The sequence below is a fragment of the Neofelis nebulosa genome, chromosome 13, assembly GCF_028018385.1.
Source record: "Neofelis nebulosa isolate mNeoNeb1 chromosome 13, mNeoNeb1.pri, whole genome shotgun sequence".
NCBI lineage: Eukaryota > Metazoa > Chordata > Mammalia > Carnivora > Felidae > Neofelis > Neofelis nebulosa.
Genome location: NC_080794.1, coordinates 29,099,439 through 29,171,527, shown reverse-complemented (window position 1 = coordinate 29,171,527; position 72,089 = coordinate 29,099,439).

Below are 72,089 nucleotides of genomic sequence, written 5' to 3'. Positions count from 1 at the left end.
TTAAAAGACCAAAAAACAAACAACAACTACAAAAAACCAGACTAATTGCCAATGGGAAAAGTCCAGATTTCTGGCTTCTCTTGAAACATCAGTTTGGCAGCCTTGGGTCCTGAATCCCAGCCTGTCAGCGACTGGCCGGGTGTGTGCCGTGGCTACTATTCTTAGATGGACTTACTGTGCTTGTGTTTTCCGCAGTCCCCACCACTCCCCACTGCCATCACTGAGGCCTGGCATAGTTGCCATTTACCATTGCCCTTAGAGTGTTATTTTCATGTAGCAGAGTTAAGGTAAAAACAATCAATTTCTTATATCCATCTCCATTAAAAGTGGGAAAAGAAAACTAGCTTGAGTGGGATGTGTGATTCTTATACCCAGTCTGCTTTCCATGTTGATGTTATCTGTCTTTCTCCTGCAAATAATTCAGTTTTCCAGCCCTGTCCTAACTTAAGCTCTGTTCTTGACTTAAACAGCAAAGAAAAAAAAAAAAATCCAGCTAAACTGGAGAAACACAAAGCATAAAAAATTAGCCAAATCCTCTCCCTACCCTATTAAATGTATAATTTGATTGTTATTCCTTAATGAGTTTGAAGCAATCAGGGCTAGAATTTTGAGGTTGTTCCTGATTTTGTAGCTGGGGTTAAGGACGAGACTGTGGGACGACATGGGTAAGACACTGATGTGGGAGATTCTTCCTCTGGCCTCTCTTGCCCAGAAGCCAACTCACCAAGTATGCCAAGGAATGCCCTTGTGGTGAATTTGCCAGAGCAGCTACTGTCTATATAAGTCAACTTGCTCTAATTATTTGTGGTTCCCAGTTTAACCTGGAAATCTCTCCATAGAAATACTTGGGGTTTGAGGTTTGCTGTCTCAGATTCTGAGGGCACTGGGAAAACCTGGAACGATTGTTGCAACAATCTTCATCAGTTACTTTTTTAGGTTAGATTAATAGCTGGTCTGGAGTGATTGTTTCACTCTAGATGGAATACTCAAATGGTAACTCTAAATAGTCAAGTCTTGAGCTATGCTTTTGTTCTTGCATGACTTTCTTAGTCTCACCTTTTATGTTCCTCAATTCTCTAATTAATGAGATTATGAAAATTTCAAAGGAACTACACAAGTGTGGCACCACCAAAATGCTAGTAGAGACATGAAATTGAATTATGAAATTGGGAATAAAGACAAGTCATAGCACTTAAATTCAAAGTGCAATTTTTATCTCTTTTATTTTCAGCTGCTCATTTATTCCCTCAAGAGAAAACAAAATCCAGAGATATCAGGGGTGAAATTGTTAGATGACTAGAAATTAGCTTGTTTTCTGGGACTCTTCTACAGACATGGAAACGGTCTTTGTGTGTGTGTGTGTGTGTGCACACGCACATGTGCGTGCTGGTGGGAACTTGATGGAGGATTTAGGTAGGAAAATATCAAGCCCAAGACTCAGATAAACATGCCGACATTTCAGTGCTCACCCAGTGCTTAGCCCTCTTTGGTTGGGAAACAACATGAGAACAGGCTTTGTTTTTATATTCCAGTTCATTACTGGTGGGACCTTAGCCAACAAGAAAATGCTGTCAGAACAGCTTCAGAATTCAGACAAAGAATCACGTCAGTTCTTATTTTAGACAAACTGGTTCAGCCATTCCTCCTTCAGAGAAGTAGGGTGGGTTTCCCCGGTGAGCCTAATTGAAGGGACTTGCTTCCACTTGAAAGATGTGGTAAACATCTGGCAAAGTAAGGGGAGTTTGGAACTATGTAGAAATCTTGGAAGAGACCGGGAGCCAGAGGCATAACTAACTAGATTCAGGGCCAGGGTCACTGGTTTCATGCCTGACTCCTCCATTCATTTGACTTTGACCTTGGATGTAACTTGGTTATGTGTTTCCCCTCTGTTGAATGGGAATGATGAGATGATGAGTCACATTTACCACTGGGACAATTAATTGTGAACAACTAAAAAGCACTTTACAAATAAGGGCTTCCACAGGGGCCCAATTATGCTCAAATAGCCAGAAAAATTTTGGTGGTGTACAAATTTCTAGGCAGTAACAATAAACTATAGATTTTGCTGCTTAAGAAAACACGCCCTTCCATAATTTCAGGACAGTTGCAAGCTTTTATTATCAAAGGACATTTCATAGAAGAATATGGAGTGTAGAAGCAGTAGGTAAGACCAAAGATATTGAAAGGGATTTTCTTCCATTCATTAACTCAACACATATTTATTCAGCTTTTTCTATGATTTATGGACTGGGTTGGAAATAACAATTAAACACAGAAACTCTTGCCTTATGAAGCTCCCTGTCTAGTGGAGATGCAAAAAAGGAAAATGGTAGTAGTAAATTCTGGTCCTAGAGGTATGGGTAAGTAACCTCTGTGTCTTAATTTTTACATCTTAATTTTTAGAGATCATACCCATCCCTAGCAGTCACTCTAAGATTAAATGAGTATTTCATATGAACTAGTTAGCACAGTGTCTGAAAACAGTGAGTATTTATGGTAATAGGGAATATCTTTATTGCAAATGTCTTTTTTAAAAATTAGATCTTTATATAATTAATCATTGGAGGAATTATTTTTAACTGTTGGAAGACTTCCATAGATAGAGGTGGGTTTGAAAAGAAAATGAAGAATTAGACATTTCAATAGCCTCACATACAATTATAACTTCATTCCCAATGACAAAGAGGCATCATGGTAGGCTTCAAAAACACAAATAGGAGTGCTCAGGTGGCTCAGGCAGACAGGCGTCTGTCTTGGGCTCAGGTCATGATCTTGCAGTTTGTGGGTTCAAGCTCTGCAGGGGGGCACTGCACTGACCGTGGAACTCTCTTGGGATTCTCTCTCTCTCTCTCTCTCTCTCTCTCTCTCTTTGCCCCTTCCCCACTTGTGCTCTCTCTCAAAATAAATAAATAAACTTTAAAAAATTAAAATGATTAAAAAAACAAATAAACAAGAAATGGAAGAAAGGAGAACAGGATTCTAGAGTTGGCTATGCTGCAACTTTACTGTGAAATCTTGGAAAACTCAACTTAATGGGCTTCAGTTTCTTCATCTATAAAATGGGTTGGTAGTCATAATTGTGGTCTATTTCAATCCTAAATTTGATGACTCTATTTTTGAGCAGTAGCAGTCAACAAAATGCAGTGCCACTGCTAATTTCTTTTCGGTGGGGGCTAAGACATGAGCCTGTGCTAGTAAGCATTATTTGCATGCATAGGAGAAGAATAATAGTATAAATGAGGAAAAAATATTCTAGACTTAATCCTTAATAGAAGGATATATATATATATATATATATACACACACATATATATTTAGTACGTTTGTGCTTACTCCCACATATATATCACTGTTGCAGATTACCGTGGATAATGTTGCTTAAATTGGTAAGCAAATCAGACTAGTGATTAAGAGTATGCCTGAGCAAAGTGGTAAGTAGGCATAGAAATCCTAAGTGGCTGAAAAATGAACCTTTTCTTTTTTTAAGTTATTTGGTTATTTTGAGAGAGAGAGGGCACAGATGAGCATGAGTGGGGGAGGGCAGAAAGAGAGGAAGAGAGAGAATTCCAAGTAGGCTCCAAGCTGCCAGCTGTGGACCCAACGTGAGGCTCAAACCCACAAACCGTGATGACCTGAGCTGAAATCAAGAGTCAGTTTAACCAACTGAGTCACCCAGGCGCCTCTGAAAATCAACCTTTAAAGGAAGTCAAGACCCTCTGCAGTCCTTAGATAAGATAAACCAGGGTTTCTCACAGTGCTGTTTCTGAACCCGCAGCATGAGCAACACCTGGGAACTTGTTAGAAATGCAAATGTTCAGACCACACCGCAGACCTATTAAATAAAGAACTCTGAGTGTGGAGCCCAGCAACCTGTTTAAAAAACCCTCCAACGATTCTGATGAATACTCACATCTGAGACTCACTGAATAGACTCTTGTCCAGATAAGTGGTAAAAACAGAGTAAGGAGATACCAAGAGAAAATTAAGTTTGTGACTAATTGATGCATTTATGTATTTATTAAGCATCTATGAGGTGTAAAGCACTTTGCTTGATTCTGTAAGGAGATACGAAGATTTACTCTGAAATAAAATGGAACAATGTCATGATTGACAGCATGGAGCCTAGTGAAAGAAAGATAATCAAAAGTTACAATCTGAAACAGATTGCCTCTCCTCTTCCTCCGGCCAGTGATGAAACCCTGGACACACCATCTCCAATCCCTGGATTATAGTTTCTTCTGCTGAATCAGAATCAGGGATTCTCATCCAGGAATTAGGAGGTGGTGGGCATATCAGAATTATCCTGAAGATTTTACTCAAAATAAGAAAGCTCTCCCTCACCTTGTCTTTAAGAAAGTATTGTACCTTTCCCATGGGCTGGGGTAGGGAAAACAAAGAAAAATCAAAATGAAAGATAACTAGACTAGATGCTCTGGAAATGACTCTGACCAGGATCAGGAAAACAAATTGGGTGGAGAATTACTGGTGAAGGATTTTAAAGGGTATGTGGAGTAATCTGGGGAGTGAGGCCATTTATAGATTGAGAATAAACCCTATAGTTCTCAAGAACCGAGAAATAGCCTCTCAGGGACCAGGTGCTTTGGCTTGGTGGTAACATGAATGAGAGCTGAGTACACAGAGTACTTTTCTTCCAAGGATTTGATCTCTATTGTTTCTTTCATTTTCTTGGCCTCTCCGTGAGATAGGCGTGGGTGGGTGCTATTTCCCCATCTCCTTGTAAACAGAAACACCAGGAAAACCTGTACCTTTGATTGGAGCAAGCTCCATCAGTCAACAAATATTTATGAAGTATCTGACATTATTTCCTGGCATCCCTTTTTTCAAGGGAATGTTGTAGGGATGTCCCTTCATTTGGTGTAATATAGAAGGAGGCTCAATGAATTAAGGGAAAATTAAGGTTTTATTGCTTGTCTAATATCGCTGAGAGGGATAGTAGGGACACAGGCTTGGGTACTTGTTCTACTAAGCACAGTTTATCACCATGACTCATTCCTGCCCTTGAAGGCTGCTCTTTCTGCAGCTTGCTAATGACCGACTGTGAGGTTGGAGTGTGGTAAGGTGAGACCTCCATTAACCAGGAAAGGTGGTTAAATCGAGTTTTCTTACCAACCAAAGTTTAAATTAAAAAAAATTATATATCCAGGAATAATATATTAGTGCAAACAGTTTTAGAACAGGGATAGGAGACCTTTGTCTCAGCCTTGCCTCTGCCATCCGGTGGCACCATGACGTTTGACTCAACCTTTCTCATCCATAAAATGAAAGGGTAGTTCCAAATAATCTTTATGGCTCCTTTGTGCACGCTTTTGAGATTTTATACTTTATTTCTGATGGGCAGAAGCATCAACGTCCCAACATTAATTTGTATCCAGGCCTGCAGCAATAAATTGAGAAAATGAGAGAAAATGACCCAGTGTGATCTGAAAATAAGCAAAAAACTTCATGTTACTTTTTGGAGAAAAATGTGGTATCAGCTTGTTTTAATATATTTCAGTATATTTGGTGTAGGTTCATTTTGATTTACTTGCAAAGTAATGTATATTTAAAATATTTGCAAATCCAGTTATCTCCAAGTGATAAGACAGCAGGTGATTTTAGTTTTGCTCTTTATTGTTTGTTACAACTATGTAATGAACATATATTACTTATGTATTAAGAAAAATAGGTAATAAAAAATGAACATTGTGGAAATAGAACCAAAGAGGTTAAAAGCTGAAAAAGTCCATGGGTCTAGTCCAAGCCACTCATTTTCAAATTGAAAAACTGAGGACCAGAGAGATAAGGGACTTGCTCAAACTCTCTGAACCTGTTGGAAGCAGTCTTGGGACAACTGATCAAGTTTCTAGTTTCTTAGCTCTGTACTCTTTTACCATAGCATACTTCATCGTATTTTTCCATTTTCTTCTTAGAAAAAAAAAAAGGAGACCACCAATAATAATTGGACATTCTCATTATTTCAATTCTGCTTAAGACTTGGTAAGCCCCATGGAGTTGATCTGTTGGAACCCAGCCTTTACCAACAGACTGTGGCCAAAATTCATGTGTTGTGTGGTATGTCAAGAGTGGCCATTGTTTTGGTGTTGTGTGTCTCTGCTTTGCTGTGCACGTTGCGGGAGGTGTTTCACATAAAATTCCCTCCCGATCATCATAGAGATCACCAGGAACACATTCAGGAAACTAAAGAGGGCTGAGGAACATGGCAGAAATGAGCCAAGGAGCACAAAGGCCAAGGAGGCGAAGCAATGCCCTAAGCTTGTTACCCCAGTGATGTAAGCACACAAGACGCTCATTCGCAGGTAGCAGTGCCTGTGTGCAAAGACCCAACAGTATCTTTACATAGGCCTCGTTCATTCTGATGATTTCAGGGAAAAAAAGAGGGACTTATTTTTGTCAGTTTGGAGTTAACTGATCTGTATAAATGATCTAACTGCATTATTACTCCAAATGAGAGTTTCTTCTGGGTAATGAATGACAAACAAATGTTCTACAGAATGAAGAATGTTAGCAAGTGGATATGATGGGGACTATCTGTATATGGAAACCAAGTTAGGTGAACACTTTTGGCTTAAACTGTAAATAAGTTTCCTCAAAAACAAGCCTGTCTGCCCCCCCCATCTTCATATATAATTTCTACTAATAAATATTTCTTATGCTTTACATCTTTGTGGAAAAATTGCCTCCCACACAAGCCCCACCTTCCAGCCAGGTCCAAGCCTCTCTCCACCAATGTTATCATTATACTCGGGACTCCAGCTGCCTTTGGTTATGAGTATTTCATGCAAATCTGAACCAAAGAGAGCAAAACATAAAAAAGCTGCCATTTTTTCCTTCCCATTTCCCCAAGTTAAATAACAGTTTATTCTGCAAGCTTTCAAATCACTCCCACAAAATCAGCAATCCAATACAATCGACACATTCATGCTAATCCACCCAGAAGTAAATACACTGTGGTAAAATTGTGACATTTGCAAAGACCATGGCTCCCCAATTACTGAAGAATTAACTAGGGATATAATGCAGGAGGGCCAAGTGTGATTCAGTGTGGAGAGAAGCAGCTTTGCCATTCTATGTCTAATCCTCAAGAGGAAACTTTCTATACATTCGAGAAGTTAAAAGGGAAGTGTGGATAACTTTGACATTCCCTTTCAATAAAAAGGTTGCATTGCATTTTCTTGGTTTCAACCTAAGGACTGCCACAGGGCCCCTAAGGGATACTGGCTTGGGATTTTTTTTTTTTTCTGGATGTAGCCACTACTAGACACAAACCTTTGCAGGAATGTTTGTCATGAAAGCACAGTCCATTGGGTCCAATAGTTGTTGGATGTCTGTAGAAAGAAAAGAGAATTTAGCTAGCTCTGCTTTTCTTGTGTCTTGGGATGGGAGTAGGCAACGCTGGATTTGAACCCAAGATTTGCCCTATTACTAATAATGGCACTGGGAAGAACCATTTGTTAATTGCTGTACAAATTACTGGAGTTTTTATATGCATTTTTGCCTTATGTTGACCCTGTGAGGCAACAGAGTTACTGGTTAGTCACTCCTGTTTTATAGATGAGGAAGCTGAGGATCAGAGATGTTGTTAAGGTGTTATCTAGCAGCAGCCGCTTCCCTCATACAGCAAACAAGCCCAGGCAGAAGTCCAGAAAAGGTAGCTGTTTCACCTGGCATCACACAGCAAGTCTGATGCTGGACAGGGTATAATTGGTCTGGAATTTCCAGTCCATTGCTTAGGTCACTAGACCATGTCATCTACATGTGTCCAGCCTGGCCTGGGAGGTGAGCCACCTCACATATTATCCCCTAGGCCAGGAAATTGTTGCTGGGCTCTGACTGGGTCAAAGCGAGCATGGCAGTCATAGACAGGTAGTTGGGAGAGGAAATAAAACACTAATGATGTTCTTTGCATTTATAAGAGCATCTCCCGTCCCTATAAATGGACAGCTTGGTTAGACTACTCTGTAGTCATAATAAATAAAGACTTGCCACCACTTTAATCTCTGATCCCAGGCCACCCACAGCTTTTAGGAAAATGCCTGACTGAGCAGACAGCTTCACAGACTCTAGACTGTGTCCGATCAGGAGGGGAAGAACATTCCGGAGGTGTGGGCCCTCTGGAAGAAGGCTAGTCTGCTTCCAGACAACTCCTAGATTGCATGCAGGCAGTTTTGCCTAGAGAGCATTGAACATCCCAACACCATAGTGGGGAGTCAAGAGAAACATTTTTCTTTGACTGGGCACTTGAGTGTAATAAAGTAAGTTTTATTGAGCACATACTACATGCAGGACTAAAATCAAATATTTAACAAATGCTAATAATTAATGGTGCAAAACATTACATGCTGAATCTTCTTCTCCCAAGATATGAGCTTCATCAAAAAAAAAATTGTAGTGGGGAAAGAAATCAAGTTTTTGAAGACAGGGAGAGAAGAGGATGAAAGAATTGTGGTCAATGGTTGTTATGCTTGTTAAAAGCACCATTTATAAACTTGAACTCACTTGGTTTAGAAACAGAAAGTGCATTTTCTGCAATTTGTTCATAAAATGATGGTTCTTTTGTATGTTCCGGGTTATGAAATCCAAAAGTGAAAATTTCAGGAAGATATGGAACAAAGAGCTTCTCCCAGAACAATCTTTAGAAATATGTGTCTTTTTCTGATTTTTTTGTTGCTACTTTACTCCAAGAACTTAAATTATAAATATATTTTCTTTTTTTTTCTTTTTTTAAAATGTTTATTTATTTTTGAGAGACAGAGTGTGAGTGGGGGAGGGGCAGAGAGAAAAGGAGACAGAATCTGAAGGAGGGTCCAGGCTCTGAGCCGTCAGCACAGAGACTGACACGGGGCTGGAACTCACAAACCGCGAGATCATGACCTGAGCCGAAGTCAGATGCTTAACCAACTGAGCCACCCAGGTGCCCCCTAAATATATTTTCTTTTTTAGAGTTACTAAGTAACTTTAACAAAGATTGTTGTGAGTAAAAAATGTGGTTGTTAGCAAAACCAGACAAAAACCCAACAGAACTACACACATACATACAAAACACACTGAGAATCCCCCACATCCATCGAATTAAAGTCATTCTGTTATTTTCCTGCATTTGATATTTAGTTTTCCTTTGCATAAGCATTGATTATCTAATGACTTACTAATTTTTATGGTGTTTCCCCCCCCAATAAATTAGTTTCTATTTGACCTGAAGTACCTATTGCCTTCAGTTGCCTTCAGGGGGACCTCTGTGTCCTTGGTTGGCTTTAAACCTCGCATCTCCCCAGCAGGGAGGAACTCAGCAGGGGGAGCCTTACCTTCTTTAGTTTCCACCTGTGGACGCATGCCAGCATCTGCCCTCACGTTCCCCTCTGAGGCTGGAGGAGGGTGCAGGAGGAAGGACAGGAGGAATTGGAACTCCACACTGGGAAGGGAGTTTAAACATTCGGTTTCTGCTGCCCATTAATGAAAGATGTCTGATAATTGGTAGATATGGAAAATAGGGGATTCTTTTCAAAATGAAGGATAAAATAATTTAAATATAAAAGATAAAGAAAACCAAAGCTGTTACAATTTACTGAGTTAAAAACTTTAAAACAGGGGCGCCTGGGTGGCTCAGTCGGTTGAGCGGCCGACTTCGGCTCAGGTCATGATCTCACAGTCCGTGAGTTCGAGCCCCGTGTCGGGCTCTGTGCTGACAGCTCAGAGCCTGGAGCCTGCTTCGGATTCTGTGTCTCCCTCTCTCTGACCCTCCCCCGTTCATGCTCTGTCTCTCTCTGTCTCAAAAATAAATAAACGTTAAAAAAATTAAAAAAAAAAAACCTTTAAAACAGGTGCAAGTGTATTTTACCCCTCTCTGTGTCTGCTCCCTTGTCAATTAATATTGAGTAAACACTTCCTAGTATGTGCCAGGCCCAAGGCCTTATACTGGGGCTTTGGAAATGAATGACACAATCTTTGCAGTATCTGGGCCAGCCATTTCTCACATGTTGTTTCATTTTTATTTTCAATAATGCTCTAAGATACATATCTTTACCCCCATTTCACAGATCAAGGAACAGCCTTGGAAAGTGTAAGCAACTTACCCAAGGTCATGTAATGAGTGAATGGAGAGCTTGAAATGGCTTGATGATCCCAAAGTCCCTGCTCGGTCACCCGGGTTATAGTCCCTGCTCTGTGGCTGGTTATAAGCTCTTGAAGCATCTGATGCAAGATGGTAAGATTTCAGAAGAGCTCCAGAAAAGGGTGGTGGAGTGTAAGAAGTATGAGAACATCCAAGTAGGAGTGGAAAGGGAGAGCAAGCCTGTGAAAGAGGCAGGCAAAGGCTGAACTAAACAAAACAGGGTGACTGGGGTGTGTATTTGTGTGTGTGTGTGTGTGTGTGTGTGTGGCAGCAGGCGTGGGGATCTGAGGGAGGTTGGGGAGTGATGGGGGTGGGATGAGGGCATGGAGATCTGAGGGAAGTGGGGGGTGGGATGGGTGGGGGAGGGGGGATCTAAGAGACATGGGGTGGGGGGAGGCTGGCTAAGCAGGCAGTGCAGGCCAGTTTGAGTAGGGGCTTGAAAGCCAGACCAAGGGGTTTGAATCTGAAGCTAAGTTTTGAATCTGAGATTAAACCTTCTAGCTATTGGAGGATGGCAGAGATTGAATTTTGGTGGGAAAAATCCATTCCCAATGCAGCCATACCATAGAGAGAAATGAGATATTCACTGACTATTTCAAGATCCATCTATAATCATTCATTCTTAGATTCTTCTACAGTTTCAAGGTGCTTGTTCTATTCAGGACTTAATGTGACTTATACATGCCTAAGAACTCCCCTTGAGAAGGACTTCAAAGATCTCACATATGGACCTCCTCTTGGTTGAATCTGGAAAAAGGAACCAGAAAATAAAGTCACTTAAGCAGATCTTTGCTGAGGACATATAATGTGCAAAACATTGTTCTAGGCATGGTTGGGAACAAGACATAATGCAAAAAAAAAAAAAAATGTGCCTAGCAATACAGGGAAATCCTGAGACAGGATGTCATAGCCATGCCCTGAAATACTTTCTGTTGGTTTGACTTGATCTGGACAGTGGTCCATGAGACAAGGCAGAATTGACAAGAATCAGACTGTCATGGAAGTGGAAGGGCACCGAGCAAGGGCATCTGTTTAAGTTGGGGCCAATGCAAAGAAGTGCATGAAACCTTCTGGTAAATTTGAAGTTGTCTCTGTTTTACAGAAAAAGAAGTGGTAAAGGTGAAGATGACCATGATGAAGAAGATGATGGTATTGATGATGACTGGGAGACGATGGGTCTGACTCGTTCCTGCTTTTCTCATTTGAACACGAAAGGCCTGAAAGTCGATGGTATCTGAAAGACATTAAGCCAGTTGCAAACTAATATTTCACTTACCACAAATCTTTTTTCATGTTAATAAACTTTGGCTAGTAGGATTCCTTGGGGCAGGGAGTGTATATCCTGAAAAGAAATATTGAGAAATTAGAGAAACATTCTTATTGCTAATGACTTGGTCAACTGAGAGTGGGTAATAGGCCTCATTTCTGTTTGTTATTAGGCATAACATGTTTTATTCCTTAGTGTAGAAAATATGAGCTTTTGATATCACTGCTTAGTATAATTGACTCTCTGAGCCCTGTTTGAACTTAGTGATTCATCATTTTTCAAATTAGCAGGGACACGGGTAGGGTAATCTGAGGCTGTAATCAGTAAAACCTTCCGAATGCTTTCCATAATAATGGATTAGGCTATCATTTGTTGTATCTCTTATTTCTGTTACTGTGTGAGCTTAGGATGTCAATTTAAGCTCATTAGTTTAATTTTTGAGATGTTTCTCCTTGCTTCTGACAGCCATAAGAAGCATGTCCACTTGATGCATGCTGCCTTATTTGTTGAATTTGGCGGCAGTGACCCCCCCCCCCCCCCTTGTATAAGACAAGATACTCAAGTGTCAAGCGCTTACCGGGTCATCTATCTTCCTCCGCCTTCCACCCACTGGGCTGGACCACATGCACCCACTGTTTGGGCCCCTTCTCTGCTCTCTTTTTGCCATTATGCTGTTGTCAATTCCACCGTGTATTCAGTGATTAATCATCATTTGGAAGGTTCTGCTGGGAGCCAACAGAAAGGGGAGTATTCCTGCAGGTGGTTTCTCTCTGATTAGTCAAAAGTGCCAATGACCTGCTGCTGGGGCTTTGTCGTAAGGAGGGGAAGATGGTGTGTTCTTTTTCTTTTGTGGAAATGCGTTTGAGTTTTATAAACCTGGGAAATAAACTTAATTGTACAAACATTAGAACAGGTCTTTTAAAAGTGTTCCCTAGAGACACTGTTTTCAGTTAAACCACATTTAGACTCACAACTCGCTTACCTCTCACTCTGAGGTTTTCGTATTTTTTTTTTTTTAAACTTAGGGCATGAGGGTACACGTTTATCAACTTAAGTGCCTAAAAATAACTCCAAGGGAGATGAGAGATCTCATGGTTTACCAGCAATTACTTCTCACTGAGGCAATGTATTTAATATTTTTACCTTTGACAGTCACAAAGATGGATAATGTTGGTATTTAACTTGGCTCATATTACTCTTTTATATTATTTATTTAGGAAAAGAATCTCTGACGATGAAGGTTTCCATTATATGGTTTAATGATGGCTACTTCTCTTAAAAGAATAAAAAGCATTTAGAAGGATGGATATGCTGGAAGATTTTCCGAAGAGGCTCAGGCTCTTGTCAAAGCAGGGGTGCCTGGTGAGGTGTGGCCAGGAAGTCAGTGTGGCTCTAGGAGGTGAAGGGAAGGGGATCAGGGAGGGTGGGGAGGATCGAGGGAATGCATTTTGCCTACTTCCAGCTGGACCAGTCCCTCCACCAATTCCCATGTATGTGATTTCTAAGTGAGTAGGCAAGGTTTCCAGAAAGAGGAAAGACCATCTGTGGACAGAGAGAAAGAGTATGAGTGTACACAAACTTTTTTTCACTTCTCATGAGTGTAAGAAGGATGAGTAGGCTCAGAGAGGTGTACTTATTTCAGAAGTCTTATTCCCGTGGGCAAATTCAGAGATCCCAGATACTGTTCTGCGGATTTATTCATTATTTTCATCCTCTCCCAATGCAGAGTTTCTCCCAACTGACGTGTGGATAAAAGAGACTAAACATGTCAAGATTCCAGAACCAAATATTGGTGTCTGGTATTTACTTTGAGTAGCAAATTATCTCCTCCTCCCCAGGCTCCCTCCTCTTTGCTGGGGATTCAGGTTTTTGCTCGGATCTTTGCTCTTTTTGGTCTGAGACTGAGCATGGCATTTGGAGACCAAGAATGATCCCTATGTGGGTGGAGGAAACAGTGGTCACTGGAAGCATCCTGCTGGTGTGCATGGTTGGCGTGTGTGTGAGAAGTAGGGAAGGGATCCCTCCCCCAGGACAGCTGCCTCTTGGGCAAGGAGCTTGAACAAGTATTGGGGTGATTTGCAATTCACCAGTTAGTCTTTAACAGGCCAGTTCCCTGGGGACTGGGAGCAGCTGTTTCCTGACAGGGAGATGGGCAAGAGTGACAGCTGAGTGGCCAGCCTGGGAGGTGGCTGGGAGTCCTGTGGTGGAGGAAGGGCTCTTGCAGAAGATGGCTCAAGAATAAGGGACCCACATGGATGTGTGAGGAGCAGGGGTGGATGTAGAGAGCAGTCCAAAGCCCTTTCCTGGGCAGCATCAGCAAAGCACTGAAGGCAAGCCCCAGTGTCCCCTCCTGACCTTCTGGCTTTCTGCCCACCACCCCCACATCTAATCCTGCTCTAGGAGCCTTTTCCCACCCTCTGGTGTAAGAGGCTGATGAGGGCTGGAGTGTAATCTGTTCCAGGTGAAGATTGCTTTTGAATGGACATCATGACCGTGAGCAATGGCTCCCAAAGTGTGGTCCCTGGGCCAGCAGAGTTAGCATTACTTGGAAATTTGTTAGGCAAATTCCTAGGCCCTACCACATACCTACTGAGGCAGAAACTCTGGGAGTTAGGACCCAGCAATCCAGTTTAACAAGCCCTCCATGTGATTCTGATGTGTGCTAAAGTCTGAGAATCACCGACCTACAGTGACTGCACTATGACCAGTGGTATTTGGTGCATTTGCCGGTGAATTGAGGCAAAAGAATGCTAGGGAGAACAGGGCCTCAGGAGCCGCATCTTCTCACCCCTCCCAAGAGACAACCTACACTACATGCAACTAAAGCCATCCTACCCATGGGTCCTAAGTTGCTGAATTCAACAGAGTAAAAATAGCCTTTAGAATTAATTAGCCAGAGTATTTCAAACTTTGGACAAATAAACTGTTGAAACACTTGAGCAGATGTGGCTTCCCTTTCTTGTTCCTACTGCTCAAGTGAAGCTTTCCAGTTATTCTCTTGGAGTGGAACCATTGCTTTTCAGGGAGTGATTCTCCAAGGTCTGGGTGAGAGAGAAAGGGGATCTGTATTTATTAAGATCTGGCAAGCAAATTGTGCTAATAAAGAACATTGGGATAGGGGCACTTGGCTGGCTCAGTCGGTTGAGTGTCCAACTTCGGCTCAGGTCATGGTCTCACAGTCCATGGGTTCGAGCCCCGTGTCAGGCTCTGTTCTGACAGCTCAGAGCCTGAAGCCTGCTTCAGATTGTGTCTCCCTCTCTCTCTGCCCCTTCCCCACTCACACTCTGTCTCTCTCTCTCAAAATAAAATAAAAACATAAAAAAAAAAGAAAAGAAAAGAACATTGGGATATAGGGAATTTCCCAGTGGTTGGCAAACTCTATCTCCAATGCAGGCCCCTGCCTCAGGAATGGCACCAAGGACCATTTCATGGAAGAGAATGGGACCTTAAGAAAGTTAGGATTGTGTCCAGAGCAGTGGTCAGTACAGCACAGTAGGTCCTTGGTAGTTTCTTATTGAATTGAAAACCTCCTCAACTTCATTTCAAGAGCCTGTTTGTGACTCTTCATTCATACGTTTATCTCAACCCTCTTGAACCTAATTTTAATTTTGGTTTATATAGGATCTTGCAGTAACATGTCCCAGATGAGGTAATGAATTTACTACCCACAGTGTAATGGAATGTGTCCCTTTATTTATCCTAAAACGACCTCTTCCAAGTTTCAAGGGTTCTTATCTGAAATCTTAACTCTTAGATTTGGCTGTTGATTGCTTCCGACTTGGTCTGAGATACTCTCTTTGTGATTGTGCAAAGATGAGTCAGTAGTGCAGATCAGTCCTGCCACACCACACCAGGCTCAGAGAGAAACTCTTCAAGGAGAGCAATGCCATCTGACGCCATTCCAGGGCCTAGCTCACCTCTGCTAGAGTCAGTGGTCATCTCCATAATGTAGTTTAGGAACTCACAAAGACCCCACCACACCCCTCTGGAATCTGTTCTACCAGCTTCAAGTTCTACCCGAAAACACACTGCTTTGGGCAAAATGTTTCCTTTTCAAGTATTTTCTCCTACTGATTTAACTTCCATAAAGTTAGGGAGCATGCCTCAATCATTTTTTGTTAGCCCTTTCTGCCTGTCAGAGAGTCTGAAATAATAGGCTTGCCATAACTCTTTGTGTTTGTACATGCACATATTCTTAGAGAGGGAAAATGAGTTATTCATTTACTCCTTACTATGAATGGGATGTGAGGGTGGAGACAAATGATTGAGGCATGCTCCTTGCCTTCGTGAAAGTTAAATCTAGTAGGAGAGCATACTTGTAAAGGAGTTGCTCTACCCAGAGAAATGAGTTTCCAACGGTAAAAGTTTAGGCATTTTTGATCTTGCCAACTGGTCCAGCCACACAGGACTCATCTTCCTTCCTCACTCTCCTGCGTGGTGTCTAGAAGGGACCTCAATTTAGAGAAAAAGTTCTGTCCATTCTCTGAAAACCAGGGAGAGCAGGACAGCATGAGTATTCTGGTGACAGGGGAAAAAGAAAAAGAAAAAGAAAAGGATACACTGAAATAACAGCTAACATTTACTGAGCGTTTACTATGTGCCAGGAATTCTTAAATGCATTTAATAGGTGTCAGCTCACTTGATTCTCATAATAACTCCAGGAAGTAAACACTCTTTGTATCCCGGTCTTAGAGAAGGGAAAATCAAGGTGCAGAAAAGTTAAGTGACTTGCTAAAAGAGACCCAGCTAATAAGTGGAAGAGCTAGAATTCAAACCTAGACAGTTAGATTTCAAAGCCTGGCTCTGAAACAATATGCTGTACTGCCTCCCTGCAGAGGAAAAGGGACACAGAAAGGCAAAATCAGGGCCAAAGGCTACCTACCTCTACTCCAGCATTTCCTGAGCATGAGCCTACCTTGGCCTGTAGTACAGTTCCAGGGAACCAAGATTGGATACTGCTAGGATGCTGGGAGAAAAGGCATAGACAAAACACTGCTTTCTCAGGTAGGGGAGGGAAAGGCTTATTTAGAGGGAGATCAGAAGCCCCCTAATTATTTGATCAGTTCTTTCTGGAAAGCACTTAGTTGCTATGGTAATGAGTACTCTATAAATATTAATAGAATAAGGCCAAACAGAATATTACCCCATTAACGCAGAGGCTCACAGAATTAGCCTTGAACATCATGGTCTAATGATGGACCACTCTGTCATTTTGTTTTAAATCCCACTGAACACATGTGCTAGCTCCGGACCTCATAGTGATTAGTAACAAAGGTCTGGAGTAAATACCGTCATATTGCTTTTGAAGCTCAGCCCATCTCTTCTCAAGTGCTGTGCACATCATATATTTTCACAGTTTCAGTGTTTTTAGTGGAATATAATAGAAACAACTGTTATTCTGATTACTTGACATTATATTTAGTAACAGCTCATGGGATTTTAGCATTGAAGGACTACAGATAGATTCATCCAATTTAGAGCAGGAAAGGATCTTAGCGATTGGTTAGACTGGGAGTCTCAAACTCAAATGCCTACAGAGTCAAGGCAGGTAAAGTAAATGAGAGAAGCTGGCTGCACACAAGACAGTTGCAAATGGCAGGCATTGAGGCATGCCTGTCGCTTGAAATTTTATTAAAAAAAATTTTTTTGGGGTGCCTGGGTGGCTCAGTCGGTTAAGCATCCGACTTCAGCTCAGGTCATGATCTCACAGTCTGTGAGTTCGAGCCCCGCGTCGGGCTCTGTGCTGACAGCGCAGAGCTTGGAGCCTGCTTCTGATTCTGTGTCTCCTTCTCTCTCTCTACCCCTCCCCCGCTCATGCTCTGTCTCTCTCTCTCTGTCAAAAATAAATAAACATTAAAAAATTTTTTTAACGTTTATCTACTTTTTTTTTTAACGTTTTTTATTTATTTTTGGGACAGAGAGAGACAGAGCATGAACGGGGGAGGGGCAGAGAGAGAGGGAGACACAGAATCGGAAACAGGCTCCAGGCTCCGAGCCATCAGCTCAGAGCCTGACGCGGGGCTCGAACTCACGGACCGCGAGATCGTGACCTGGCTGAAGTCGGACGCTTAACCGACTGCGCCACCCAGGCGCCCCATGTTTATCTACTTTTGAAGTGTAGTGGGAGAGGGGCAGAGAGAGAGGGAGACACAGAATCCGAAGCAGGCTCCAGGCTCTGAGCTCAGCACAGAGTCCGATGCGGGGCTCAAACTCACAAGTGAGATCATGACCTGAGCTAAAGCTGGACACTTAGCTGACTGAGCTACCTAGGCGTCCTGAAATCTTATTTTAGATGCAGTGTATTTGTTTACTCATTTCCCCTCCATTTCTGGATTTCAGGTGATACAAAGAAATGCAATAAAAAAAATAGGATGAGGGGAAATAACCATAAGAAAAATAAAACTAAGGATAAAGTTAATGAACATAATGATTTTAAAGTTCCGTATAGCTCCTAGATGTATATCACAAATCCTGAGCTTCCTAGCAGCCAGTGTAAAGAAAGGAACAGAACCAAATAGTTAGAAGCCCAGATTACATATGATTCTGAAGCCTAAAGACACCCTGTGGGCTCCCTTCTTTAAACTCTGCCCTTCTTTCCTTCTCTCTTGGTCCTCCTCCCCTTTAATAATTCCTCCTGAGCTACTTTTGTAAACAACTTTCCCCATACGGATCCCTTGGTGTTCATCCTAGCCTGCTTACCCACAGCTGAGGCTTCAACAGTCAGCCGGCAAATGTTGAACACTCACACTTTCCCCCACTCGCTCAACGCTCTCTTCTAACTTCTAGATCTACCTGTCCAAATCCAGTCGCCTAGTACAGATCTCATCACAGACATCCCTCATGTCATCACACCCCAAACTGAATTTATCACCTTCCTCTGCTCTCTACTCTTCATGCCTTTTTCTCTTAGACCAGCCGCTCACCCTTGTCTAGTAAATTACACCTCCAGCTCTAGCCGACAGGCTGCCCTGAGTAGACATCTGGGATTCATGTTTGAACCTTTCCTTCTCTCTGTCTGTACGTGGTTGAAGAGACCCGCTAGTCTTGCATCTTCTGTATCACTCAAATCTCTAGAGCCTTCATATAAAGCCACGTCCCTTAGCAGGGAGCATGCGAAGTGTCTTGCCTACCTCCTTCTGCCTCAGTCACTTGGAAATGACCGGTCATATGGAGAAAGGCTCCGGATGAGCTACGCATTGTCTCCTTCACAAGGACCAGTCCTCTGCTAGGAGCATTTCTTCCACCATGTCTTCTGTTACATGACTATTTTTAGTTACCCAGAATCCTTCGCCTCTTTCAGAAAGCCCTTCCTGAACTTTCTTCCCCAGGTTTAGTATAGGAACCTTCCTCTACACTCCAACAGCAGACATTCTTGACCTGGCATCCAGGGACCCCTGCATAATTCCAAGAAACTTTGATTAAGGAATCTTATGGCTTATGAAACTCCAGGTGTAAATGAATTCAAGGACCAGAGGCTTAAATAAGCATTCTAGAGTTGACTTCTCTATTTGTCTTCTTTGATTTTCTCTCTATTGAATTCTTTCCAGGCATGTTTTCCCATGTGGTAGATCCTCACAGTTTCATACCTATCTTAGAAAAAAAAATCCACAAATCTGCCTTTTTCCTTTTAAAAATTTCCCGTTTCTCTTCCAATAAAGATGAAAATCCTTAACATGGTGTACCATGCCCTACATAATAGCCTCTTCCTACTTCTCCAACCTCGTTTGTCAATCTTTTGTTGTTCCATTTTTTTTTTCTTGAGAGTGAGGATGCAAGTGATCCAGGGGCAGAGAGAGGGAGGGAAAGAGAGAGAGAATATCCCACGTAGGGCAGAGAGAGAGAGAGAAAGAGAGAAGCAGGGCTCACCCAAAGCAAGGCTTGTGTTTACCTGAAGTGGTGCTCGATCATGTCCTGAGCCAAAGTCAGATGCTTAACCGACTGAGCCACCTAGGTGCCCTGTTGTTCCTTTGAAGTAAAGTACCTTCTTTCTGGCTGCTTTTGAGATTTTTCTCTGTGCCATTGTTTTTCACAGATTTCGTACAATATACTTAAGGTTTTGCTGGTTTGTTTTGGTATTTAACCTTCCTGGTGCTTCTTGAGTCGATCCTTTTAAGTCTTGTGTCAATTCTGAATACTCCTTGGCTGATTTCTTCACACATTTCTTCTGCTCTGTTCTCTCTCCTCACCTTCTAGGACTCAATGACACGTAAGTTAGAACATTTCATTCTGTCCCATGTGACTCAGGCTTTTATGTAGATTCAATGCTTTTCTTTTCTGTCCTTCATTCCTGATATTTCCTCCTGACCTGTCTTATTCACTTCTCTTCATTTTTGTCAAGTTTTCTGTTTAAAACATCTGAGGAGTTTTTAATTTCAGTTACTGTATTCTCAGTCCTGGAATGTCTATTTTGTTATTTTTTTGGTAGATTCCAGTTCTCTGCTAAAATTCTCCACCCTGACCTCTCTTTTACTAAATATATCAATCAGGGTTGTTTAAAAATCCCTATCTGATAATGCTGAGTAGGCATCATCAACAGAGTCTATTTCGTTGTCTATATATATGTTTTCTCTTGGTCCTGTCTGTTGATGCATCTGATAACTTTTGATTGAATGCTGAACATTTTTAATGAAAATCCCTCCAGAGAAGATTTAGTTTCTGACAGACATTTAGAGTAGGAGTAGCTTGCATCAACCCAATTAGGAATTGAACTGGTTCTAGGCTAGGTTTCTGTCTTCATGAGGTCCAGTCAATTCCCCAATTGCCCTTATTCCTAAAAAAAAAAAAAAAAAAAAAAAAAAAAATAGTCCTATAGGAGTCTAATCTGAGAGCCTGAGGTAATTACCAGACACCTTCTCCTCAGTGTCCCTGAACTTTTTATCTGCCCTCCATCCTGAGCCTATTAATTGCTGTGTTTAGCTCCCTAGACTCTTCTCTGCTGCTTTCTGCCTAGCCTCTGTGTCTCTGAGTCCAGTCAACTTCTGAGTCAGCAAATGAATGCCTCAAGGGTAAGAGTGGTTCAAACAATCAGTCTCAGCCTATCTTCTCTAGGCTTCTTTTTTTATCTTGGTCCCTTACATCCTGGATGACTTAGTGGCCATGAACCTCAATTTCTGTCCCCTGGTCCCATGAGACTATCACAATCTCCTTCTGTCCCACTGCTTTCTGCTTGGCTCTCAGAGCCTCTGCCTGAGCTGCGCCAATGGGCAAACCAGCAGATGTTTAGAGGACAAAGAAAGGTAGAAGTGGGGCTTATCTCAAAAACATCCCTTTTCTCTGGGATCTTGGTCCCTCAAGTCTGCTGCTGTTCTGCTCTCCAACTGCCTTCAAACAGTTGTGTGTTCATGCAGCTCTTCTAGTTGTTCCTATGGGCTGTGTATGTCTGCTCAGTTGATCTTTGTTTATGGGGAAACACCCTAAAAGCCAAGGAACCTGATCAGATTCATTCAACAGCAACAACATTAACAATGTTTCAGGGCTGTTTGCTTCCAAGATCGTTAATCTCCCTGGGCTCTTTGTGAGAGGAAATGCTTTTTATAATTATGGGACCACTGCACACATTTTTAGGAGGAGTGTTTTTTTTTTGGGGGGGGGGATTCTCATCCCTAACTAAGTGATTAACTAACTAACTAGCCTCACCAGTTAACATTTGTGGGGCACTAACTACAGGCCAGGGAACTTTTTAGGAGTTCTACATATGCTATTTCATTTATTCCCCACAATAACTTTGAGAGAGGAGTTCTTTTATTATTCCTGTTTTTTTAGATGAGAAAACTAGTGTGCAGAGATGTTGGGTGATTTTGTAAGATAACTCTCCTCATACCTGGCAAAGCCAGAGTTTTAACCCAAAAAGTGAATCCAGAGTCCCTGTTCCCGATCACCAAATTATTTGCCTTTTTCCAATGACCAAATTATTACCTTTGCAGTGACGGCAAAGGCAAATGAGAAATCCTGAAAGTATTTTGAGTAATAACAATGTCTTAAGAATAAGTTTATGAACTCAGCATAAGAGATAAATCTTACTTAGATGCATAAACTTGGTTATGTCTGTTCTTATAAGCTAAATTTTTAATGGAAACACCCATATACGACACATATATATGTATACACACATATGTATCAATGTATAAACCCTGTAGTGTCTCTACATAATGATTAATTTGTGGTGAATTTGCTAGATAGAATCAAATTTCTATTCTATTATTTGTCAAAAGGTAACAAGGAAATATAGTCATTTAGATGTAACATTCAGGTCCTCTTAGTTTATTAAAATCATGACTCTGAGAAGAAACACCATACTTTGATTTCTTAGCATATGTGACTCACATACTTTTCTCATTACTTAGCGGAGTTTTTTTGCCTAGTGTGTGTTGCTTCAAAATCACAATTTGCCGGGGCGCCTGGGTGGCTCAGTTGGTTAAGCGTCCAACTTCAGCTCAGGTCACGATCTCGCGGTCCGTGAGTTCGAGCCCTGCGTCGGGCTCTGGGTTGATGGCTCAGAGCCTGGAGCCTGCTTCCGATTCTGTGTCTCCCTCTCTCTCTGGCCCTCCCCCGTTCATGCTCTGTCTCTCTCTGTCTCAAAAATAAATAAACGTTAAAAAAAATTTAAAAAAAATCACAATTTGCCATCTCAGGATGGTACGAGTTCTCTTGAAAGCTGTTGTCCTTCTCATAGATGAATCAAAGCACTGCAATCTTCTAATAGTAATTGTCTATTTCCATAGTTTAAGTTCAATCTTTAGCATGAGTTAAGTTTTAGGCAGTGAATCATATCTAGAATTTTCTGGGACTATATTGGTTTCAAACAGTCTAGTCCATTGTCTTCAGAAAAGTCAACCATATTTTCTAATTTGGGGTCTAGAAAATTTGGTGACCATACTTTTAAATCTGTTTTTCCAACTTCTTGTAGAAGACTTTTCTCCATGAGAAATCCACCCTGTTCATATCTTAGTAGCTAAGTACCTAAAAAGGTACTATATTTGTTGTTAAGTATTTCCCAGGTTAAGAGTTAGAACTGGTTTTGTTTCTGTCTTTAGCCTCTAAGTGGAACTGAGTCATCATATATTAAAGTAGCTTTGTTTATAGGAACTGTTTCTTCAAGGAAACAAATTTCTTCTTTCATTTTTATAGTTCAGATAAATGTGGGGTTTGTATTTTGCCCAAGATGGAGTCAATTATTGTATACCAATTGTATATTCCTGTGTATCAAATTGCCCGAAAACTTAGTGGCTTAAAACAACAAGCACTTATTGTCTCAAGGTTTCTGTGGGTCAGGTATTTGGAAGTGGCTTGGCTTGATGGTACTGGATCAGGGTTTCTTTCTAGGGGAGAGTCAAAGTATTGTAGCACCAGTCATCTGAAGTCTGGATTGGGGCCAGAAGGTTCAATTCTAAGATGGCTGATAGTGGCAAGTAAGTGTGGGCTATAAGCAAGTGATTTAATTCTTTACTGAATGGACCTCTCCATAAGGCTACTAAAGTGTCCCCATGACACAGTGTCTGGCTTCTCCCAGATAGAGTGAGTAAAGCAGGAACTCAAACATCTTTCATAGATTTAGCCTTAGAAGTAAAAAAACTTCATTTCCACAATATCTTATTAGATATGGAAGTCAGCTCTTTTCACTGTGGGGGAGGACTACACAAGGGCATGAACACCAAGAGATGGGACTCATTGGGGGCATCTTGGAGACTGGCTTCCACAGTTATTCATTTAACATTTCCTTTGGAGTATTCACTCGTTACTCTGAAAGACTGGAAGAAATACCAAGTGCAATCCTGCCTTCCTGTGCCCTTAAAGTCTACAGAAAACACTAGAAATAAAAGACAATGCATACTAAATAAATAATGTTCATTTCAGGCAATGAACACCTCTATTGAGAGGTGCCCCTACTTAGAAAGTCAGGGAAGGCTTTCAAGGGTACATGTGGTACGTGCTGGAAAGAGGGATAGGGCTGAAAAGTTTGGATGAGCAATTGAAAATCCATTCTTAAAACAAAATACCAAACTATACCAGGTAGGGTTCTTTGGTTCAAGCAAAGATGACAACTCTGGCCAACTCAAGAAAGAAAAAGTGAGTCATCAGGAGAATGCTAGGGTTTCTTCTAGGAGCCAAGGTTAGATGAATAGCAAGGTCTATAGAAAGCAAGAGCCACATCAGCTGAGGATCTTGGTGGCAGGATGCATAGACAAGTTCTCCAGGATGAGAGACTGAATGAGTCTGCTTCATTGACCTTCCTTCTGAGTGTCCAGAAGAGAGTCTGATTGGTCTAGCTTGTATCATGTGGTCACTCTAGTGGAGGAGATGAGAGAGCCTATGATTAGTTGTCTCCCAGAATCACAAGGAGTGAGGAAGGGCTGATTCCTCCAAGGAAGGGAAAATGGGTGGACAGACCTCTTTCTAAAACCAAATAGTTCTCTGTTTTTGAAAATTTGTCTTTGCATTTTATTTTTATTTTTTATTAAAAACTTTTAATGTCTATTTATTTTTGAAGGAAAGATATAGACTTAGTGTGAGAAGGGAAGAGACAGAGAGAGGGGGAGACACAAGATCTGAAGCAGGCTCCAGGCTCTGAGCTGTCAGCACAGAGCCTAACGTGGGGCTCGAACTCATGAACTGTGAGATCATGACCTGAGCTGAAGTTGGACACTTAACCCATTGAGCCACCCAAGGACCCCTGTCTTTGCATTTTAAGGAAAATGGAAGTCTCATTAAGTCTCAAACATTATTCTACTTATTTTTAATTTCTTTATGTTGATGGTGTTGTTGGGGGTGATGCTACATTTCGGAGGGAAAATAGCAGAACAATTGCTTTAGGCATTAAATTTTTTCCCCCAGAAAAAGCACCCAGTTTATTTTGGGTTTCTGGTGTGTTTGGGTTTCTAATTAGTTTGCCTGAGATTTTCCAGAATGCTGTCCTCTGGAAATGACCAGTTATCCTTTCCTGCCAGAAGCAAAAAGGTATTAAGAATTTCCCAACAATTTTTTTCATGGTATTTCTCAATCTTTTTTTCTAGTACTTACCAGTTTATAATTCTTATTTATTATTATCTATAATGATTAATCTGTTTACATATTTGAAACCTCTGTCCTCCTTCACTGCCAAAATCGTTACTAGCACTTATTATAAAACAAGATTTCTCAACCTTGGCACTATTGAAATTTTGAACAGAATAATGCTTTGCTTTAGGGGTTTGTGCTGTGCATTCCTGTGCATTGCAGGATGTTTATCAGTGTCCTGGGCCTCTTCTCACTAAATGCCAGCAGTACTTTCCTAGTCGTGACACTCAAAAAATGTCTCCCGGTATCTTCTGGGGGGCAAAATCATCCTTAGCTGAGAACCTTTTATGTATATATAATTTATGCATAAAGAAATGCATTAATTAATTAACAGACTCACTCAGAAGTGTGATGGTATTTCCAAATCCTTGAATCCTTGGGATTTTCTAATCCTTGAGTGAATGTTGCCCATTCATTTATTCTGATTCATTCATTCACTCATCTCTCCACTTACCAAACATTTATCATGGGCTGGCTATTGAAAGAGATCAGGGATAACTTCCCTCAGTACATACACATAAAAACCCAAAAAGGGGCACTTGGGTGGCTCAATCTGTTAAACATCCAACTCTTTTTTTTTAAAAAATTTTTTTTTTCAACGTTTTTTATTTATTTTTGGGACAGAGAGAGACAGAGCATGAACGGGGGAGGTGCAGAGAGAGGGAGACACAGAATCGGAAACAGGCCCCAGGCTCCGAGCCATCAGCCCAGAGCCCGACGCGGGGCCCAAACTCACGGACCGCGAGATCGTGACCTGGCTGAAGTCGGACGCTTAACCGACTGCGCCACCCAGGCGCCCCTAAACATCCAACTCTTGATCTCAGTTCAGGTCTTGACCTCAGGGTTGTGAGTTCAAGCCCCACATTGGGCTCCTCCCTGGTCATGAAGCCTACTTAAAACAAACAAACAAACAAAGAAAAAGAAACCAAAAACGAAAAAACAACAACCCTGAAATACAATGCTCAGGGGACCTGTTCTAGGCATTACGAGGTCAAGGTTGACAAAAATATGAATTACCCTCAGTTTATTGTGCTCCTGAGAGGATGGTAATTCAAGCAACACATTTTGGGTCAAGCTTGCTCTGCCCTACAATGCCCTCCTGGTTCTTCCCTGCTTTTCTGCATGTCATCTATCCTTCACAACCAGTTCAGATCTGCCTTCTGGAAGCCTGTGCAGAAAGAGTCCAGGTTCATAGTTCTCTGCCCATAGCTTCCTTAATTCATCTGATATTGATCATTTGTCCTTTGTATCTACCATACTGCCTTGGTGTTTTATAACCAAGTCTTATAAATATGTCTCGGCTTCCTAAATAAATGTTTGGAAGAAGTTTATTACAATGGAAAAATCTTTAGATATTAATGTAGTTCCAATCCTACTTCTGCCATCAGTCTAGATTTGTGACCCTAGGCAGGTTGCCTAATTGCTGAGATTCACTTAATGTATAAAATGAAGATGGTATTACCTGTTCTTCAAATACTTTATAAGAATGTTGAAGGTGTTGGGGCGCCTGGGTGGCTCAGGCGGTTAAGCGTCTGACTTCGGCTCAGGTCATGATCTCATGGTCTGTGAGTTCAAGCCCCTCGTTGGGCTCTGTGCTGGCAGCTCAGAGCCTGGAGCCTGCTTCGGATTCTGTGTCTCCCTCTCTCTCTGCCCTTCCTCTCCTTGCTCTCTCTCTCTCTCTCTCTCAAAAATAAACATTAAAAAAAATAAAAAAAAGAATGTTGAAGGTGGTGAGTCAAATAATGGATATCGGTTTATTTTGTAAAGCACTATACAATTGTAATATGCTGGCCTTATGCATATTAAGAATAATAATACAAACGTCTTTAAAAAATTTTTTTTAATGTTTTTATTTATTTTTGAGACAGAGAGAGACAGAGCTTGAGCAGGGGAGGGGCAGAGAGAGAAGGAGACACAGAATCCGAAGCAGGCTCCAGGCTCTGAGCTGTCAGCACAGAGCCTGACGCAGGGCTCGAACCCACTGTGAGATCATGACCTGAGCTGAAGTCGGACGTTTAACCGACTGAGCCACCCAGGTGCCCCAATAATACAAACGTCTTGAAGCAGGGACTGTATTTGACATATCTTCCTGTCTCTATAGCCTACCATATGGCTGCCTATCTAGTAGGGAGCTCCACGATGATGGTGATGCCTCGTGATGCCGTTACGGTGTCTGTGAAGTGTGGATCTTATTCATTACATAAACTTGTTACCTCTGATTTTAGACTAGTCAATAAATAGTTGTAGAGTCAAATTGAATTTCAGATAATCACCCAAGAAGTCTGTATTATTGCTCATGCATATGCATTCTGGCAGCTTCTGAAGTTATGCATTGTAAATATTTTATAGGAAACATATTTTAAGGACCTAATGGTGTCTTATGGATTTTTATTGAGAACTTTAAAGAATATTTTATTTTATACAAGAACACATCAAATAAGGTGGAAATGTTGATAAAATTTCACTGTGAAGTGTATTAAGACTGAAAGCAATGAATTTTCAGCACTTGAATAGATTCTTATGTTTTGTTTTGTTTTATTATAAAGGAAGTGACAAATCCTCTAGAACATAGTAAGAGATTAATCTATCTGAAAGACTCATCTTTTCCAACTATTGCCCGAGTTTTAAAAATTGTTTTAACCAGTGTATAAACTCAATTGACTAAAATTTGTTATTGCAAAAGTCACAGTTGGTCTTGCCTTCCTGATATTGGCTATTTTGTGGTAATGTTAAAATTGAACACCATAGTAACAAATTTGTTTTACTAAAAATATTGAGATAACACAAATAAGACATTAAGCAAACTCATGCATTAGCTGAGTTGACCTTTCTTGAAAAATAAATACTGAGGAAATATTTTAAGGGGGTTCCTTTTTTCCCCTCAACTTAGGGTTCACTTCCAGTCAAATACTGCTTTTGTTTAAAAAGAATTAGGTTAATATATGTTAAATGTGGCAGTAAAATTTTACTACATATAATTAAGTTGTAAAACCAAATGGACTTTATTGGTATAATTTCCAATACAAGCTTTTATTTTTTTAATGAAAAAAAATAGCTATCTTATTGTACTAAATATTATACTGGTTACTGCACTGGTTACAGAGCCTTGAAAATATTTATAGTTTGCTTTTCTAAAATGGAAAATTCAGAATGAAGTGTTTTTTAAGTCCATAAAAAAGTGATGTATTTTTAAAAAGTGTATGTAGTGTGGTACTGAACGTTTTCTCCATATAAATTCAGATTCAGAGGACCGTTGCTGATTATCTTCTGTGGGCCAAAGATAGTGCTAGGTTCATCTTCATATGCAGTCACTTAATCTTCACTCTTTAGAGATGATGTTATCCTCATTGGGGAGAAGGAGAACCTGGGATGAAGAATGGGAGAACAATGGGAGAAGGAAAACAATGGGATGAAGAAACTTGACTAAGTTATGAGTGTTAAAAAGTGTCAAAACTGGGATACACACACGGATTTCCTTATTGTGACGTCAGTGTTCTCACAGTGAATGTATGCAGGATGATGTGAACCCAGGTGCCATTGTGGTAGTATTGTAACCTTCCCACGTCTAATGTGCCACCATGTGTTGACCTCAGGCAGGACCAGTAGTCTATCTATAATCTCTAAACTTCTTTAAAGTTTTCCTGAACTTGGCAAAATTACAGTTACTCATGGTATTCTTTCAGTTATTCTTTCATTCATTCATGTGCTTCTGTTTACAAACGCAAACCCATCTGGTTCTGTCAAAAGGTCCAATTAAAAAGAGGCAGTTTCACAAGACTAAACCTAATTCATGATCAGAAATGAGTGGAAAACATTTTTTTACAGTAACCAACAATTCTTTGTTTCTTTGTTAAAACTGGCTAAGTCTGCAATATAAAACATGCTGGGAGTTCTTAGACAAGGTTAGGGATAGGGAAGGGGTCTTAGGACAGAATGATGAACCAGCTCTAGGGTGACACCATCATTTCAAAACCAAGGGGAGCAGGTAAAATCTAGTCCAAGGAATTAGACCCATGGTTCTCATCCAAGAGTCATGGCTTTGACAGAGCTTCTTGACCAGGGCAAGGCTCAGAATCTAGTGGGTGTCCCAGTGGGATGAGGGAAGTTATGGTAGGTATTCTTAATTGCTTATCCACTATGTATTCTGTCTTTCTTACAAATGGTGACAGAAATTGATACTTGTCTCTAATGAGCATTTCCCCATCTTCCAGAATTAGAATTCCCAAATATTAGCTGGGTACATGGCCACCCAGAATTTATTTCCTAGCCTCTCTCTCAGTTAGATATGGATATGTGACTAATGAGATGAACGTAGAGTGATACATCAAATGTTCAGGAAGTGTCTTTAAAGTCTCCAGGCTTTCTTCCTTCTAGCTAGTTGGACAATAGATGTGATGGCTGGAGTAGGAAAGCCATTATAGACCATGAAGTGTGTTATGGCCTGAAAATTTGTGTACCCCCTTCCCAAATTCATATGTTGAAGGCCTAACTCCCAATGTGAAGGTATTAGGAGGTGGGGCCTCCTAATTCGGGAGGTAATTAGGTTTAGATGATCTTATGAGGGTGGATCCCCCATCCTAGGATTAGTGTTCTTATAAGAAGAGGAAGAAAAAGCTGAGCTCACTTGCTCTTTCTGTCTGTCTGTCTGTCTGTCTCTGTCTCTCTTTGCACACACAAAGAGGAAATCATGTGAACACTGAGAGGTGATGGGTATCTGCAAGCCAGTAGTAGCATCCTCACCAAGAAATGAATCTGCTAGCACATTGATTTTGGGCTTCCCAGCTTCCAGAACTGTGAGAAACAGATGGCTGTTGTTTAAGCCACCCAGTCAATGGTAATCTGTTATAGTATGGTGAACTGATTGAGACAATGTGCAAGTCCCATGATGAGGATGGTAGAACCACAAGGTAAAAGGAACCTGAGACCTGGTAGTTGTGAGGCCACCAAACCCGTCCTGGATTGCCTACATTAATATGAATTTAATCTAACTAATACACTCACAGAAGATCTATATTATTGGGGGGTGGCAATACATCCAACAATAAAACTATGCTTCCTAGCCTTCCATGAAGTTATATATGACAGACAATATGTATAAGTTCTGGCTTGAAACAAAGTGGAAATTATGAAGGAATTCTGAAAAGCTTCCTTAAAAGAAGTACAGAGGGCTGGAGAAAGTTCCTTGTGACTTCTCTCCTTCCTTCTGACTGCTTAAAATGTGGATGTGGTGGATGGTGGTCTAGGGACTATTTTGGACTATGAGAGCCCTTAAGAAGCAGAATGACAGGTATGTTTCTTCTTCTTTTTCCAAAGTTTCTTGATGACTTTGTGAAACCAACTTATCAGTAGGGTCACTTGCTTTTGGACTTCTTTTACACAAAGAAACAAATCTTTTGGTTTTAAGCCTCTGTGTTTTCTATTAGGTGCAGCCAAATCTAATCCTATCTGACAGAGAGGTTCATTAGAGTTAACAAGAAGGTACAGGAAACATGGGTCAACCTCAGAAACCTGGATCTGGGGGCCTGTGTCTCAGCTCTAACTGGAAAACTGCAGTGGAAGTAGCAAATTCCTGGCAACAAGCTGGGTGACTGGTCAAGTTCAATGTTAGTGCTCTGGACCAACTGAATGGTGTAGACCATTTGAACCCTGATCATTGGTGGATAAAAGTGCTAGTGTGATTCTAGACCAGGTATTCCCTGTGCTGGGTACACTAGGTAGGTCTGCAAAGGTCAGGTGTTCAGTGCCTGACATGGGCTGGGCAGAAGCAGAAGCAGAAGCAAGCAGGGGCTGACATCGCCCATACCTCCTTTAGACATGGTTAAGGCAGAACCAATATGCTGATTTCTCTTATTGGGGCTATTAGCAGCTGGATGACTGTCTCTAACATCCAGGCTTGTGAGACTTAGCTTTGCTTCTCTCCCTCTGTCATGTGTGGGCCAGCTGTATTCTTACTGGTCCTCATTTCCCCTGCATTGAGCTCATTTACTCTCTGGGGATTAATTTGACTGTGACTACTCTGGACTCCAAAGTGTGGGAAAACTGGAGACATAAACAACAGAAACATTAATGCTACAGGGGCAGAGAGTAGCATCTTTCCTTCATTTAACAACATGTAAGACCCAACAGACAGTTTTGTTGCTGGTAACGTTTCATAGTCAGAGACACTTTTAGGCAGTGACTCAGGGAGGCAGCCAGAATCCTGAGCTCATAAGGGAACTACTGGCCCAGAGCTTTTACGATCAAAGATGTCAGGTGGGTAGAAGAACGCTGTGAAATATAAAGTGCCCTACAGATTACTATAATTGTATTAATGGAGATAATAACAACAAGATCACCCCTTTCCCCACTGTTACTGACATCATGAGGTACGGACCCCCTTCAACATGCCCAGAGATAACAGGTTGCTCTTTTGTTAATTTCTCCCCATCAAGGCTATCCTTGGGATTCATTTTAACCAAAGTTGTTGTAGATTTTAAAAAGTTGGAGGAATAAGAACATTTAGAATAACTTGCTTCAGAACCTATTTATTTTGGGGGGTGATCTGCTCAGAATACCATTGTGAACAAAAATAACAGTTCAGTACACCTTCAAAATTAACCATGCAAATGATCGGTTATACTAAGTGTGTGTTCAACATGTTAATCATGTATCCAATTTATATACTAATCACATATCCCAGTTACTATTATTTAAACCATTTCCAAAAGGGTGTTCTACTGTTAATAGGTGTTATGTGAAGAAATGGTTGTAGAATAATTTTGAGAACATTGAGTTAAACAAAGTTGAGCTGCAAAATGGTTAATGGGCGTGTGAGTTCAGGGAGATGGAACTGTCCAAGGTACACACCCTGAAGTGAGGGTCTTCATTGCCCCTTGTAAGGAGTTTTCTGGAATAGGTAATAATGTTCTCTGCCCCCATCAGTCAGAGAACAGGCCTCCATCCTAGGCTTCTCTGTTCAAATGATTCATCCTGAGATGTTCATTGGGGGAATGACACAGTCAAAGGAGGAGATGAGGTGACTCATGGTTCCAGGTTGTTCTGTGCCTAACATCCTTGGTTTTGCAGGCTTCCATGTTCCCTGGGAGGTCCTTCACGTCCCTCTATGACCCTCAGTTCTCCTTCGGACAGGCAGGGTTTGGCTGGCAACCAAGAACATTGACTAATGCAGAACTGAAACGAGTTTCTTTATCACCAGGCTCTCAGAACATTTAATGTGCTAGTTTGCATTGTGATTCTCTAAAAGGTGCTTTGCTCCAGAAGCTCTGCCTTCACACTCCTTTCCATCTTCCCCACAACATCTTTTAGGGTTGGTGTTCCATGGAGCACCCGGATGGAAATGCTAATTTAGTAAGTCAGTACTTAGCTAAATCAGAAGACACCTTGGTGGTACAGAAGAGCTCATTTAACTGAAGAGGATTTTCTTCCTGCTCTATAGGATATCCAGGATCTCATAGTAGATTATGCTCTTATCATGGATTCATACTGAATCTTTCTCTAGAGGACCATCATTGGCCTCATGTACACTGCCTCCTCTATATATCCTCTGTGCTGGCAGTGAGACCCTGGGACTGCAGTGGATGTTGTGAAACACTTTGGAGGAGCCAAACTACATCTTATTTTCATCCAACCCATTACATTTGCTTAATGACTTAGGTCAACTGGTAAGCAATGAGGTCATTCATAATTAATTTTGCTGTTCATTATAGCCAATTATTTTAACCACTGGATCATTTGTATTTTTATACAATCTGCAGTCTTTCAGGAACATACAAAAGCCTAATGGGTTGTATAATGTGCTATCCCTGATCCATGATTAACATACAGTTTAATGAGTACAATTCTAAGAACTCACTTGAAACTTTAGGATCCGCTTCTTCTGCAAAAGAAGGTTCTGGAAAGAAAAGTTGGTAACAGTAATGGGTTTTGAATGTTTTAAGTGGAAAGTTATTCTCACATCAATGAGACTCTCCTTTTAAGCGAAAGCAACCCCTTTGCACACAGCCATGCTGCGATGTTAGTGAGTAGGGGTGGCACTAGGAGCTTAATAACAATGCCAATTTCTGGTTTCTGGTTCGAGATATCCTGATTCAGTAGGTCCAGGGTGCATGAGGCATAGGCTTTTCCAACAATGTTCCAGGAAGTTTTGACACTGGGGTGGTGGCTCACACTTTAGGAAATATTCAACATGTTCTTTTGAGGTTTGAGTGTGCAGGGAACTGGCTTTCCCAGCTGAGGAATATGGAGGCCAAGGCATGGTTCAGGGTCACCTGAGCATAGTGTCTGTCTCTGGTTTCTCTCTCCGGAGGAGCAGGTGACCTCACTAAGGCTGAGCCAGGAGACCCCAATATTTGTGAACATTTCCTGAATCCAGGCATACAGACTGTTAGCGGGAAGTTTTGTCTGGAATTCTCTGTGTGGAAGACTATGGCAAAGCAAAAACTGGGTCTTCCAAGTTCTGGCAAATCTTACTTTCTGTGATGCTGTCTCCAACACTTGGCAGTGGACCCTCTTTACCAGAAGCTGTACTGAGGAATGCTGGACCTGCTCCTGTCTCTGTGGCTACTATATTTCTAATAATTTCCTGTATCCTTGGCTAAGTATACCAAGCACTTAATCCAGTCTGATAGGCAGATGAATGTGTGTGTGCCTGAAATGCTAGGGAGTCAAATAATGGATGGCTTTTATCTTACTCCAGTTCTCAACCACGTTGAAGTGCCAGGGGAAAGGTGACAAGACCATTTATTCAGTCCCTTAACAATTTCCAAGTATTTGGCTATGCTTCTTACCAGTGACTGAGAAGTTACTCAACCTTTGAAATTTTCTCAGCTGAAAGATAGCACAATAATAGTATTTCCCTTTTAGGGCTCTTGGTAAGATTAAATGAGATAAAGCATGTAAAGTATTTAACGTGATTCCAGACATATGGGACTCAAAAAATGTTAACCATCTCTTTTCCTCCTCTTCTCTCTCTCACCTCACCCTTCTCCCTCTCTACCCTCTACTCCTTTCTCCTAAGTGACAGGCAGCTTTAGAATTTCTATTTAGAAAGAAGTATTAGGTTTTGCAACTAGGTTGGAGGGTGAAGAGGAGAGGGCTGAAAAATTGTTTTAAGATTGAGTTTGCCAAGTGCAGTTTCCCTTGGATTATGTGTTTATTTGGGGTGGCTGAGGACGGAACAGTATGAAATCCAGAAACTGTCTCTTGGCTCCACCAGGTGCTATGCCAAGGGCCTGGGGAGAGACAAAGCAATGGAGACATTCTTTTTTCTAGAGGAATATGATCTAGGGAGACAGCTGTGGTTTGATTAGTTTCTCTCTATATAAGGCAACTTGAGAGACATTTGTGGTTTGGTTAGCTACACTCTATATAAGGCAAATTATATTGCTTATGTTAGAACAGAGGTACCTTGGCCATAGGAGCACAGAGGAAGGAGCAATTAATTCTTGGACAATGTGTTATGGCTATATTCAGAATCAGAAAAAAGAATGCTGGTCCACTAAAAATAACAACACATCATGTGTATAGTGCATCAAGTAGATTATTAGGGAGAATGTAAGCAAAGACAATACTGTATATATCAAAGTACATCTACAGGATCTGGAAAAAAGTGGTAGTTGGAAGGATCTGAAGAGCTTCTCCCCTAGGGCACAGTTCTGATTTCATGCACAAACCTTGTTAAGAGAGTTCTGCTCTTATGCAGAAGTAGTGAAGGTGAGAAATACCAAGGGAAACCAGCGTTTGCCTTTAGTCATAGGCAATAAATTGTGTGGAAAATGCCAATTTCAAAATTCCTCCTTTCTACATGATTCAATGTGAGTAAGACAGAATCATTGTTGTTGGCTATAAAATCCATCTCAAAGACTCAAAAATCATTAATGTCCAATAATACTGACTTGCTTTCTGTTGAATCTGAGTCTCGCAGGTCCTATAAGTCTTCCCTTTGGCAGAAAATTCAATAATTTGTTATCACTGAAGGTAAAGTAGTCTCAAAAATGTTTAGTTAGGTTTTGGCGATGTACACCTTTAGTCCACAAAATGTTGGTTTTATCCTCATAGTTCTTTATGGAGAATTAATTAAGTTTCTTGTTCCTAAAATTTACAACTTGACTTTGTTTCTTTTAGAAGTCTGGTGGGAATTCTCATTTATTTTTGGTCTTCACTTTATGGAAACATTTTCTATGTTAAGAATTGCAGAATGGAGAACCATAGGCCAAGAAGGCTATGATACCACAAGTTTTTCTAGCAACTATTATTATTATTTTTTAATGAAAATAAGATTGGCAACATCAAAACCTGACAGAATTTTTAAGTTTTCATTTGGGGAAAAAAAAGTACTGATTTTTGGACACCATGCTCATATCTCAAACTATTCTTTTTAAAAAAAATGTTTGTTTATTTTGAGAGAGAGAGAGAGAGAGAGAGAGCAAGGGAGGACAGAGAGAGAAGGAGAAAGAGAATCCCAAGTAGGTTCCGTGCTGTCAGCACAGAGCCCGGCTCAGGGCTTGATCCCACAACCACCGAGATCATGACCTGAGCCGATATCAAGAGTCAGATGCCCAACTGACACAGCCACCCAGGTGCCCTTCAAACTATTCTTTACTGAACAAACGCTGTGTTGTCCAGCAGTCAAAAATCTCATGATATAATGATATTCAGTGGGAAAAGCTCACAGAACTTGTAAGCATAAAGCTCTTTTGAGAGAACCAGAGGAAATTGCATTTTTAATGGCCTCAAAATGCAAACAATAGAATGTAGCCTCATTAGTTTGAGAGAATATTTCGATTTAGATACAGAGTTGAGTATGTTTAAACTTGAGGGATTTTTAAGAGGCTTGATTCAAGGTGCTTCTCTGAGACGGACCTTGTTGGACGGTGTCAGCTTTGACTGACGAGGCACAATTGGTGTGACACTCAGTGTGGTCCAGGCTGCTGATTTCCTTCTGTCCATGCACTTAGAAATTAGAATTACTTTGGTGAAAATAGCGTATTTGGAAAACAGAAGAGGTAAAATCAGAGGGAGACAGTGGCATATTTTTAATGCTTTGCAAGTAATAATAAATGCTACGAGAGAGACCAGTCCTACCTCCTTAATATTCTTTCCTCCAAACATTTTTTTAATGTTTATTTATTTTTGAAAGACAAAGAGAGAGAGACAGAGTGTGAGCAGGGGAAGGGAAGAGAGAGAAGGAGACAGAGAACCTGAAGCAGGCTCTAAGCTCTGAGCTGTCAGCACAGAGCTTGACATGGGGCTCGAACCCATGAACCATGAGATCATGACCTGAGCCAAAGTCAGACATTCAACCAACTGGGCCACCCAGGAACCCCAATATTCTTTCCTTCAGATTCTACGTCTGTCCTGTTTATACTGCCTGCCTCCTTCTTCCCTACTGGACACTGGACAGAAGGGGAACCCAGTTAATCAGATTCTTTCTCTTTAGATTTGAATGGAGGAAGCTGGGTCAGAGAATGGCCTGTGCTGAACTGAAATGTTCCACAGTATCTGGGGCTACAGGAAAAAGTGTGTGTCTATGGGACGTTATGAAATTATAGGGGAGCTGAGAAGCCATGAGAAAGCTTAGAAAGGTGGACACATACACCCCAGGGAAGGGACTAGCCCTGTCTCAAAAAGCAGACTCAGTTCTCCTGATGTCTGGGACATGCTGGGTGTTGGGCAGTGGAGGGTAGCCAGTTTCTACGTATGGTTTTTGAGGAGGCCTTGACATAACTTTGCTTACAGCTTGGCTCAGGGATTATTTTGTACACCCCTGAATCTTTACAAACACCCCTGCTACAGTGTTTGCCTGGTGTGATTATGCCTCTGGTATTTACAACTACAAAAGCCCAACCAGAACAGAAATGGGGTCAATAGTTCTGTAGCTTCTCCTTATAAAACATACTGTTTTATACATATTCATGAGTTTTATGGAAGTTATTTGTAGCACTGAAAGTGAAGGCAGGGGTGGCCTTTCAAAACAGAAAGGGAAAATTCTCTTCTGTTGGAATTAAGGAGTCAACTCATTCAATGACCTTTCAGGGTAGTCCACCCAAAGCAAATCAGGCCATCTGCCTTCGTATGTAAGACCCAGTCCAATGTGTTGGTGAGCCTGACGTTCTGTCAGGGGGACCAAAGTCATATCTACAGCAAACAGAGAATAGTTCAAGGCAAGGGGTGGTTACATGCTACATTGTGTGGTACTGAGTACGTGTGTATTAGATCTGAGGAGGGGAGGTCAGGACAGACTGGAGTCTTGGAGATAATTGAGAGAGGCAGGAGGTGAACTGCAAGAAAGAGGGTTCAGTCTCCCTGCAAAGAGCAGGCAGCGAGCAGAGGTGCATCAGCGTGTCAGCCAGTGTGAGGAGGTAGGAAGGAATCTTGTGTGAGGGTTCCACATGCAAGTGAATGCTGAATGTCTCTGCAGCTGGGACCCTGGCTCACCTCATAGCTCTGGTCCATCTTGGAAAACAAAACAGAGAAGAAAATACATCAGAAATGACAAAAGGCATGACATGGCTAAGCATGAAACAAATGTCCTAAGGAAGAGTTCTTTATGATCCAGAGGGTGCCGGAGTGATATGAACACCCTGAGAAACGGTGGGCAGGAGAGTGTCTTTGAGGCAGGGCTGGTGAAGCCAGTGGGCCAGATGAGACGTGTGAAACCAGGCTTGTAGTGACACACAATGGTGGTTCTCGACCTTGTTTTGGTGATGAGAGCTTTTACTTACCAAGAGATATTAAGGGAAGGCTCAGTAAACAAAATGGCTGCAAACGATTAGTTCTGGGTGGAAAAGAGTTGCAGGTCTGGGGCCGTGCCCCTTGCCCTATCCCCAGGCCTGTCCACAGCACTTGGGTGCTCCTCTGAGAACCCAGAGTGATAGGGAGTAGGGATGTAGGACCAGCTGGAGCACAGCTGCACTGGAAGCTTTCTGCGGGGTGAGCTGGTATGGGGAGGGGGCAAGGAAAGGAGACCAAACAGGTGACTAGGAGGCGTCCCGGGGTGAGGTGCCGAGGGTCTGGGAGTGCAGGAGACAGTAGCCTGTCCTGCTTCTCACGGCTTTCTCCAAACTACTATTGTATTTTCTACTGCCCCTTGACTTTCATTTCTAGCACTGGGGCTCAGAGCCCACTTTGGAATACTGAGTGAGGAGTTTTCAGCCTGTTCCTAAATTGCAATCCTTATGCCGGGAATAAAGAAACATTAATAGGCGAGCAGTGCTTAATTCTCAGGGTTCACCTCATAGGTGTTCCTTCTAGAAGCATACCTGTCTTTCTTCTTCCAGATGTAAGCTGCCTTTTATGTATTTCTGACATTCTACGGTTTCCTGCTTAGGAAGAAAGTGTGCTTCCCAGGGGGTTATATTAAATTGAACTGATTGTCAGGCAGCATTGAAGAGTTCCAAGAAAAAAGAAGGCAGGCCATATTCATCTCTCTAGCTCTTTATGTTCATGTACAATTTTTTTTTTTGCTTCCGAATTAAGTTTCTATTGGTTTTGTCCAGTTAGCCCAGCTTCCCATCCTAAAACACAGAGCCACTTGACCTGATTTCCATGAGTGGTGATGTGACAATGACACATCCCCTAAGCAGGGGGCACTGATGGATTCACCCATTTATCAACGTCCATATTCTTCATTAACCAAGCTGAGCTGATTGAAATATCTTAGCAACCAATCCGCACTTGCCTGTATGAAGTAATTTGGTGAATGGGAAAATAATGTTGGTCTATAATGAAAGACTAATATCTGAGGCTCAGACAGTGAGTTCTTAAGTGGTCAGGTTTACATTGTTGTCAAGAACCTAGTTAAGGAAATCCATTTACTAAAAAGTAGGAAAGGACAAAAAAAAAAAAAGAAGAAGAAACAAACAAAACAAAAAATAAAAAAATAAACCCAAACAACCCTGACCTTTTAAGATGGTCATTCTTTTCTCTTCAAATACCAAGTTCCCTTATGAAATTAAAAGGGGGAAAAACACTAAACTGGACCAAATACTTCTAAGTAAACTGTCTGAAGCACAATTCTGACTGTGCTGTTCCCCTGCTCAAAAACTATCCAGAATATAAATTCAGGCCTCTCTCTGGCTTGGCTCAGGCCTGCCTTGCCAGCCTCAAGTCCATCTGTTGACCTCCCAAAGACAATCCCCATTTCTTAGGCATAGCACTAAGTCTCACCTCTGTACCTTTGCTCTTAAAAGTCTTGAGCCACTAGAACACCTCTGCTGTCATCCTGCTGGAACCCTATAGAAACTCCATGGTCTGCAAAGCTATCTACACATTCAACGCAATTCCAATCAAAACTGCACCAGCATTCTTCTTGAAGCTAGAACAAGCAATCCTAAAATTCATATGGAACCACAAAAGGCCCCGAATAGCCAAAGTAATTTTGAAGAAGAAGACCAAAGCAGGAGGCATCACAATCCCAGACTTTAGCCTCTACTACAAAGCTGTCATCATCAAGACAGCATGGTATTGGCACAAAAACAGACACATAGACCAATGGAATAGAATAGAAACCCCAGAACTAGACCCACAAACGTATGGCCAACTCATCTTTGACAAAGCAGGAAAGAACATCCAATGGAAAAAAGACAGTCTCTTTAACAAATGGTGCTGGGAGAACTGGACAGCAACATGCAGAAGAATGAAACTAGACCACTTTCTCACACCATTCACAAAAATAAACTCAAAATGGATAAAGGACCTGAATGCGAGACAGGAAACCATCAAAACCCTAGAGGAGAAACCAGGAAAAGACCTCTCTGACCTCAGTCGTAGCAATTTCTTACTTGACACATCTCCAAAGGCAAGGGAATTAAAAGCAAAAATGAACTACTGGTACCTCATGAAGATAAAAAGCTTCTGCACAGCAAAGGAAACAACCAACAAAACTAAAAGGCAACCAACAGAATGGGAAAAGATATTTGCAAATGACATATCAGACAAAGGGCTAGTATCCAAAATCTATAAAGAGTTCACCAAACTCCACACCCGAAAAACAAATAACCCAGTGAAGAAATGGGCAGAAAACATGAATAGACAGTTCTCTAAAGAAGACATCCATATGGCCAACAGGCACATGAAAAGATGTTCAACGTTGCTCCTCATCAGGGAAATACAAATCAAAACCACACTCAGATATCACCTCACGCCAGTCAGAGTGGCCAAAATGAACAAATCAGGAGCCTATAGATGCTGGACAGGATGTGGAGAAACGGAACCCTCTTGCACTGTTGGTGGGAATGCAAACTGGTGCAGCCACTCTGGAAAACAGTGTGGAGATTCCTCAAAAAATTAAAAATAGACCTACCCTATGACCCAGCAGTAGCACTGCTAGGAATTTACCCAAGGCATACAGGAGTACTGATGCATAGGGGCACTTGTACCCCAATGTTTATAGCAGCACCCTCAACAATAACCAAATTATGGAAAGAGCCTAAATGTCCATCAACTGATGAATGGATAAAGACATTGTGGTTTATATACACAATGGAGTACTACGTGGCAATGAGAAAGAATGAAATATGGCCCTTTGTAGCAACGTGGATGGAACTGGAGAGTGTGATGCTAAGTGAAATAAGCCATACAGAGAAAGACAGATACCATATGGTTTCACTCTTATGTGGATCCTGAGAAACTTAACAGAAACCCATGGGGGGGGGGGAGGAAAAAAAAAAGAGGTTAGAGAGGGAGAGAGCCAAAGAATAAGAGACTCTTAAAAACTGAGAACTGGGGCGCCTGGGTGGCTCAGTCGGTTAAGCGTCCGACTTCAGCCCGGGTCACGATCTCACGGTCCGTGAGTTCGAGCCCCGCGTCGGGCTCTGGGCTGATGGCTCAGAGCCTGGAGCCTGCTTCCAATTCTGTGTCTCCCTCTCTCTCTGCCCCTCCCCCGTTCATGCTGTGTCTCTCTCTGTCTCAAAAATAAATAAACGTTAAAAAAAAATTTTAATAAAAAAAAAACTGAGAACTGAGGGTTGATGGGGGGTGGGAGGGAGGGGAGGGTGGGTGATAGGTATTGAGGGCACCTTTTGGGATGAGCACTGGGTGTTGTATGGAAACCAATTTGACAATAAATTTCAAAAAAAAAAAAGAAACTCCATGGTCTGGTTTATGGCCACTATCCCCTTTTGTGAACACTCTCCCTCAGCATCCCTGAAAGAGGTGCCCTCCTACCTTCCTTTAGAGGTTTAAACTGAACTTATAGGACATTCCCCCCCCCCCGCCCCCTGTCCCCTCTTTCTTTAAAGATCTTTGGATGCAGGACTAATAAACGCTATGCATAACTCGTTTTTCTCTATGGTGGAGATACATTGATGACTGGTGAGGAAAGCATGGGCTTTGGGATCAGGTGATTTGAATTTAAATTTTAGCTTCACCACCTAATACATGGGCTTAGGCAAAGTCTATTTCTGCCCTGTGCCTCTATGTCATCTGCTAAACGGGGATTGCATTAACTACGTCGCAGAGTGGTTGAGAAGCTGTGAGAGATCAGGAAGTGAAGTTCAAGCTTGGCGCCTGACTTCTAGTAGATGCTTACTGAATGTTAGTTTGCTTTTGTATACTCTGTGTCATTTAGTATAGTCCCTGGCAGTGTTAAGGTGCTCAGTAACGTATTCCAAATTGAATTAAATTGAGTAGGGATTAGATTTGTGACCTTGCCAGCAACATTAACTCTTTTCAGACCTCTTAGTACTTCCTAGTGCAGCTATTTTTTTAAAGTTTTAATTTAAATTCCAGTTAGATAACACAGTGTAATATTAGTTTCAGGTGTACCATATAGTGATTCAACACTTACATACAACATCTGGTGCTCATTACAGCAAGTGCCCTCCTTAATCCCCAACATTTGTTTAACCCGTTTCCCACCCACCTCCCCTCAGTAACTCATCCCTTTGCTCATTTGTTTTGTTTCTTAAATTCCCCATATGAGAAAAATCATATGGTATTTTTCTTTCTTTGACTTATTTTTCTTAGCATTATGCCCTCTAGCTCCATCCATGTCATTGCAAATGGCAAGATTTCATTTTTTATGGCTGAGCAATATTCCATTGTACATATGTATACACACACACACACATACCACATCTTTTTTATCCATTCATCAGTTGATGGACACTTGGGCCATTTACATAATTTGGCTATTGTTGATAATGCTGCTATAAATACAGGGGTGTATGTATCCCTTTGAATTAGTATTTTTCGGGGTAGCTGAGTGGCTTAGTTGGTTAAGCATCTGACTCTTGGTTTCGGCTTAGGTCATGATCTCATGGTTTGTGGGTTTGAGCCCAGAATCTTGTTGTGTGCCTACGGTGTGGAGTCTGCTTGGGACTCTCTCTCTCTCTCTCTCTCTCTCTCTCTCTCTGCCCCTTCCCTGCTCATGCTTTCTCTCCCTCAAAATAAAATAAATAAAGTAAATATTTAATAAAATAAATTAGTATTTTTATATTCTTTGGGTAAATACTGAATAGTGTGATCACTGGATCATAGGGTAGTTCTATTTTTAACTTTTTGAGGAAACTTCTTACTGTTTTCCAGAGTAGCGGCACCAATTTGCATTCCCACCAATAGTGCAAGAGGGTTACCCTTTCTCCACATCCTTGCCAATATCTGTTATTTTGTGTGAGGTGATACTTCATTGTAGTTTTTTGATTTATTTCCCTGATGATCAGTGATGTTGAACATGTTTTCATGTGTCTGTCGGCCATCTGTATGTCCTCTTCAGAAAAATGCCTATAAATGTCTTCTGCCCATTTTTAAACTGGATTTTTTGTTTTTTGGTGTTGAGTTTTCTAAGTTCTTTATATATTTTGGATACTAATCCTTTATCAAGTATGTCATTTGCAAATGTATTCTCCCATTCCATAGGTTGCCTTTTGGTTTTGTTGATTATTTCCTTTACTGTGCAGAAGCTTTTAATTTTGATGACATCCCAATAGTTTATTTTTTGTTTTATTTCCCTTGTCTTAGAAGACATATCTAGAAAAAAGTTGCTATGGCTGATGTCAAAAAGGTTACTACTTGTGTTCTTCTCTAGGATTTTTATGGTTTCATGTCTCACATTCAGGTCTTTAATCCGTTTTAAGTTTATTTTTGTGTATGACATAAGAAAACGGTTCAGTTTCATTCTTTAGCATGTTGCTTAGTGCATCTAAGTAATAATTTGCAAAAAAGACTAGAAAGCAAAAAACTATGTTTTACATTTTTTGTAAGGTAGAGTCCCATTCACTGGGGTAAAGCATCCAAACAGAAAACATAATGAGGTCATTTTCTCCTGCATCCTCCTTCAGTCCCTAGAGGCCAGGGTCTTTTCTGTAGAGAAATGTTGATGGCTTCTGAGCCTATCTGATGGTAGAACCCATGAATGGTGTGTTGGATGGTTGTGGTTAGAGCTGGAAGACATGGAGAGCAGGTACTGATGTGTATGTGGGCTCCATGGTGGTATAAAGCCTCTTGCCTCAGTGGCCCTGGCTTCCTGACCTTGTCCGGATAAGGATCATAAAACACTGATAAGACGTCTCTAAAGTGCCTAAAATATAAAACACCTGCCCTCACCTAGAGACGTTCTTACATTTTATTGTTAGCTGTTTCTATACTGAGATTTTAAAATCGTAAGTGCATACTTGTCTTGGATAGATTTTCTGATTTTAAAAAAGTACTACTTGTTCACTGTAGACAGTTTGACAAGTACAGAAGAGCACAATGGCATACCTAAGTTTTAACACAATTTTTATTTTTAAAATAATTTTTTAAAGTTTATTTATTCATTTTGAGAGAGACAGAGAGAGTGTGAGCAGGTGAGGGGCAGAGAGAGCACGCGAGAGAGAGAATCCCAAGCAGTCAGTCTCTACAGGGTCAACTCAGAGCCCGACTTGGGACTTGAACTTGCATAACTGTGAGATCATAACCTGAGTCAAAATCAAGAGTCAAATGCTTAACTGACTGAGCCACCCAGGCACCCCTAAATAATTTTGAGTTTAAGAAATAATTACAGGGGCGCCTGGGTGGCGCAGTCGGTTAAGCGTCCGACTTCAGCCAGGTCACGATCTCGCGGTCCGTGAGTTCGAGCCCCGCGTCAGGCTCTGGGCTGATGGCTCGGAGCCTGGAGGCTGTTTCCGATTCTGTGTCTCCCTCTCTCTCTGCCCCTCCCCCGTTCATGCTCTGTCTCTCTCTGTCTCAAAAATAAAATTAAAAAAAAAAAAAAAAAAAGAAATAATTACATACTGTAAATGGTGTTTTGTAGACTATGTTTGCATCTAAACAATTTATTATGTTCATTTTCCTGTGTCAATTAATTTTCTACAACACCAAGTTAATAGCTGCCTTGGGGCACCTGTCTGGCTCCAGTCTGTAGAGCATGTGACTCTTGATCTTGTGAGTTCGAGCCCCATGTTGGGTGTAGAGATTACTTAAAAATAAAATTAAAAAAAAAAGTTAATAGCTACCTAGTATTCTATCACATAAAGGTTCTGAGTTTTACTTTATTTCTTAGTGTTGGAAATTTTTAATAATGATGAAATAATATATGTATCTATATCTCTAGCTCTATATCATCTACATCTACATCTATATTCTTTTCGGGTAATTCCTAGAAAAAGGATTGATAAATTTAGGGTATGTTTAAATGTGGCCAAATTATGGGCTCCTGGGTGGCTCAGTTGGTTGAGCGTCTGACTTAGGCTCAGGTCATGATCTCATGGTTCGTGAGTTTGAGCTCCACTTCAGGCTCTCTGCTGACAGCTCAGATCCTGGAACCTGCTTCAGATGCTGTGTCTCCCTCTCTCTGACTCTCCCCTGACCATGCTCTCTTTCTCTCTCAAAGAATGAATAAACATTAAAAAAAATTTAAAAAATAAATGTGGTCAAATTCCAACATCTGTACCAATTTTCATCGTTTTTCTGCTTAACATGTTATTACAATTTTGTTAGTATTGTCAGTTGTACTGTAAAACTTTCTTGTGTGTGATATTTTGCACATCTAATGTTTTCTTAGATTAAAATCCTTAAAAATACAATTGTATCAAAAATATAAACATTTTTAAAGCTTTCCCCCATATTGCCAAATTTTTTTCTAGAAAGGTTGTTTATTCTTACCTCCATTAATAAGAATTCCACTTCGTTCTCAAGATGCTTGCCAGCATGTAACTTATTATTGGAAGAAAATCTTTTCTAACTAGACAGTTCAAGAACTATAGTTCTATATTTGATTTGTATTTCTTTGATTGCTAATGAGGTTGAACATAACTTTGTGTGTTGTTATCAGCCTTAAGGTCAGTATAGTAGCTCAGCTTTACTAGTAGTTAAAAAAATATTAGAATTAGACCATAGCACTTCTTAGCTTAATTAGCTTTAATACCATAAATCAATAACTATATCAATTACCGACTACCTGTGAGACCCCTGCCACAGAAAGAATGCAGCAAATGGGAAGAGGTGAATTACTGTCTCTAAGAAGTTGACCTGCTGGAGAGATAATGCAGATATATATAAATAGATCATTTAAAATGAGAAATCTTAGGGGTACCTGAGTAGCTCAGTAGGTTAAGCCTCCAACTTGAGTTCAAGCCCCACATCAGGCTCTGTGCTGACAGCTCAGAGCCTGGAGACTGCTTCAGATTCTGTGTCCTCTTCTGTCTCTACTCCTTCCCTGGTCACGCTCTCTCTGTCTCTCTCAAAAATGAGTAGACATTAAAAATAAAATAAAATGGGAAATCTTATATATTTTTTTTATTTAATATTGATAGTATCTAAAAGAACATGTGATAAATATTTGATAAAAAGGATTTGGTGCTACCAACAACAAATAGCATAGATCCAATGAAACCATTAAGACAAAGATTAAAGAATGGACTTTACCTTAAGCTTGAAAAAAAATTGCTAATTACAATGTTGGTAGCCTGAGGGAAATGTGAAGGTTCATGTAGCTGTCATTCGTTAGAGAAAGGATGTGTGCAAGTTTGTTGTAAAGGATGAAATCTTTCTAGTACTGTACTAGCACAAGAATTCTCCCATAGGTCTTTCTATAAGAAACACTGAACCACATAATGAACAGTGTCTTTGAGAGAATTTTATTGAAAGTTCAGTCTCCACATGACCATTTCTGACAGTAGCAACAACAAAAAACAGTCCTTAGTACTTCTGAGGGAAGAAAGATTTATACCTTTCAAATAATCTGATTTAGTACAGGAGTACAAACTTGAGAGTGTAGAATCAGAATAACCAGCATAAATCTTTGGCCAAGCCATTTCAAAGTCAGTTGTTTCAAATGGTATTTTGACAGACACTGAACCAATGATTGAAGGTGATTAAAGAAGACAAAACAAGATCATTAATGTCCATCAACACAAAGTATAGGTATTCAGTTATTGATCAAAATTAGTTTTCTGCATTTCATTTATTCATTTATGGATTCAATAATGTTTTACAAGTCCAAGATACTGAGCTAAGGACTGCTCTACAGGAGATCATAATTTGGGAGGAGACAAACAGTTCAAACATAATATGGTAAAACTATTGTAATAGCAATAAATGCAAACTGCAAAGTAAAAGTAAGCCTGCATATCTATATACATGATGTCAGTAAAGGTTTCTGAGTGGGAGTGACATTTGACTGAAGTTTGCAAAGCTGAATAAGAATTCATCAGGTGGAAAAAATGAAAAGGCTTTCTAGGCAAAAGCACAGATGTATGAAAATACAAGGAGTGTTGGAAGAAGAGAAGTAGACTATTGGGGTCAGGGTATAGAGTATAAGGGGGTGGGGAATGTATTCAAAAGCCAGGATGGGTGGGCTTTATCTTCTAGACCTGTACATCCAGTAAGGTCATCGCTAGTCACATGAAGCTACGTTTAAACTAATTAGAATTAAACATAATTACACATTCGTTTCCTCAGTTGCACTAGCCACATTTCAAGTGCTCAGCAGCTGCAAGTAGCTAGTGGCAGCCATATCAGAGAGCACAAATATAGAAATTTTCATTATTGCAGCAAGTTCTTTTGGAGAGTACTGCTATGGACCATGGCATTGAAAGACTTGAGCAGCAACACAATGTGGCCAGACCAGTGTCTTAGAGGTAGATTAAATTGAGGAAGGAAGTTCTGAGGGTAAAGTTGAGAGAAGATGAGTGACAACCGGAATGGAGAAATGGGCTCAATCTAAGACATTTGGAAGGTAAAAGCAATATGACCAATTAGATGGATGAGGATGAATAATTAAAAGTAACAAAGAGGGGCACCTGGGTGACTCAGTCGGTTAAGAATCTGACTCTTGATTTCAGGTCAGGTCATGATCTCAAGGTTCATGGGATCCAGCCCTGCACTGGGCTTTGTGCTGACAGTGCAGAGCCTGCTTGGGATTCTCTCTCTTCCCCTCTCTCTCTGCCCCTCCCCAGCTCATGCACTCTGTCTTTGTCTCAAAATAAACTTAAAAAAAAAATAACAATGATATTTTATGGCTTGATGGGGTATGAAAGTGATACCACTCATGCAAATCGGGAATAGATGATGAAGTCTGCTGGAAAAAACAATAGGTTGAGTGTTGGACATGTTGTAGCTGAGATACCTATGTGATCTCCACATGAACAGTTTAATGCTCACAAAAGAGGGCACACCTTGCAGAGAAATATGGAATTTTTCTTCAGTATATAAGTATGTTCACCATATAATAGCTAACAAGGATATAGGGCTTATAGTGCCAGGCACTGTTCCAAGTGCTTTGCATATAGTTTAGCTCCTGTAATCTCCCCTATAACTGCATGAGGTTGGACTTACTATTATATTGCTATTTTATTTTTTAAATTTTTTTAACGTTTATTAATTTTTGAGACAGAGAGAGACAGAGCATGAACGGGGGAGGGTCAGAGAGAGGGAGACACAGAATCTGAAGCAGGCTCCAGGCTCTGAGCTGTCAGCACAGAGCCCGACGCGGGGCTCAAACTCACGGACCGCGAGATCATGACCTGAGCCGAAGTCGGCCGCTGAACCGACTGAGCCACCCAGGCACCCCTTATATTGCCATTTTATAGGACAAGGAAGTTGAGGCACAAAGAGGTTATATAATTTATTGCCCAAGCTCCCACTGGTAAGTGATGGAGTTGAGATTTGAACTCAGACAAATTAGTTCATAAAAAATCCATACACAAAGAATAATGTGACAGACTACAAAGGCAGGTGAATTTGAATAATTATGGGGGAAATACCATGAAATTCCAAAAATTAAATGACATTTAGTTGCATAATAAAGGCACCTTTCTGAGAAAGCATGAAGTAGAATAATTTGGAGCTAATTAAAACATTTAAAACCCACGACTGCTGATTATGTAGTATTGGCTGAAACCATGGGAGTAATTTATTTGCCAAGGAAGAAAGTGAAGGTGGGGAGGAAAGAGGACCTAGAACAGAACCTTGGAGAATACTGATATTCAGGAAGTGGTTGAAGGGTCAGCAAATGAGACCAAGAACCAGGAAGGAGTGACATGTTAGAAACCAACACCTATAGAAGAAATCATCTATCAAAGAGGAAAGGCCAATGAGAAGAGTTCAATTATAATAAAGCCTGAAAAAGGTTTTCAGGGACTTCCTAAGCTCCCTGAATAGTTTCCATGGTACAGATATATGGTGCGGGAGCCAGAAGTCAGAGTGAGAAATGCACAGAATATGAAGAGTATAGGCAAGACTTCCAGAAATTTGATGGTGAGGAGGAAAAAGGTGGGGTTCTAGGCGTAAATAGCCTTAAATATTAACGTGTATATAGAAAAGTCCCTGTCTCCATCTCTCTGAGGAAATGGGCCTCAGAATTCTAATCTACTGGAATTTCTGGAATTCCTAATGCTTATAGGAAAGATATAGACTAATTTATGTGATCTCCTATGAACACATAGCTAAGCTTTTAGTCTATAGCTTGTCTCAGAAAACAGCTTCATAGTAGCTCAAATGCTTGAACAAGGACTTCATTGAAACCATGGGGTCTTGAAACTTAAGGAAGGTCCAGGCAATATATAATTATCTTACATTCAGCATTTGTACTTTAACTTGTGAGAACTGACAAGGAGGATCATGACGTACCAATTTGGTACTTTGCTGATGTGGGAATTTTAACTGTGCATGCTGAGGCTGCTAAGAAGGTGTTCATCACTTAGCTGGTTGGTGAACCTATCATATAGCCCAGTATCTACCCCCATCCCACCCAGTCTTTCTCCTCCCCTGTCATATGAAGTCTTTAAAGATGTTGTTTTTTTTTTTTATGAACAAATGGTCATCAAATAAGAGATAAAACTTGAAAAGACAGTTTTCTAGCAGTGGTATCCAGACTATATGTGTCTAAATGCAAATGGAGTTTAGGAGATAGTCAGGAACCTGAACCTACTTTCATGATTTTGACCTTCTGGAAGTTATGGGAATATATCCTTAATAGATGTCATAAGTCCCTGGACCAAATAAGTAGGGTGACTGTATCCCAGCCTGCCTGGAATATTCTTGATTGTTGTTGAGTTGGCAGAATATTTAATAGTGTTTTCTTTCTCTCTCAAAATATTCCTGGTATGATAAATTATAAGGTCATGATACACACTAGTAATACTACAATGAATTTAATTAGATTATGAGGAAGGAGAGAGGGTGGACAGTGGTATCAGGGAAGGCTTTGTAGGTGCAGCCTTGAAAAGTGGACAGATTTTCAAAGAGGAACAGAAGGGAGGGATGGCATTCTTGCTGGGGCATGATAAAAGTATAGAAGTGCTTGCCTCACAGAAGACAAATTATCTTGAATTCTTCTTCAAAACACATTCCTATAAACCCTACCAAAGCTAGGGGCACCTGGGTGGCTCAGTCAGTTAAGTGTCTGACTCTGTTTTGGCTGAGGTAATGAATCATGATCAGGTCATGGTTGTGAGATTGAGCCCCTCTTGGGCTCTGCACTCGGTGTGGAGCCTGCTTGAGATTCTCTCGCTCCCTTTCCTTCTTCCCTTCCCAGTGTGCATGTGTGCACAAATTCTCTCTGTCTCAAAAAAATAATAAAAATTAAAAACCCAATGAAACCTAAAGAAGTTAAAATGAAAAGCAGAAAGCACCCGATATCCTCCATGAGACCACTGCCTTATTTTTAGCCATCTAGTTCTGAATATTTTAAAGGTGTTTGTTAATATTTGCACATTTTAAAAATTGTTTTCTGTAAGGAATACTATTGGGCAGTAATATTGCATCACAATGGCACCCACCTCAACTTCTTCAGTCCATTCTTAGATTCCAGTCTTTCAGAAGTTGTAGGAATTACAGCTTCCCTAGCTAGCTAAAAGGGGGGTTTGGAAAGAGGAAATAAACTTAATTTAAACCATAGAGTGTTTGAAGGTTTCCTCCCCATTGTAATTATAAGAATTATATTTAATATTTATGTAACAGATATTCACATCTTGTTGGGAAAACAACTCCCTTCACAGAAGGTGAAAAAAATACTGCAAATATTTCATTATGTCAGTTGTTTATTCTTTCTAAAACCCCAACAGTATCATTTTCCTCAAAATTAATCCTGATTATCACTAAATGTTCTTTAGTTAGTTGATTCCCAACTGCTTGACACTGCTTGTGTGTGTGTGTGTGTGTGCGTGTGTGTGTGTATGTTTTTTTTCCTGGTCTTTGTGTATGTGAGGGTTTAGATACACTAATGAATTTTGAACCTTTTGGATGAGGATATTTGCAAGATCACTGTTGGAAATGTTGTTAGTGCAGAATATCTGGTGATATCTTGATGCCCAAAAAGTCATTATAACAAATATGATTATATGTGGAAAATTGGATCTAGACCCATATAGTAAAAAAAAAAAAAAGCCTAAAAATCTTCCACTAAAGTGACACTGGAATAAAAATAGGCTCAATTTTGTCATTTCTATAAATCTGATAATCTTTTAATTTTCATGACATATTGGTATCATTTACCTGCGTATGAGAACTTTAGAGAGACACTGTTGATAGCCTACATATAAGACCTCAATTCTATTTGGGATGGCAGTCTGCCTTACCTAAAAAACAAACAAAAACTACTTTTCCTAGATTCCCTTGTAGGTGAAAGAAGACATCTGACCTCATACTGGCCAGTGAAATACAAGTGAAAGCCACCTGGTGAGGCATCTAGGAAAAGATAGTATTTTCTTGTTAGAGGAGACATCCTCAGCTGGTAAGCATTTTTGCCCTTTGTCTTTCCCTTCCATCTGTACTGCAGATGTATGGACAGAGGTGGTACTGCCATCTTGGACCATGACGCAGTAAGCATGAAGACATACAGAAGATGATTCAGGAAAAGACAGGAGCCTGATGGCACTGTGGAATTCTATATTAATCTTGAAATGTCTTCCAGTGGAATTTCTGTTGTATGAAAAAGATAAACCTTTGTTCCTTCAAGCACCATTTATTAAGTATTGTGTTGTGGATAGTCAAACCTATTTGTTTTTTTATTTTATTTTTTTAATGCTTATTTTTGAGAGAGAGAGACAGAGACAGAGTGTGAGTAGGGTAGGGTAGAGAGAGAAAGCCTTCCTTTCCTGAAGAGGGCTCCAGGCTCTGAGCTGTCTGCATAGAGCCCGATGCAGAGCTCAAACTCACAAACTGTGAGATCATGACCTGAGCCGAAGTTGGACACTTAACTGACTGAGCCACCCAGGTGCCCCTCGTCAAATCTATTTGTAACTGATAAATTCTGACCTATCAATCAGGGAATACCCTAATTTTAGTAATATTTTGTCCTTGTGATTCCTTCTTCCTCTGAAAAGCATTCACAGCACCTGGCGACACTTGTGAAGATTCAGTAAGTTAGTACAAATGAGGTGCTTGGAATAGTGACTGATGTTCAGTAAATATTGGCTATCATTAGATTAAGTAGGCACAAATTCTAAGGAAAACTTCACTCCCTTGTCATGTTTTAGTTTAGAAGAAATTAGGTGAAGTGAATATTAGATTTGTTAGGAATGTTTTTATTGGGGGGCACCTGGGTGGCTCAGTTGGTTAAGCATCTGGCTCTTAGTTTTGGCTCAGGCCTGATCTCATGACTTATGGGATTGAGCTCCGGGATGGGCTCCCCGCTGCCAGTGAGGGGCCTGCTTGGAATTCTCTCCCCATCTTTCTCTGCCCCTCCCCCACTCATGCACTCTGTCTCCCTCTCTCTCAAAATAAATAAATAAACTTAAAAAAAGAATGTTCTATTGATAGCAGCAGATAACCTATTTTAAGATATAATTTCATTATTTTATACCCATTTTATTCAACAATTGATTTAGGATGGACCATAGCAGAATAATATGCAATAAAACAATCAAATAAAATTAAAAATATGTGTCAGTGGAAATAAATATTAAAATAAGAAGTAGTCCTATTAAAATAGGATGGTGAAAAAAGAGTACAGATCTGAACACCATTCAACCCAGTAATACAGTACTAAATAATTGTAAATTTAACCTGGAGTTTCCTGGTGACCACAGTGAAAAAAGGAGTCTCATTAGCATTCAATAGCATTAATTTAATATAGATGCTTATTAAATGTCCATTAGGTGCCAGGCACTTTGTGAGGCTCTAAGGATATTAAGGTAAAAAAAGCAGATATGTTCTCTATGCCATAGAGTTCATAGTCAACAGGAGAAAAAGGCATGAATTAAATAATCACACACATGGTTTTCAATGTGGACAAGAAGCAAAATGAATGTTCTTTAGGGAAGCAGTAATTTCCTCGGCACCTCCTACTAGATAAAATTTCATAGGCGGAGCACTTCCAACCTAACCCATTGTAGTTGAGCATGAGCATGAGGTTGTAACTCTCCAATTCTGACTTGGTTCCAAATAGAGCCACTTCCTCCTTGTATACTAGATCTATGATTTTTCAGTTGGGAGGAAGGATATAAAATATAACTATCAGTTTTTCCCTAACTGCAAGTCTGTTCTGATTGCTTCACAAAATGCTAAAATTTTAGACATTCTTTTTTTTTTTTAAGTTTATTCATTTATTATTTCTGAGAGAGAGGGAGGGAGAAAGAGAGAGCACAAGCAGGGGACGGGCTGAGAAAGAGGGAGACACTGAATCCAAAGCAGGCTCCAGGCTCTGAGCTGTCAGCACTGAGCCTGACATGGGGCTTGAACTCACGAACCATGAGATCGTGACCTGAGCCAAAGTTGAACTGAGCTCAGTCGAATTGACTGAGCCACCCAGGTGCCCCTAAAATTTTAGACATTCTTATTCATTATATGACACCCTGGGAGAAAACAAAACTGTTAGAAAAAATTTTTACATTAGATGTATTGAAGGTTTTGTTGGAATGGAGTAAAACAAACCCTTTCAATTCTACTAAAAAAAATTTTTTTATAAGCCTTTTAAGCTAAAGCTTCTGAGAAACATGTTGTGTAAGAAATGAGGGCTTTCCCAGGCCAGAGAGGTTTGCCATTGCCTGAGTTAGACCGAGGGAACTTAATCTACCTTGTTTATCTGGCGTCATCAAGATTGAAGTATTACATATGTTTCCTAGATAACACAAGTTGACTTCAAGTACCAGGACTTCATATTTGAGAAACATGTCTAAAATAGCTTTCTAAGAGATGCATAAATCATAATAATAAACATCTGTTTTTCTACCAATTAATGAACTTCTGTCTTTAGGTTGTTGTTTGTTTCTTAAGGTCAGAATTGTCCTTCTCCCATTGCTATTGTGTCTATTTCTTTTAAGACCACAATGGGGCACCTGGCTGGCTCAGTCAGTACAGCATATGACTTTTGATCTTGGGGGTGTAGGTTCAAGCCCCCAAGCTGAAAACAGTGTGGAGGTTCATCAGAAAATTAAAAATAGAATTACCCTATGACCCAGCAATACCACTACTAGAAATCTATCCAAAGGATACAGGAGTGCTGATTCAAAGGGGCACATGTTTATAGCATGTGCCCCAATGTTTATAGCAGCACTATCAACAATAGCCAAAGTATGGAAAGAGTCCAAATGTCCATCAACTGATATATGGATAAAGAAGATGTGGTTTATATATACAATGGAATACAACTTGGCAATGAAAAAGAATGAAATCTTGCCATTTGCAACAACATGTATGGGACTGGAGGGTTTTATGCTAAGTGAAATAAATCAGTCAGAGAAAGACAGATATCATATGTTTTCACTCATATGTGGAATTTGAGAAACTTAACAGAAAACCATGGGGGAAGGGAAGGAAAAACAGAGCCAGAGGCAACCGTATGAAACTCTTAAACACAGAGAACAAACTGAGAGTTGATGGGGATGGGGAGTCAGGGGGCGGGGAAAATGGGTGATGGGCATTGAGGAGGGCACTTGTTGGGATGAGCACTGGGTGTTGTATATAAGTGATGAATCATGGGAATCTATTTATATATATCTATATAATAAATCTATATATATCTATATATCTATAATAAATATACATACCTCTAATAAACCTATATCTATATCTATATCTATATCTACACATAGTCTCAAACTATACAGTGCTTTTTAAAAAAATATATATATATATATAAAATTTATTATCAAGTTAGTTAAAAAAAGGCCACTGTATAGTTTGTTGCTACTTTTGCTTAAGACTGTGAAACAATCATGTTTCATAGAATTGTGTGTCATATAAGATCCCAACAAGTTCTGAGTGAAGGCCCAGGTTTTGTGCAACCTGTTTTTCTTCGAAGGTTCTAAGATATCACTTGTTTATTTCTAAATTTAAGGTTATTTTCCAGAAGGATGGGGTTTCTACAGGTCTTATCTGCAGGTACCAGTGTTACAGTGCATCTTGAAGAACATGTTTAAGAGTCAGTGCAAAGGCCTGGGTTCAATTTCACATGAAATGTGTGTGAGTCTTGGCTCATCGTGGCCAACCGTGGTAAGTAAACTTTGGTTTACTAAAAAATGTGCAAAAGTGTTGGCAGGAGCTCAGTGTAGCACAGGATCATATGGACAACAAACCCAACTGGGAATATTTATGGAGCTCTTGTTACATGTAGCGCTTGGTGTTGATTTTGTGATCTGGGGTAAATTTTATCATCATGTAGGACTTTGGTAGCATGCATATCACAACTGCAAGGGGAAAAGCAGCTCAGCGTTGCCCTTGTCAAGAGGGACATGCAAATTCGTGAAGTTCATAGTCTCAAGCAAATGAAAAAAATGAAGTAACTATGAACTCCGGGAAAGAAAAAATTACTCAAGAATGTAATCATAGTATACAATGTGGCTTAACAGCAAATGGTATTTACTTAATCATAATAACTGAAATACTCAAAATGGGTTAATCCAAAAACACACTGTAGCTAACTGGGAGGATGAGAGAGGTGAGGGTTTTGAATTATTCTATTGTAAGAAGTTAATAGATAATGCCTATGATTGATGAATTAAGAGGTAACAGTATATTTGTGTTATGTCACAATTTGGGGTAAATTAAAGGGCAAAAAATCATCAAAATACATGTAGTTCCATCTGGATGAGGTGGGAATGGCAAGGAACTGCTCTTTTTAGTAAGCAACAGTTTAGACTGCTTTTGAACTTTGGTATGTTTTTCAGCTAAAAAATTAATTGAAACTTACATTCTGGACAGAACAAAAAATGAATTGAAAGCGAAAGATCAAGAGGGAATGATTCCTTGGGAGCGGCAGTTGACAAAGCAAATTACAGAATATACTCAATGAGAATCAGATGAAACACGGGAGATAAAAGGCTCAGGACCAAGAGGTCCCTGGGAGGCATTCAGAACGGAGAAGCTGCGGCCAGGAAGTCCACACACTCACAGCTGCTTGTAGGGCCCCGGTGCTCACCCAGGAACAAAGCCACTTCTGTCTGTGAAAACCACAGTGAGGCAAGACAGGGAGCAAACAGCCTTTAATTGGGGTGGCGAATGAGCGGCCCCATGAACTCCAAATGCCTCCAGCAGGCCGGGGCACGCTTTTCCTCTCCGCCCTTCTTTGCCCACCAACCCATGGCCTCGCTCTTTCTGGCTTCTCAACAGGCACTGTTGGGCTCTTGGCTCTTCCCTCTGCTCTGGGCCCTGAGCATCTTTCTGCCTCTTTGCTGTTCCATCCTGAGCACCCTGCAGACCCATGTCCCATGTTGTCAACCTCACTCTCCTATCAGATGCTTCCGTCTGGGTTCTGTTTCCCCAGAACCAGCCTGGGGGCCTGCAAACCAATCTGATAATCCATTTATAAAATTGGTGGTAAAACAAAAGGCTGAATCAGCCTAACATGTTAATCCTCTCTTAACATTTCCAATTTAATAGCAGCCTTTGGAGTTTCAGCTCAGAGGAATTCTTTATCTGGGAAAGTTGACTGCATCCAGAAGGGAAGGATTTGAGGTTGACATCTCTCAGTTCTCTGAAATTGTTCTTTTTAAAGCTTATATTTATTTATTTATTTTGAGAGAGAGAGCACGCACAAGTTGGGGAGGAGCAGAGAGAAAGAGGGAGAGAGAAAGAGAGAGAGAGAGAGAGAGAGAGAGAGAATCCGAAGCAGACTCTGCTCTGTCAGCCCAGTGCCTGATGTGGGGGCTTGATGCGGGGCTCGAACTCAGGAATTGGGAGATCATGACCTGAGCCCAAGCCGGATGCTTAACCAACTGAGCCACCCAAGTGCCCCTGGAATTGTTCTATGTAGAACCATCTGTGCATAAGGCCCGCTTTGATGCCCCCGGTTAAAGTTTTTTAGTAACGATCCTTCCCTCACCCTGTTTCCCTCAGCATTTTGAAAATTCAGTCGGTTCCAGCTATTCTGTGCTTATTCATAGGTAAGTTTTCCAAGATAGGTCACATGCATGCCCTTTGTTTTTCTTAACTGGTCCATGACCCTCTTGAGGGCAGGCATCCTATTGTCAATTGATGTGTGATGTCTTTATTAGCCTTTATTATCCACTATGTCTTCATTAACTCATTTCAGAGGCCTTAATTAAAATGGTTGCAGAACCCTTTGGTAAGACACTTGCTCTGGTTAACAGACACAGGGCAGATAGGAAAGAAGGTCAGCTTGTTTGGTACCAAAGACAGCTGAGAGAAACAAAGACACTCCCGGAGCCAAGGGGAAGGAGGCAGGTCAAGGAGGCCAAAAATTGTGGTGCTCCCCAGCAGAGAGGATCTTCTCCAATGTGGGGGGCCACACTGTGTTTCTAGGAGGTCAGGAGCCCACATCTGGGGACTCTGCTGTTTTAGAATATTCTTTGCTTTGACTGTCCATGCTGGACTCTTAAGAGGGGTAAAGTATTGGGAAGTGACCCATTACACCTGTAATTCTCAAAATCCCATTACATACACAGGGCAGACTTGCTATAAATCTGTGGACAAATACACCCAAATATTTTTTGGCCCGTGTTTTTGTTTGGTGATTTCAAGATGCCAGAAATGGTGAAGGCTAGGCTCCTTAGATACACTCTGGTTTAAAAACGGTTGGAAGATTTACCTGCAAAGGAAGGGCTCTGAGTGAATTGGAGATAGCTAGGAATGGATTACTGAAACTGTTCTTTAAAAAAAATAAATGGAAATAAACATTATTATAGTTTAAAATATAAAAACATGAAATATGCTCTCTTTTTATATAAAATGTAGAAAAGTAAAAAGAAGAAAATAAAAACACCCATACGAAAAGGTGAAATTTAAAGGGTTAAAGGAGGGGCGCCTGGGTGGCTCAGTCGGTTAGGCGGCTGACTTCGGCTCAGGTCATGATCTCGTGGTCCGTGAGTTCGAGCCCCGCGTCGGGCTCTGTGCTGACAGCTCAGAGCCTGGAGCCTGTTTCGGATTCTGTGTCTCCCTCTCTCTCTGACCCTCCCCTGTTCATGCTCTGTCTCTCTCTGTCTCCAAAATAAATAAACGTTAAAAAAAATTTAAAAAAAAATAAAAAATAAAAAAAATAAAGGGTTAAAGGAAACATTTTGTTAAAGATTATCTGGAATTTATATTTAAAGCTACAGACATAATATGCATATATTCATATGCATTTTCATGTATATGTATGCGCATTTTAAACCATACAAGGGGTTTTGCAATATGTATTGTTATAGAATTAGCTCTTTTACTCTGTATATTTATAGCCGTTGAAATTTCCATGTAAATAAATACTTATTTACTTTATCATTTCTCAAGTCTGAAGAACATTCTATTGTGTAAATGTGCCAAAATTTAACAAACTCTCTACTATTGGGTATTTGAGTTGTTTCTAAGTTTTCATTATTTTAAGGGATGCATCATTTCACATTGTTGAAATTTTGAGTTTCAACCAAATATTATGCTTGTTATTTTTTCACTGCTATTTAAAATTACCAAGAAACATTTAGCTCTTGTTGGCATGAGAGGCATAGGTCTAAAGAACTCAACATCAAGGAGCACCTGTAGTTTAAGCTGGAAGAAAGTGACCTGAAGCTGCGAAGGCTAGGGTGTCCTATTAATAGAAGAATGATAAGCATTTAGATAGTTAAGAAAAATAAAAATATTTTTACTAATTTAATGAATGAAAAGATGCTTACATTTTAAAAAGCCATCTTTTTGTTGTTGCTGTTTTGTTGTTTTTATTTCCCACAGTTTTTAAAAAAAATTTTTAATGTTTTATTTTTGAGACAGAGAGAGACAGAGTGTGAGTGGGGGAGGGGCAGAGAGATAGGGAGACACAGAATCCGAAGCAGGCTCCAGGCTCTGAGCTGTCAGCACAGAGCCCGACTGGGGGCTCGAACTCACAAACCGCGGGATCATGACCTGAGCCGTAGTCGGATGCTTAACCATTTAACCTACTGAGCCACCCAGGCACCCTTATTTCCCACAGTTTTTAAAGAAGATATCACTAATTCAGAATGTTCTAAAAAGAGAAAGTGTAGGTGAGTGGTCAATGTTTTCTCATTCCTACACATTTCTGCTATGAAAGCCGGGATGCTATTTCAGTTGTCTCCTGATCCTTAACAAAATGGCAGCTTCCACAGAAACAAGAAAGATCCATAGAAAAAGTTTAAAGGCTTTAAAGTTTTTTTGGTCTCATTTTGTTTTTTATTTTTAATTTGAGAAAGATGCAGAGAGCAAGCGAAGGAGGGACAGAGAGAGAAGGAGACAGAATCCCAAGTAGGCTTCACCCTGTCAGTGCAGAGCCTGCAGAGCTCGAACACACAAACCAAACCGTGAGATCATGACCTGAGCTGAAACCAAGAGTCAGATGCTTAACTGACTGAGATGCCCAGGTGCACTGAAAAGATTTTAATCCATTAAGACTTAACCTGAAGTGTGAATTTATTTTTTTTTAATTTTTTTAAATGTTTGTTTATTTTTTTGAGAGAGAGAGAGAGGAGAGAGAGAGAGAGAGAGAGAGAGAGAGAGGGGCAGAGTGAGTGAGCATGGACAGGTGAGGGGCAGAGAGAGAGGGAGACACAGAATCTGAAGCAGGCTCCAGGTTCTGAGCTGTCAGCACAGAATCCAATGAGGGGCTCGAACTCACGGACCATGAGATCATGACCTGAGCTGAAGTCGGCCACTTAACTGACTGAGCCACCCAGGTGCCCCTGAAGTGTGAATTTATGAAGAAAGGGACGCACACAGAAGCCACAAATGTCAATCAGTTCTCAAGCTGGTATAAAGTCCATGAAACTGTACAGTTACATGGCCCAATATGGTAGTCATCAGCCACATGTGGCTATTGAACACTTGAAGTGTAGCTAGGATGACTGGGAACTTAATTTTTTATTTAATTTTAATTAATTTAAATTAAAAAACCAAAACAGATTTTATCCCCTATACTATAACTATTGTTTTGGTAGGGCTACAGTTCACATTGCCTATTGCTTTGAATTAGACACTTTTCATGCAGGTGTTGGGCACATGTGTCATTCCTAGTGTTACACATAATGTATAATCAAGAGGTGGTGTCAACAGATTGATTCAACCTGGATTTTTTTCCCATGCATTGATGTAAAACAATAATGTGTTTATTTGGATATTGTATACAGATAGCATGAGTTACAGTAATATACATACAGTGAAATGCTTATTTTAATTGTAATATAACAACTATTTTTCTAGTTAAAAATAAATGTGAATGAATTTTAAATGTAAAATGAAGGCATGCTACTGATGGAGAATCAAGTGGAAATGCGCAAGAAGTACAATGGTAAAGGAAAAAAGATAGTGAAAGAAGGTATGTTGTGTATTTCACAGGGAATGGCAATTGCAATTTGCTGTGGCAGAGAAATGTGACAAATCTGTCTTTTGCGTGAGAAATTATTTTTTAACATAATGAAGTGCACAATTTTAAGAGATACTTTCAGCAAATGCAGAGTGAATTTGATAAAAAGTTTATTCTTAACAGTAAAAAAAAAAAAAATTGATGAGAGGAGCCACCTAAGATCAGACTTTAATGTCCAATAAATTATTTAAGAATGAGTTTTAAGATAATCTGAGCTATAACTATGGCCAGCTATAAAACTGCTTGCATTCTCATACATGTATAAATACATACCACACACACATGATTTAGACAGTAAATCAGTTAGGAAGTTTTGATAAAGACTAAAAATAGTTATAAAAAAGTGAAAATCTTCAATTAAGTCACCAAAATAATTGCCCAAATATGACCATTCTAACAATATAAAATATCAATTGATTCCAAATTTGAAAAATTACAAAAATCTTTCTTTAGCTTTAGATACCATGCAACATAAGAGACATTGCCCAGTTAATACTTCAGTTACATTATCTCTCAAAGAAATGTGTGTGAATTTGTTACCTAAAATTAAACTCATGATATACGTAGGTTTTGAAGTTTCTACAACTCTCAAAGAACAGTTTAAGCTAGATTTGAAAAAAATTACTTTTTATCATAGTGGATGGTGCTTCAACTGTATCAGATCAAAAATTCAAATTTATTGGAATTTTAAAACAAGTGACTGATATTTCCCTTTTATGGCATATATGATATTTAGAAAATATTTATGCTCAGTTTGCTAAAACAAACTCTGTGATAGTATTATGGATATAGTTGTTAAAATCCTTTAATATATATGTGCAAATGCTATGAATCATCCGGAGTTTATGGAACTGTTGAAAGAAATAGTAGACAATGAATTTAATGATCTTGTGTTCTTTGCCAGGCCTCACTGATTGAGTTTTACAGTCTTACTTTATTGTCAACTCTGATTTTCTTGGAACTAAAGAAATGTTTGCCAAATATTCTATCAAAGATGCAAATGACAGTACAATTTACATTTTCTAACTGATATCACACTGCATATGAATGAGCTAAATTTGAAACTATGTCTAAGGAAAGGGAAAACTTATTTGTGACCTAGCTAGACAGAACAATTATGTTGAAATGGAAACTTTTCAGAATACAAATTAGTAATAATGATTTTCCACATTTTTATAACATGAATCAATATGAAGAGTATTTTCACAAAAATCAGCTGCCAACAGTACATGGAAAATTTGGACACTTTGTTGATATTGGTATTTAGAATTGTATTTCAATTCATCAAATATATTTTTGAGTTTGATGTTAATAATCATGAGTGAACACAGGAGAGGTTGAATTTATGTAACTTGGACAGATGTAGTTTTGAAATTGATATGCTTTTGCTTCAAAGTCAAATCAAATTTTCTTTAAAAAAGAACCAGTATTGGGGTACCTACCTGGCTCAGTCAGTAGAGTAAGTGACTCTTGATCTTGGGACTGCATTTGAGTCCCATACTGGGGGTAGATATGCCTTAAAAATAAAAATATCTTGGAGCACCTGGGTGTCTCAGTTGGTTAAGCATCTGACTCCAGCTCAGGTCATGATCTCATAGCCCATGGGTTTGAGCCCTGCATTGGGCTCTGTGCTGACAGCTCAGAGCCTGGAGTCTGCTTCAGATTCTGTGTTTCCTTCTCTCTCTGCCCTTCCCCCACTTGTGCTCTCTCTCTCAATAATAAATAAACATTAAAAAAATCTTTAAAAAAAGAACCAGTTTTGTCAATTTGGATGCAAATATTAAAGGGAATTGATTTTTGGATAATTGATTAATGGTTGGAAAACTTTTAAGTATATTTGGAACAATGTGGGTATAGGGATGTATATTTTTAAATTTATTTTTATTTTATTATTTTTTATTAAACAATTTTTTAATGTTTACTTATTTTTGAGAGAGAGAGAGAGAGAGAGAGAGAGAGAGAGAGAGAAGGGGGGAGGGGCAGAAAGAGGGAGGCAGAGGATCTGAAGCAGGCTACATGCAGTGAGCTCAAAGCCTGATGTGAGGCTCAAACTCGTGAGCCCTGAGATCATGACCTAAGATGAAATCAAGAGTCGGCTGCTTAACCAACTGAGCCATCCAGGTGCTCCTAGGGATTTATGTTTTTAACTGTAAAGTTTATGAAGGCATTTCTGAGATATTCTGTAAATATAAAATGTATACTGGATTTCAAAGACAGTATAAATACAAGAATGTAAACTATCTCATTAATAGTTTTTAAATTAAAATTGATTTCAGGGGCACCTGAGTGGCTCAGTCAGTTAAGTGTCTGGACTTTGACTCAGATCATGATCTCACAGGTAAGGGTTGGAGTCCCCCAGCTGAGCTGACAGCTCAGAGCCTGGAGCCTGCTTCAGATTCTGTCTCCCTCTCTTTCTGCCCCTCCCTCACTCGCACTCTGTCTCTCTCTCTCTCAAAAATAAATAAACATTAAAAAAGTTATAAAATTATTTTCACCTGTTTCCTTTTTTAGCTTTTTTTTTTTTTTTTTTTTTTTTTACTGTGGTAACTAACAAATTTAAAATTACATGTTGCTGGTATTACATTTCTGTTGCTCGGCATTTGCCCCAAAGTTCCAGCTTTATGGATTTTGTCAAATAGTTCCAAAATCCTAAAGGTATCAGTATCTAGTTATGTATAGCATTACCCAGGTCAATGCCAGTTGTCATGAAATGGCAAGTTGTTTGTAAACCACTGGCCCACTCACATTCTCTCCCTGTGGTAAGCTAGGATGTCTGTTTTAGTCTGTGGCCTGTCTGTGGTCATGGAACCAAATTTCCTCGAGAACTTTGCCTGTCCTTGGAGGAACTCCCTGGGTGATCCTGGAGTGGTTATCATTTACTTCAATCAACTGAGGTAAACTCTGACTGGGAGGATGACCAGAAATCAAATCCCATAGATTATGTCAGTATTTGATATGCTCACCTGTGCCTGAAAACAAATGGGCTCAATGTGCCAAGCCCTTTATGAGATAAGCCAGCAGCTGAAGTCATTGTCTGAGTTCCTGAGAACTAGTTTAGAAGAGATTGCCACAAAGGGAAAGATAATCTGGAAGTCTCCTCCTATGTTCCCTACCCACCTTTCCTATACTGTTTCCATGTCTGGATTGATGCCAGGTTCAGGGTATCTGTGGTAGTAATGCCCTATGGTTTAACAAAGCAATTATCAGACTTAAGTCAGAAGATTTGGGTGAGAGATCCTACATTGTGGTTTACTAAATAAATGACTTTGGGTAAATCACATAGTCTCAGTTTTCTGTTCTAGATTATATCAAATGATCTGTAAGACAACTACTAGAACCTGAGTTTTGTGTTTCTAAGTTGTTCTGACAGTAGCTGAGACATGAAGCCCAAAAAGAGGTAAAATGCACTTAAAATTCCAATACCATTCTGAGATTGGGAATTGAAGAGCCACCATTTTCTTTCTCTTTTATCAGAGGAAGACGAGTGCGGAGTAGTATCTTTGTGCAATGTTTTGTTTACACAAAGTCACTATTACGTTGTTGTAGAAGAGCTGCTTAATATTTTTCCCTTAGCAGAAAGCAAGTAGCAAGAAGCAAGATTTAATAATGCTGTTACATTTCTAATTTTGCTCTTATAATAAATGGGGACATTGAAAATGAAAAGCTGTGTATATAATAGCATAACAAAAAAAAAAAATGGCCAACGAATCATTTCTTCTTCTCATTTGACAAAGCCTTCAAATGTTAGTCTGAACTAACTTTTAGTGGTATTAGAAGTGGAAACCAGCTCTCCAGGGTAGATAATTTTTATGCTAATTTCCTGCACCTCAATGTACACAATTATTATAGGGCATGTGAATGATCCATTCACTGAATGAAGAAAAATTATTCCAAATGATTATTGATGAGTTAATCAAGATAACCATGTCAACTTTCTTTATCCATTAGTGGTAACATCTACACTATTTCACAATCATAATAACAGCCAAATGCTAATGGGCGAGGTAATCAGACCTTAATGAAGAACAGTGAAAAATTTGCTTTTTAAAATAGTTTACAGTTTTCCTAATCACTGAAGTGGTCAGTTAGTCCCAAGGTTATTCATATTTCATAATGTGTGCTTGCAAATTTTTTTCTCCATTTAAAAAATAGTTGGATTTTTGGAATGTAAGAAGGAATGGAAATAAATGGAGAGGGATTCCTCTTTTTAAATAAATGCATATTTAAAGAGTTATTCTTATTGCAATGGTGACCTAAAATGGGGGGAAATCTCTATCCATTTAAAAACTCAGAATTATACTTTTATGTTTTTCCTTCTGTCTTTATCCTTTCACTCAGATTTGGTAATTTTATTATTATAAGCTCAGATAAGTTTGGACTTGCAGCTTTATTGTAATTTATTATATGTTGTGGCTTATATTTATATTTATTGATTGATTCTGATACCCTTAATGTACTGTCATGATGATTTGAGAGTCTGCCATCCACAGCCGACTTTTGAAAAAAGCAATTTAGAGGTACCTGAGTGGCTTAGTTAGTTGAGTGTCCAACTCTTGATTTTGGCTGAGGTGATGATCTCATGGTTCATGAGATGAAGCCCCACATCAGTGTGGGATTGACCTCTACTCTAAGTGTAGAGCCTGCTTAGTATTCTCTTTCTCTCTCTTTCCCTGACTTTTTCCCATGCTCATATACACTCTCTCTCTCAAATGGAAAAAAGAAAAAAAGAGCAATTTAAAGTGGTTCCCTAAGTATGTGTCCCTATACTTTATATCATATGACCTCATTACACTGGCACCATTAACAAAATATTCTAGGGAGTGGCAGCTGACACAAGAGCTCTGTCCCGAAAGATACACTATACCAAATATTGACTGGGCACCACAATCAGGTTCTTTGGGCATCTGACTGTGAGAAATAATGAGAGACGTGAGACAGTAGAGCGGTATGGAGAAAAAGCAGTGCATAGAATGCATGAGTAGAAGTTTTCAATAAGCAGAAACCATGAGGTGGATTTGGAGTAGGGAGTTAGTAGCCAGCAGGAGAAACAAATCTTTACACCATGAGTATGGCAGTGTGGCTTTTCTGATGGCACCACTGTGAGAGCAGCTGTTGGGTCAAGGGAGTTACTACTGGATAATGAGATCTAGTGTTGCATCCTGAGGGACCTACCAGTTCTCTGTAGAATTTGGTTAAGCCTGTGCTTTTCAAAATGTTGCCTGTGATTCCCTAGAGGTCCAAGAAGCAATTTAGGGACCTCCATAAGGGAAGAGGGGGTACCAAATAGACAGGACACTCCCCCACTTCCAGCATCAGCCACAGTAGTGCTCTTTATTCTGAGTTTGTTTGTCTTTTTCCATGTGAGATTTCATGGGAAGAAAGAAGGGTTCTACTACAGTTAAAAGTTATTTAAAACTCAGGTCCTTTCAAGGATTCGCAATTTGCAAATTAAAGAAAATCCACTGTAACTTTTGTTGAACATTATCCTAAAATGAGATTAGGAGGCTTATTTTTTAACTTCCAGATTCTTCTTCGCCATGCATTTGTTTTAAACTATGAACATTTTGTGATGAAATAGCATATACATACATCTATAACTCTTTTGTCATTTTATTCTACCAGGTAATTTATTTTTTATTTTCATTTTTTGAGAGAGAGAGAGAGAGAGAGAGAGAGAATATTAAGCAGGCTCCACACTCAGCTCAGAGCCAGATGTTGGGCTTGATCCCATGACCCTGGGATCATGACCTGAGCCCAAATCAATAGTCAGACACTCAACTGACTGAGCCACTCAGGACCTCACTACCAGGTAATTTTTAAAGTTACTCTCTCATTTATTCTTCAGAGCGCCTGGCTTATGATGGGAATCATCCAGAAAGCTTTACAAATAGTAGATCCCTGGGTCTTACCTTCCATATATGGAAACATACCTTTGGGGATTGCCTTTTGGGGAAACCTGTATTTCTAAAGCTCCCCAGATAATTGTGATTCTCAATCAAATTTTAGTACTACTAAATAAGACCAAATAGTACTGATTGCATAATGGGGATTGGGGTTGGGGAGAGAAGCAGACAGATCAGATGAAGTGTGATTCTAATAGGAGAAAAAAAAAACTATTCTAACTTACAATGTGATGTAGAATTGGCATATGGAGCACTAATTTATAAGAAGTGTTCTTATTCCATGCTCTTAAAACTAGTAGTTTGTGGGTTAAATTAAAAAGCAAGCTGGAGTGAGGAATAATAATAATATTTGCATACACTTTTACTATGTTATTTAAACTTAAAATGTATAAATGTACACTCTTTAGACAATTTTTTATTCAGGGTCGTGACCTCATCTTTGACTATGTGTCTTTAGTTATGGAGTTTCCTGTCATCTTTCTTGCATAAACTTCATCTGTTTTTCAAGTTTAATTATCTTTAAAGTGGGTTTTTAAAGGAATTCATAGACATTTGCAAAGCTGTGTGAATAAAGAATTCAGAATCCGTAATTTTATGAAAAACTTCTAAAATTTTATACTTATCAATTCAAAGGGAATTTGAACAACTACATTTTTATAGAAACAATTCCTTTTTTTTTTAATCTGAGAGAGAGAGAGAGCACAAGTGAGGGAGGAGGGTAGAGAGAGAGGGAGAGAATCTTTAAACAGGCTCCATGTTCAGTACAGAGCCCAATGTAGGACTCAATCCCATAACCCTGGGATCATGACCTGAGCTGAAACCAAGAGTCAGACACTCAACTGACAGAGCCACATAGGAGCCCCTGTAGAGACAATTCTCTTTTTGCGCTCATAGTGTACTTGTATAGGTTTATATAATACTTGATTAAATGATAAAAGTCAAGGAATACTAGCATAGAAGCAGCATAAATAGATTTGGGAACAAATACATTGACTCTTGGTAAGCAGACAACTTAATTGGAAGTGCATGATGTGGAATTGTCTATAATTTCAAGTATCCAGAATGTTCTGGTCAGCAGTCAGTGTGTTTTATGGAGGAAATGGAGGTCATTAGGTAATCTGCTGAGCTGGTTAAGTGGAGGTTGGTTAAAACAACTTTTATAGTAGTCTTTCTTTATTTGCAGGGGATATGTTCTAAGACCCTCAGTGGATGCCTGAAACCACAGATATATATACTCTGTTTTTACCTATATATATGTACTTATGATAAAGTTCAATTTATAGGTATGGTAAGGTTAGGTACAGTAAGATATCAACAACAATAACTAATAATAAAATAGGAAACTATAACAATATGCTGTAATAAAAGTTATGTGAATGTGGTCTCTTTGTTTCTCAAAATATCTTATTGTTCTATACTCACCCTTCTGTGATGATGTGAGATGATAAAATGACCATGTCATGAGGTGAAGTGAGGTGAATGATGTAGTCATTGTGACAAAGTGTTAGGCTACTAGTGACTTTCTGATAATACCTTAGAAGGAGGATTATCTGCTTCTAGACCTTGGTTGGTGGTGGGTCACTGAAACTACAGAAAGTATAACCACAGATAAGAGGGAACTCCTGTATTGTACATTACTCTGTAGATATATGGAATAAGGGTTTAGGAAGTTAAAGTTAAATGGATACTGGATTTTAACTACTTTATGAAATGTGCTTCCCTTGAAAGCCTCAAGCTCTGTTTCTGATATACTAAATTTCAATATATGTATTTTTTTCTACTAAGCATAAAGCTGTGATAACAGCCAACAAGTTGGGCGGATTTCTTGTAGCTTAGCTAGAATTATGTATTATTATATTAAAAAAGCATCTTATGCAGTCTGGTAAAGTAAATGAGAGAATGGAAGAAAGCCAGTCTGAGGATGTAAAATAAATGGATTTTTAGAACAAAGCAATGCCATTTATTATTTTGTTTTATTTATTTTTTTAAGTTTATTTATTATGAGAGAGAAAGAGAGAGAGAATGAACAAGTTGGGGAGGGACAGAGAGACAGGGATGGAGAGAATCCCAAGCAGGCTCTGAGTTGTCAGCACAGAACCCAACATGGGGCTTGATCTCACAAACCATGAGATCATGACCTGAGCCAAAACCAAGAGTCAAACAGTCCATTGAATGAACTACTCAGGGGCCCAGAAAAGAAACATGTCCTGGGGCACCTGGGTGGTTCAGTCAGTTGAGAGTTCAACTTTGGCTCAGGTCATGATCTGGCAGTCTGTGAGTTCGAGCCCCATGTTGGGCTCTGTGCTGACAGCTTGGAGGCTGGAGCCTGCTTCGGATTCTGTGTCTCCCTTTCTCTCTGACCCTCCCTAATTTGTGCTCTGTCTCTCTCTGTCTCAAAAATAAATTAAAAAAAAAACATTAAAAAAGAGAAGCATGTCTTATACTTAATATTTAATGAATGAATGATTAAAGTATGTGGGTGCTTCCAGAATGTTGGAAAGTTATTTAAATCTTCATCTCTATAATTTTTAAAATGTTAATTTTCTTACTAAATTAGATTTATTAAAATGATTTCCTGGCCTTCTTTCAGAGTTGTGGCACCTGGTGTTTGTTTTCCTGGAAAGCACATTATGACATATGGTGGAGTAATTAATAACAGCATGAATTCTGGAGTCAAATAGAGTTCATATCACAGTTCTACCACTTACTCATTTGAAATAGTGGGCATGTTAGCTTGACCTAACTTCCCTCATCTGAAAATGGAAGTAATAATAGTTCCTACTTTATAGACGTGTTATGAGGATTAAATGTGACAGATAATATTGGTTAATAATAGATAATTTTTTTAAAAGGCTGCTGGTGTTTTGATCGTGTTTGTGTTTAATTTACACATCAATTGTGGCAAAATTACCTGAATGATGCTGAGACTTCTGATCTATGAACAAGGTATATCCCTCTATTTATTTGTCTTCTTTAATTTCTCTCAGCAATGTTTTGTAGTTTTTAATGTGCATGATTGATTTTTGAATGTTAAACCATCCTTGCTTTCCTAGGATAAATTCCACTTGTTTTTGTGTGGTTTTGGCATCAGTGTAATATTAGTCTTACAGAATGAGTTAAGAAGTATTCTCTCATCTTCAATTTTCTGTAAGAGTTTATGTAAACTTTATAATTTCTTTTTTAAATGTTTGATAGAATTCACTAGTGAGGCTACCTGGGCCTGAAGTTTGTTTGTTTGTTTGTTTGTTTGTTTGTTGGAAAAGTTTAATCTACAAATTTAATTTTTAAATAGTTTTAAGGATGTTCTGATTATTTTTCTTGAGTAAGTTATGATAGTTTGCATCTCTCAAGGAATTTGTGCATTTTATCTAAGTTGTTGAATTTGTAGGCATTAAGTTGTTCAAGCTATTCCCTTACTATCTTTTTAATATGTAAAGTCTGTAGTGATGTCACTTCTCTCATTTCTGACATTGATACTTTGTAACTTCTTTTTTTTTTTCCTTATCGGTCAGGAAGGAGATTTATAAATTTTATTGATTTTTCTCAAAGAATGAGCTTTCATTTTGTTGTTGTTTTCTACTTCACTTATTTCTGTTATTATTTTATTTTTCTGTTTAATTTAAGTTTGATTTATTGTTTTTTCTAGCTCTTTAATGTGAAAGCTTGTCATTGATTTAAGACCTTTTAAATTTTCTAACTTAGGCATTTTTTGCAATATATTTCCTCCTAAGTACTTTTTTAGCAGTAGTCTACAAATTTTGTTGTGTTTTTCATTTGAGTATAATTGAAATTATGTTATATTTTTCCTTTTGATTTTTTCTTTGACTCATGAGATATTTGAATTGAGTATATTTTAGTTTTCAAATATTTGAAGATTTCCCAGAGAGCTTTCTATTATTAATTTTGGATGTAATTCCATTATGGTCAGAGAATATACTTTGTATACTTGAATCCTTTAAAATGTATTGAGACCTGTTTTATGGTCCAAATATCATGTATCTTGGTAAATGTTCCATATGCACTTGAAAAACCTGTGTGTTCCTCAGTGTTATGGAGATTTCTATAAATGTCAATTATGTCATGTTGGTTCAGAGTGTTGTCAAGTCTTGTATATCAGAGGTCTAGAGGTCCATAAACTTTCTCTCTAAAGGGTCAGATAGTAAATATTTTCATTTTTGTGAGACGTACATTCCCTGTCGCAACTCTTGAAATCTGGAGTTTTATCAGGAAAATACATAAATGGGAGTTGCTATATTTGACCCACCATGAAATGGATTTTGTCCAAAGACTCATTTGCTGATGCCTGTTTTATATCCTTATAGATTTTCACTCTATTTGTTCTGTCAATTATTGAATTATGAGCATTGTAGTCCCCGGCTATAACTGTAGATTTCTCCTTTAAGTTCTATCAGCTTTTGTTTCATATAATTTGAAACTCTGTTATTAGATACATAAATATTTAGGATTGTTATATCCTCTTAATGAATTGATCCCTTTATAATTAGGAAAGTCCTTTTTTATTCCTGGTAATCTTCTTTAATCTGAAATCTACTTTTTCTATTATTAAGATAGTCACTCCAGCTTTCTTTTGATTAGTATAAGCATGGTATATTTTTTCCCACACTTTCTCAGAGCATCTGTTCTCAGTTCAGTCTGGTTTCCTCTGCTCCTAGGAGGTGAGCCACCTGTGTCTGCCTGGGGTTGTCCAGTTCTACCAGTGCCTGGTTGGATAAGTCTGATTTACTTAGATGAATTAAGAAACCATTATGGCTGCCCATTTAATTCACACTTCCCAGACTAGCTTTAATTTGTAAAACAAACAAACAAAAAAACAAAAAAAACAAAAAAACCTCCCCAGACTCCAGTCTATATTTCTATCCATTCCAAATTTGGGAGAACAAGAGAGAAGTGTTTTTAATTCGATTGCTCAAAGTCCTACAGAGTGTGGTGTGGAGAAAGGGATATTGCCTGGAACCAGCTTTTCTTGTCTCATAAAGTGCTGACCCTGAACACTGTGTTGGCACCACAGATTGTTTAGCAAGAAGCAGAACATCTTAATGCTGCCCATTTGGGTGTAGCAAAAATTGTAAAATACTGCTTTCTATTAAGAAGTAATATTTACAAGGGGTGCCTGGGTGGCTCAGTTGGCTAAGCATCCTACTTTGGTTTGGGTCATGATCTTGCTGTTTCCGAGTCCAAGCCCTGCATTGGGCTCTGTGCTGACAGCTCAGAGCCTGGAGCCTATTTCAGATTCTGTGTGTCTTTTGCTCTCCCTGCCCCTCCCCCAATCATGTCCATGCTCTCTCTCTCTCTCTCTCTCTCTCTCTCTCAAAAATTAATGAACATTTAAAAAATTAAAAAGAAGTAATTTTTACAAATATTTTGTTTATCGAGTAAGACAAGCAGCATTTCCCTATCCCCGCATTATACTCTGTCACTGTCTTACTCCTGTCTCTGACTGTCACCACACTCAAGACCCAGTGATCCAGGAAGGATGGGAGGAACAATAACAGCACAGGAAAGAGGTTAACCTGAGGAATGGGGTGGAAAAGGGTGGGGTTCATCTTCCCTGGTAAGAAGAAACACCAGAGAGTTTAATGTTTTTTGTAGTCATGTTAAAATGAAGAATCCTTTAAACCAAAAGCCAAAACAACTCTGTCAGATTTGTCACATGTCTTCAAGTGTAAGCTGGCTAGACCACCTTCCTCATATCAAGGTCAGCTTCTATCACTTGGCTCCAAAGTCATATCTTGAAGCCTAGTGATCATGCACATTTGACATTTCCTTGGAATGATTCTAAAAACTATTTTGGGACAGAAAAGATCAAATGTCCAAAGATAATGACAAGGCTCTGAACCTTCTGGAAAGCACTGGTATCACCAACTCAGTTCTCTCTCCATGACCTGTTCCCTGAAAAGCAACCATAACTTACACCTTACTTATTTATAAAGGACTTATTGAGGTCCATTTCTTCACACACCTCTGTGGAATTTCTAAGAATTTGTGCAACTTGTAAAATTATAAGAATTCTCATCTGAGTGCTTCACCTCAGCCTCATCATATAAGTGGCCATTCTATGTTTTGTGTTTCTACTTCTTGAAGATTATTTAAATATCTAGCTGTGTAGAGATTCAAATACCTCTTAATGAGGCAATCTGTAAGAACTTCTAAGCAGAGACTTTGGTTCAGTGTTAACTACTTTTCAGTTGTAGATGAAGTGAAAGATTCACAAATGACTGGCTCCATGGAAGATGTCAGCTTTAAGTTCCCTAAAAAGAAAAGTCCCCCAAGCTTGTCCAAGGCCAAGTGCATCCCACACCTTTATAGTTGAGGGATCTCAACCTGCTCAATATGCTTAAAGGGAAAATAGTGAAATATGAGTTGACAAGAGGAGAAGAATATCCACAAAGAGGGAAGGAGCACAGAGAGAAATCAGTCAGCCTCAGAGGAAAAACAGTGCTGGGTGTCACACCATGTAAATGTTAACTAGCTCTTCCTCTGACATTATGAATCTGATAGGATTTGGAGAGTCAGTAGGGCAAAATGGACAGAAAATTTATTCTAGCTTAACAT